This window comes from Schistocerca nitens, chromosome 2 (genome assembly GCF_023898315.1).
Source record: "Schistocerca nitens isolate TAMUIC-IGC-003100 chromosome 2, iqSchNite1.1, whole genome shotgun sequence".
In the NCBI taxonomy this organism is placed as follows: Eukaryota; Metazoa; Arthropoda; class Insecta; order Orthoptera; family Acrididae; genus Schistocerca; species Schistocerca nitens.
The window spans coordinates 566,053,642-566,125,730 of NC_064615.1; positions in this window are offsets into that span (position 1 = coordinate 566,053,642).

The window sequence follows — 72,089 nt, forward strand, 5'->3', positions numbered from 1 at the left end:
GACATGAGGAAAGTTTCCAACCGATTTCTCATACACAAACAGCAGTTCACCGGGGTAGCCTGGTGAAACGTTGTTGTGATGCTTCGTGTAAGGAGCAGGAATGTGTAGCCTAGCGCGATTGCGGTTTATTGCGTCGTGACATTGCTGCTCGCGTTGGTCGAATCCAATGACTGTTAGCACAACATGGAATCCGTGGGTTCAGGGGGGTTATACGGAACGCCGAGCTGGATCCAAAAAAATGTTCAAATGAGTGTGAAATCTTATGGGACTTAACTGCTAATGTTATCAGTCTCTAAGCTTACACACTACTTAACCTAAATTATCCTAAGGACAAACACATACACCCATGCCCGAGGGAGGATTCGAACCTCCACCGGGACCAGCCGCACAGTCCATGACTGCTGGTGGTAGATCCCAACGGCCTCTTATCACTAGCAGTCGAGATGACAGGCATCTTATCCGCATTTCTGTAACGGATCGTGCAGCCAACCATCTGCACGAACAGTTCGACGACGTTAGCAGCAGCATGGACTATCTGCTCGGAGACCATGGCCGCTGTTACCCTTGACGCTGCGTCACAGACAGGAGCGCCTGCGATCATGTACTCAACGACGAACCTGAGTGCACGAACGACAAAACGTCGTGTTTTCGGATGAATCCAGGTTCTGTTTACAGCATCATGATGGTCGCATCCGTGTTTGGCGACATCGCGGTGAACGCACATTGGAAGCGTGTATTCGTCATCGCCATACTGGCGTATCACCCAGCGTCATGGTATGGGGTGCCATTGGTTACACGTCTCGGTCACTTCTTGTTCGCATTGACGGCACTTTGAACAGTGGACGTTGCATTTCAGATGTGTTAAGACCCGTGCCTCTACCCTTCATTCGATCCCTGCGAAACCCTACATTTCAGCAGTATAATGTACGACCGCATGTTGCAGGTCCTGTACGGGCTTTTCTGGATACAGAAAATGTTCGACTGCTGCCCTGACCAGCACATTCTCCATATCTCTCACCAACTGAAAACGTTTGGTCAATGGTCGCCGAGCAACTGGCACGTCACAATACGCCAGTCACTACTCTTGAAGAACTGTGGTATCGTGTTGAAGCTGCATGGGCAGCTGTACCTGTACACGCCATCCAAGCTCTGTTTGACTCTATGCCCAGGCGTATCAAGGCCGTAATTAGGGCCAGAGGTGGTTGTCCTGGGTACTGATTTCTCAGGATCTATGCACCCAAATTGCATGAAAATGGAATCACATGTCAGTTCTAGTATAATTTATTTATTTAATCGTGTCTGAGCTACATCTGTAATTAATTAATACGCTATATATGCTAGATTACAAATACAAGTAAATAATAGTTATTCATTCATATATACATTCATGATCTTCACATATTGTAAGTCGTCATTATTGTCTAAAGCAAGGCTCATACCTCTCTCCTATGTTTGGCACACTTCACTGCCGCGTCGTTGGCCAACCACAGGTCTTGGAAAGTGCATGGGGCCAGCAAAGATGGACAGGTCAGCAGGTGTGTCATGGTTTGTTTTCCTCCACATTGGCAGGGCTCTTCTTCGGCGTATCCCCACTTGATCAGGTTATACTGTGATCTTCCCATTTGACATCTAAGTCTATTTAGGCTCTTCCAGACTCTCCATTCCAATTGTGATCCAGCAGGAAGTTTTTCTTTAATGTTCCAACTTTTCAGACTGCCTTTATCCAATTTCTGTTTCCACATTGATTCTCTAGTTGTAGACTGACTTTCGGTTAGTGGACGTTCAACTTTTATGAAGTCTTTCCTAGATTTAAGTCTTGCCTCCGCTGGCTGATGTGCGTACAGGGGATGTCTTCTATCTTCGCACTGCCTGCTTCGTTCGGCCATCGCCAACGTTTGCCGTCTGATCTGTGGGGGGGCTATTCCAGAACACATATAAAGGAGGTCACGGTTTGTAGGCTTCAGGCATCCCGTGATTAATCGACATGAGGCATTCAGTGCTGCGTCTAGCTTCTGGGCATGTGTCGATCTTCTCCAGACGGGGCATGCATATTCAGCTGGAGCAAAGCACAATGCCAGGGATGATGCACGTAGAATTTCAGGGTTTGCTTCCCAGTGTGAGTTGGTAAGTTTACGGATTATGCCGTTCCGTGTGTTGACTTTCGCTCTAGTTTTCTCTACGTGTTTCTTGTAAGACAATGTTCGATCTAACGTGACTCCAAGATAAACTGGGTTTGGGCAGTGTTGAAGTTTAACTGAGTTCCATTCCAATTGTAATTCCATGTTTGCTTCCTTGTTGTTTAGATGAAATAAACAAGTCTGCGTCTTTGCTGGATTAGGTCGAAGCTGGTTCCCGTTGTAATATTCAGTTAGTTCTTCTAAGGCATCTGTTAGGTTTCTCTCAATCTGTTTGATTAATCTAGATTGGCATGCAATGGCTACATCATCAGCATAGATAAAGCTTCTTGTCGTCGGTCCAACTGGTTGGTCATTTGTATACAGATTAAAAAGTAGGGGGGACAAAACACTACCTTGTGGGAGCCCGTTCTTCTGGTTCCTCCAGCGACTTCTTTGTTCTTGAAATTCCACATAGTATCTTCTGTTGGAGATCAGTGATCTCACAACTTCAGTAAGGTGGTAGTTTCCCGTCATTTTGAAAAATTTTCCCAGGAGGATTTTGTGGTTTATCGTGTCGTAAGCTGCTGATAAGTCGACAAACACCACGCCAGTTTTTTCTCCATTCTCAAAACCGTCCTCTATGTATTGTGTTAGGCAGAGGACCTGGGCAGTGCAAGATTTACCTGGTCTGAATCCTGCTTGTTGTGGAATGATTTGCCTTTCTAGTTGTGGTGCTATTTTATTCAAGATAAGACGTTCATATAGCTTGAAAGGGCAGCACAGCAGCGATATTGGACGATAGTTCTTAGCATCATCTCTTGGTTTACCTGGCTTTGGGATAGCTACTACCTTGGCCTTCAACCATAGCTTAGGTATCGTCTTGTTTGACCAGCAGAGATTATAGAGTTCTAAAAGCCATTCCTTAGCTATGGGCCCTAGGTTCTGTATAAATTCATTAATGACGTCGTCGGGACCCGCGGCCTTCCTGGGTTTCAAGGAACTGATAGCAGCTTCCAGTTCTGTTGAAGTGAAGTATGGCTCAGGTGGTATTTCAGTCACTTGTGGCCTCTTATATGAGGTGGCAGTCTTACTGTTCCAGGTTGGTTTACCATTCAAAAGGAGCTGATGTGCGATTTGGTTAGCTGTTACGGAAACCTGATCCTTGGGGGGTGCCGGGTCGCTGGACAATCGCTTTATGAGGTTCCAAGCTCTTCTGCTATTGTGCTTCATGTCAAGACTCTCCAACGTATGTTTCCAGGACCCTTGTCTGTCTTTGCTTATAGTTTCAATTAGCTGATCCCCAAGTTTTATGGTTTCTTCACTGAAAGGGTCCATGCTGTACTGCTCCACGTATTCGTTATATATTTGTTGCATGTCGTTGGAAACTCCAGGAATGTAGAGTGTTCTGCAGCCTCTAGGTATGCTGGGTCTTGCTGATCTTTAAACAGCTTGGACGAACTTTCCGTAGTTTTCAGTGTTTCATGGTAAATTTACGATTTCCATGTCTAAGGTGTCCGCAAATTTTTTCCAATTGGCCCTTTTGAAGTTAAAACGCGTTTTAAAGGGTACTTTTTCTGGCAGTATTACTGGTCTAAACTTTAGCATGATTGGTCTGTGTTGGGTCTTTGGGATAGGGTTGAGAACGAATTTGTTGCATGACCCGGACAAGGTTTTGGAAACAAATATGAGGTCTGGGTTATACCCTCTCTTCCATCTTGCACTGTTGAATGACGCAGGCTGTTTCTGATCATGGATGAGATTCAGCTCGTGTTCTTCTGCCCAGCTTTCCAGTAGTTCTCCATCCTCATTTGTGTCTTGATAGCCCCACACTCTATTGTGACAGTTAAAGTCTCCCATTATTAGCTGTGGGTGACAGACATGTTGGCTGAAAGCAAACCTTTCCCCTGGCGGTTTATATATTGATGACACCGTAATGCTTCCGATAGTAACAGAAATGATTTCCGTGTTGTTAACGGTGTAAACTTGAATGTTGGATACTTTGATTCCAGGCCGAATAAACAGAGCACTTCCATACTGGTCGTGAGGGCACTCCTTCACCAAGGTCATCCCAGGAATATTTGGACGGCGTTGTGATGGCCCTCTATGTGTCTCCTGGAGGCACAGGACGTCGCAGGAATGAAGTTTACATGTGTTGGATATAAGTTCTTCTTTTTCAGATGATATACCCTCGATGTTGAGAGATATGACTGTCAAACATGGCTCTGAAAAGGGCCTTTCCTTCGTTTTAGATTCTGAATACATGTCGTTTTAGATGTATAATATATTTGTCCAATGAATACCTGTTTATCATCTGCATTTCTTCTTGGTGTATCAATTTTAATGGCCAGTGGTGTACAAATTGCGTTTGTCCTATACAGAAGAGGACATTTTTATTGAAAGTCACTGCCTGGTATTGACTGATAAGTACTACATTTCAGTGCATGTTTTACTAAGAAGAAAGATGTAAACTTCCCTCGGACACGCATGTCGTTGTAAATGGCGTGAATAAAAGGACGCTATGTGCAAGACGCATGAAGCGCCCTTTGAATGTATCCTGATAGCTAAAAGAGCCACGCGCACTTTGAATAAGAAAATGCGATTTGACACTGAAATCAATATAAAAGATAGGGTCGCCACCAACTCTAGCCACACGACAAAGAAGAGGTAGCACTGAGTCGGAAAATTACTTAATTTATTAATAAGAAAAACTCACAAAAGAACATTCATTGTAAAGTCATTGATAAAGAATGGGATGTAGTTATTAATATGATCCAGGCATTCTTCCCGTGAATCAAATATTGAGTAAAGTAAAGAGGGCGTGAACACCATGCGTAAGTGCAGCCTGCAGCAAGATTCGCGAAAACACGATCTATTCCAGAGCATTTGTTTCAGATAAAAAAAAGGGACACTAATCACTACACCTGTGCACATGGAAACGCTATAGGTGGGCCAACAAGGAAAACTACAAGGTAAATGGCGAAGGTAACGGCGACGTAACATCGGTACACAAGATAAGATTGAAGGCAAAATTATTTATTCCTTAAAACATTGATGTAGTGCATCTATAGACTGCTGTTGCATGCTAACTATGTACAGTTGCTTGTGAAATACTACACGTTTCATAACAGACTCGCGTGCCCACTCGGTCCGCGGAGACAATTTCTATGGACCGTGGCCAAATTTTAATCACATGAGACAAAGAAAATTCACAAATACACAAAAATTACCAAGATCCGGAAAAGATTAGAAGCATACACACACAGTTGTAGGCACATAAACATTCACACTGAACCGAGGGCACTTCAACATACGCAACTCCTTTGTGCTGCGTTCCTCTCACGGATCAAAGTCAAGACTGCATTGGGAATCAAACTGAAAGTCTACAAAAGCCTTGCATTCCCTGCTGCAACCCAGCAAATAAATCTTTATAAGACGAAATTCGAGACCAAAAGCTAAAAGCTCCCCTCTCTATGTGACAACGCGCCACGCGGTCAGTCCAACTCACCCTTCTTCGACTGGAGCACAGCTGTGTACGCTTCCCGTACCGGCGGCAGACTGCCTCCCGCTTCTCCAGCCTCTTCCACGCTCCGCGTGGACCGGAAAACCCCAGGATGCCATTTCCGCCACCAACCTAACGCAGGTGGATTTCTCACAAGTAGCGGAAACCTCTTTGCCGACTTGACCACTACGAGAGTTGGCAATGAAAGGTGGCTACAGGACCCTTTCATCGTATTTGCCTGCATGTCCGAAGGAACTTAGTATCGTTCTCCTTAGAAACACAGGCACCATAATACTGTGTATAGAGCCATAATGTGTTCATTAGGCCACAAATATGACGTGGTCCCGTTTTACGGCAACGCACTGTCTCCAGCCATGTTCCCAGTGACTAGCTTCCAACCTTCGAGTATCATTATGGAGCGTCAGCAGAACTCCCCACCTCCAACTGTCAGGCCTCTTCATTGCACTTCCAGACAAATTTATTTACAAAGACGGCATACACCTAACGTGTCAGACATATTGTTCTTCCTTCGCACGATTGTGGTACATACTTAGATTCGTGGGCATCCACGGAATTTGTCCTAGGCATGGAAACATTCTAAAATTTACATTTTTTGCATAACTGTCTCGGTTAATTTGAAGGTGCGTTACTGTGAGACCAGTGAGTCTGATAGCCATGCGGAGGACCCGAGTTAGATTCCCGGTACTGCCAGGGATTTTTCTTGATGGGAGGACTGGAACGAAGTACACTCAGCCTCGTGATGCAACTGAGGAGCTAGTTGATTGAGAGTTAGCTCCAAAGTCAAGAAAGCAGACAGTCGCGTGGAGAGCGGTGTGGTGACCACACGCCCCTCCATACCCCATCCAATGACGCCAGTAGCAGAGGATTACACGACGGTCGGTCTGCCCCGAAGGGTCAATCAGGGCCAGACAACGGAATTCCGCTTTGCTTTTTTTTTAGTATATGCAAAGTTCATCGACTTGTATTAATCGTGTGGTTACGGATGTCAATTATGTCGAGGTAATGATCTGAAATTACATCTTCATGTGATTAAATCCAACGAGTTAGTAAATACCGTATTTTACGGACTATAAGACGCACCTTAATTTTTAAGCAATTTTTAAATATTTTTATCATTTTTATTGATAGATTGCAAAGCTAGATTAAAAAATATTCTTAGTTTATAAAACCGATTGACCTTTAAAATTCCTGAAAATCATCACCTGTAATTTCTCCTTCTCCTTCTCTTTCTTCTTCTTCTGGTCCTCCCCGATAGCTGAGTGGTCAGCGCGGCAGTCTGTCACGCCAAGGGGCCCGGGTTCGCTTCCCGGCTGGGTCGGAGATTTTCTCCTCTCCGGGACTGGGTGTTGTGTTATCCTCATTATCATTTCATCATCATCAGTGGAAGGCAACGGGAAACCACCACTGGAATCGCTTTTCTAGACGCTCATGCGGTGGACCTCTCTGACGAGGCTTCTCTCATGACAAGACCTGCCGTAAGGCAGAACACGAAGGTTTTTTTTTTCCTTCTTCTTCTCCTCTTCCTCCTTCCCCGTCTTCCTCTTCGTCGTCTTCGTCGTCGTAGTCGTCGTTGTCCTCCTCATATGCAAAATGGTTTTCGTTGCCATCGGGAGCGTCACTTACAACACACCTCTTGGAAGATTTAACGATAATGTCTTCTCTCACTCTAGATCACGACTGTTTTATCGACCGCCACACTTATTTGATTGTACGTTGTTTTAAAGCTCCCTTCGGCATGAATTCATGTTGGATTTCATCCATCATCCATTAGTTCCATTTCTTTCTCATATACACTTTAAATGATGTTGCAATAGTGAAGTAAGTCCTCACGGATTAACATCCAGCTCCGTATTTTCCTGTCTCAGTTTCTCTTTCACAGAATTTTTCAAATGACTGCTAAGCTGATCTAGCACAAGAAGATTACTGTTCTTCAATAAAGTACCTTTCCTTCTTTCACATACTCTGTCAAACCATAAGTTCATACCAGTCTCGTCCATCCAACCCCTGCCATGTGTGTGAACAGCAACATCTGTTGGTATTTCAGAAGGTTTTGGTATTTTTTTGTGCTTGAAAACGATCTTTGGATAAAGTTTAGTGCCGTCAGCACAACATATACCGCAGAGACAGGCTGGACAGTGAAGGGGGAGGCGTGTTTATAGCGATAAGAAGTGCAATAGTATCGAAGGAAATTGACGGAGATCCGAAATGTGAAATGATTTGGGTGAAGGTCACGGTTAAAGCAGGCTCAGACATGGTAATGGATGTCTTTATAGGCCCCCTGGCTCAGCAGCTGTTGTGGCTGAGCACCTGAAGGATAATTTGGAAAATATTTCGAGTAGATTTCCCCACCATGTTATAGTTCTGGGTGGAGATTTTAATTTGCCGGATATAGACTGGGAGACCCAAACGTTCATAACGGGTGGCAGGGACAAAGGATCCAGTGAAATTTTTTGAAGTGCTTTATCTGAAAACTACCTTGAGCAGTTAAACAGAGAACCGACTCGTGGCGATAACATATTAGACCTTGTGGTGACAAACAGACCCGAACTATTTGAAACAGTTAACGCAGAACGGGGAATCAGCGATCATAAAGCGGTTACGGCATCGATGATTTCAGCCGTAAATAGAAATATTAAAAAAGGTAGGAAGATTTTTCTGTTTAGCAAAAGTGACGAAAAGCATATTACAGAGTACCTGACGGCTCAACACAAAAGTTTTGTCTCGAGTACAAAGTTCAAAACCATCGTACAATATGCGTTAGATGAGTATGTGCCAAGCAAGATCGTAAGAGATGGAAAAGGGCCACCGTGGTACAACAACCGAGTTAGAAAACTGCTGCAGAAGCAAAGGGAACTTCACAGCAAACATAAACATAGCCAAAGCCTTGCAGACAAACAAAAATTACGCGAAGCGAAATGTAGTGTGAAGAGGGCTATGCGAGAGGCGTTCAATGAATTCGAAAGTAAAGTTCTATGTACTGACTTGGCAGAAAATCCTAAGAAATTCTGGTCTTATGTCAAAGCGGTAGGTGGATCAAAACAAAATGTCCAGACACTCTGTGACCAAAATGGTACTGAAACAGAGGATGACAGACTAAAGGCCGAAATACTAAATGTCTTTTTCCAAAGGTGTTTCACAGAGAAAGACTGCACTGTAGTTCCTTCTCTAGATTGTCGCACAGATGACAAAATGGTAGATATCGAAATAGACGACAGAGGGATAGAGAAACAATTAAAATCGTTCAAAAGAGGAAAGGCCGCTGGACCTGATGGGATACCAGTTCAATTGAACACAGAGTACGCGAAGGAACTTGCCCCCCCCCCTTTCTTGCAGCGGTGTACCGTAGGTCTCTAGAAGAGCGTAGCGTTACAAAGGATTGGAAAAGGGCACAGGTCATCCCCGTTTTCAAGAAGGGACGTCGAACAGATGTGCAGAGCTATAGACCTATATCTCTAACGTCGATCAGTAGTAGAATTTTGGAACACGTATTATGTTCGAGTATAATGACTTTCCTGGAGACTAGAAATCTACTCTATAGGAATCAGCATGGGTTTCGAAAAAGACGGTCGTGTGAAACCCAGCTCGCGCTATTCGTCCACGAGACTCAGAGGGCCATAGACACGGGTTCAAAGGGAGATGCCGTGTTTCTTGACTTCCGCAAGGCGTTCGATACAGTTCCCCACAGTCGTTCAATGAACAAAGTAAGAGCGTATGGACTATCAGACCAATTGTGTGATTGGATTGAGGAGTTCCTAGATAACAGAACGCAGCATGTCATTCTCAATGGAGAGAAGTCTTCCGAAGTAAAAGTGATTTCAGGTGTGCCACAGGGGAGTGTCATGGGACCGTTGCTGTTCACAATATACATAAATGACCTGGTGGATGACATCGGAAGTTCACTGAGGCTCTTTGCAGATAATGTTGTGGTGTATCGAGAGGTTGCAACAATGGAAAATTGTACTGAAATGCAGGAGGATCTGCAGCGAATTGACGCATGGTGCAGGGAATGGCAATTGAATCTCAATGTAGACAAGTGTAATGTGCTGCGAATACAAAGAAAGATAGATCCCTTATCATTTAGCTACAAAATAGCAAGTCAGCAACTGGAAGCAGTTAATTCCATAAATTATCTGGGAGTACGCATTAGGAGTGATTTAAAATGGAATGATCACATAAAGTTGATCGTCGGTAAAGCAGATGCCAGACTGAGATTCATTGGAAGAATCCTAAGGAAATGCAATCCGAAAACAAAGGAAGTAGGTTGCAGTACGCTTTTTCGCCCACTGCTTGAATACTGCTCAGCGGTGTGGGATCCGTACCAGATAGGGTTGATAGAAGAGATAGAGAAGATCCAACGGAGAGCAGCGCGCTTCGTTACAGGATCATTTAGTAATCGCGAAGGCGTTACGGAGATGATAGATAAGCTCCAGTGGAAGACTCTGCAGGAGAGACGCTCAGTAGCTCGGTACGGGCTTTTGTTAAAGTTTCGAGAACATACCTTCACCGAAGAGTCCAGCAGTATATTGCTCCCTCCTACGAATATCTCGCGAAGAGACCATGAGGATAAAATCAGAGAGATTAGAGCCCACACAGAAGCATACAGACAGTCCTTCTTTCCACGAACAATACAAGACTGGAATGGAAGGGAGAACCGATAGAGGTACTCAGAGTACCCTCCGCCACACACCGTCAGGTGGCTTGCGGAGTATGGATGTAGATGGAGATGTAGAACATGAAACAACAACACTGTGGTGCAGTTTTTTCATGTCCACTTATTTTTATAGTTACTGTTCTAATGCCTTTCGTAGCAACAGTTCTGTTACTCGGTACATCAGATGTCAGAGGAATTTCGTCCATATTCGCTATTTGGTTTAGTTCCACACTAGTTTTATTTCGATGTTGAATACTAAAGCGATGGAAAGATAATATTTTCTTTTCATGCTCTTGTGGAATTTTCTGAAATATTTTGCTTTTGGTTTACATCCTAAGTCCATGACGCGTAATAGACCTCTAGCACGAATCAGTTCCACCCTTGAAGCCTGTTCTTCCACTGTTGCGCTAACTTACGAACAAGTATTTGAATTATTTTTGTATTACAAACTGCCTATTGGCTTCTGTCTCGGGTTCTTCGGCCGACGTTCATCTAATGATTTTTCTGACGTTTCGCCAGCACGAGTGGCTGGCATTGTCAAAGCTTCACCCTCCATTGCCGGTGGTGAACTGGAGCCGAGCTCGCGGGCGCAGGCTATATGTAGCTGGCGCGCCAACGTCCGAGGGCTTCTCCGCGGTCATTTCCGGTGCGGTTCTCCTCTTGCTACCTGCGACGGTCGTTCGCTGCAGTACGGGAAGCCAGGATCCGTTGACCTTAAGGCTTTCCTCTTTCTTGTTCAAACTGTTCGCGTGTTTTTGTATTTCTACAGCTTCTCTGAACAAGCGCGTGTGATAGTGCTTCTCTACAGCCAGAACTTCCGTGTCGGCGAATTTTATTACATGGTCGGTCTCATTCAGTGCGTGCTCTGCCACGGCCGATTTCTCCACCTGCCCCAACCTGCAATGTCGCTTATGCTCTTTGATCCTGGTGTTAATGGATCGTCCAGTCATTCCGACATAAACTTTTCCGCATGTGCATGGTATGCGGTATATTCCCGACATTGCAAGTGGGTCTCTTTTCTCCTTCGCCGATCTAAGACACATTAAGGACTCAGGACATTTCATTGAGAAGCTGAAGAAACTGAAACTTGCACCAAACGACATCCTGGTCAGCTTTGATGTTGTTTCGTTATTTACGAAAGTGCCACTCAGTGACGCTCTGGAGCACATCGGTTCCATTTTTCCGCTAGACATCAGAAAGCTCTTCCATGCATGTCTCACCACGAGCTATTTCACGTGGAATGGCGATTTCTACGAACAGCTGGAAGGCGTCGCCATGGGTAGTCCTCTCAGTCCAGTGGTGGCCAACTTCTTCATGGAACAATTCGAAGCACAGGCACTGGACTCGGCGACTTGCAAACCTAAGGTGTGGTACAGGTACGTCGATGATACTTTCGTGGTGTGGAGCCATGGTGAAGAACAGCTCAGTGACTTCCTAAGACACTTGAACAGCCTCCATGCCAACATAACATTTACCATGGAAGTAGAAAAGGACAAGAAACTGCCATTTCTAGATGTTCTGGTCACAAGGGACGGCGAAGATCTGGGACACAGCGTGTATCGAAAACCGACTCACACGGACCGATACCTGCACAAACTGTCAAACCACCACCCGAGCCAGAAAAGAGGCATGATTAGTACGCTCGTAACGAGAGCAGGACAAATATGTGAGCCGCAACACCTCAAACGAGAAATGCAACACCTGGAAACTGTCCTGAGGAGCAATGGTTACTCCACAAATTATATCAGAAGTGTAACAGAGCCCAAACCTCGGCGAAGTAAGGAACCGGAAAAAGAATTGTCGGGTACGGCCTTCCTGCCATACATTCCCAGAGTGACGGACAGAATCGGCCGTATATTGCGCAAACATGGCGTAAAGACGATTTTCAAACCGACAAGGAAGATCAAAGAGTGTCTTAGATCGGCGAAGGAGAAAAGAGACCCACTTGCAATGTCGGGAATATACCGCATACCATGCACATGCGGAAAAGTTTATGTCGGAATGACTGGACGATCCATTAACACCAGGATCAAAGAGCATAAGCGACATTGCAGGTTGGGGCAGGTGGAGAAATCGGCCGTGGCAGAGCACGCACTGAATGAGACCGACCATGTAATAAAATTCGCCGACACGGAAGTTCTGGCTGTAGAGAAGCACTATCACACGCGCTTGTTCAGAGAAGCTGTAGAAATACAAAAACACGCGAACAGTTTGAACAAGAAAGAGGAAAGCCTTAAGGTCAACGGATCCTGGCTTCCCGTACTGCAGCGAACGACCGTCGCAGGTAGCAAGAGGAGAACCGCACCGGAAATGACCGCGGAGAAGCCCTCGGACGTTGGCGCGCCAGCTACATATAGCCTGCGCCCGCGAGCTCGGCTCCAGTTCACCACCGGCAATGGAGGGTGAAGCTTTGACAATGCCAGCCACTCGTGCTGGCGAAACGTCAGTCAAATCATTAGATGAACGTCGGCCGAAGAACCCGAGACAGAAGCCAATAGGCAGTTTGTCAACAAGTGGCCACGAAAGCCTCAACAATTTTGTATTTTTGTATTAATTACAGTGCCATTTTCACGGTGTCTGTGAACCATTTCAATACGTCACCTTCTAGTTTTGGCCATTTTGCACTCAATCCTCTATCTGCACAGTCAGTCTCCATCATTGTTTTCAGTTCTGCTTTAATAGCCCGCCAATCACGTATGTTTTTTTTTTCTGTTGGTGGAGGGGCGAAATGCGGCTCAGCTGTTATGTTTCCATGATTTCTCCATATGCTACTACCTTCAATTTATAGCCCGCATCATGTGAATATCTTTCATTTTTTTCTATTACGAAACTAGCTTCTAACAAATCACCTTCAGTTCAAGTATACTGGCACAGTAGACTGCAATGCCGCATCATATGTTAGACAGTGTTCTGTTTTTGTGGTGGCGAGACGTGAGGCAGACAGAGTTAGCAAGCATGTGAATCTCCGCAACTCACGTTCGTCGCATCGGTACACTGCTGCTGCCAGTGGATTCCAATGCTCCCAGACAGAGATAGCTTTCCCACACCATGGCACAGATGGCCATTTTTAAGACTGGCGGGAATTTTAAATCAAATACTGGACGCTTTTATATTAATTTCGGCTATAAGACGCACCTGAATTTTGTAGGCAATTTTCCGAAGAAAAAAGTGCTTCTTATAGTCCGTAAAACACGATAAAGCTACGTAATAAAGACAAGAGACGTTTTGCGTTATGTATATCAATAATTAATTTGATTCTATAACTAACAACTGAAAATGAAATAGTCAGAAAGACTGAGAATATCCTGTTAAATATCAATCAAAATAAACAGTAAAAATGCCACTGATTGTACTCAGCATAATGGAGAAATACGAAATAAACTGTAGATATGAGTTACTGACTACTGATGCCATTTTAGCATCTAGATTATGAAGTTCATCGTGGATTGCGATGAAAAGAATGAGATCTTGCCCATGAGTGCCGCAAGGAATCCGTTACATTTCGAATACATGACAAATGTAAAGACTGCCAGTTCAACTACCAACTTGGGATTACAATTACAAATAAATTAAATTGGAACTATCATGTAAATAATGGTATGGATGAGATGAACCAAAGACGGCGTTTTATTGCCAGAGCACTTAGAACACGGGCAGTCTGAGCGCAAGGAGGGGGACGAGGGGAAATAACGAACGCACCGCATTTAAATGGCAGTACCATCACAATGCATTGGGCTTGGTTTTATGTTTCACATTTATCAACACCATAAATCACAAAGAGAACAAGTTTTCAGTATTAATTAACTATTTTTGGCGCACTGAAGACGTAAAATAATTTTTGTGTGGTACAAACTGTCAGCATATGGACAGACGTAGACAATTTCACAGAGTTTCGCACTCAAGTTGTCACGTAATTCGAATCTTGCCTCGGGCATGGATGTGTGTGATGTCCTTAGGTTAGTTAGGTTTAAGTAGTTCTAAGTTCTAAGGGACTGATGACCTCAGATGTTAAGTCCCATAGTTCTCAGAGCCATTTGAGCCATTTTAACCCACGACCCGAAAGCCAATGACGGTGCCCTTTTGGACGCTATTTCCATATCACGACAATGACAGCACTGTTTTCCACGCCTCCCTACACACTTTATACACCCTGCCATCTGTGAGTTGTTATTGCTCGCTGACCTCGAACAAAGGCGGTGGTCACATTGATGTGATGTGTGGGCGGTAGTTCTAAGGATCAGTTCTGTTGCCGTCTTTGTCGATGGATATGTTATAATTCTCTTTCAGTTGTTCAGATTTTGTTTCTGTTTCTTTTCAGTCTGCGCTAAATTATGGTTGATAATCAACATTTTAAAAATATTTACTCGCATTTGTGTGTTTCATGCTTAATTTGTAAGTTATTGACAATGGAAATTAACTTTAGAGAGAGAGAGAGAGAGAGAGAGAGAGCACTCTTATACTTACATAACATCGAATATTACAGAACATACTTCTATTTACTTAATACGGTGGTCCCAGAAACTTAGAGAAACATGAAGGGGGGAAACAAAAACACGGCAGGACGCAAACCTGCTATATCGCTGTACTGTAGTCCGTAACTCAATGCTTGTAACAACTACACCACGATGAACTAGCGGAAGCTGGTCTATCGTACTGCAACTTAAATCTCAAGAAGGTCTTAAACGTCAATACACCATTATATGAAGTTTAATCGTACCATGAACGGCATGATTTTATAAATCTTCAGCGCACCACTGCCATGAAACGGCATACTTTCGTTAGACGCAAGTTAGCATACGAAATCACGGAATCCAGTACGGTGTTCCGCACGCACCCAGTATCAAATTTTAACGAAAGTCGATGGCAGTTTCTGTGTATGCCTTCAAAATGCTGTCGTATTTGCACAGTTTTGTGAACTGTAGGCTACCCCACCAGGCCGGGGGTCCTGGGCCGCCATGTGGCAGACGAGTCTGCCGCTGGAGGCGGAGCGGTCCCTGGGGAGGCGCGGGATGACACACTTCGTTAACCCAGAGCAGCGGCTCCGGCGCTGCAAGTGTTTCTTTGTGGCGCTCACGTCACACACCGGCAACCGGCTGGACGTACTTTCGTCTTCTTCTCGACCTCGTTACCGTAAACTTGCAGCGAGGCGTCCTCAGGAACTTCTTGATTGTGCCTCTAGCAGAAGACTTGCGGCGGTGAGAAGCTACAAGGACCTCCTCTTCAGCTCCAGACCGAAAACACTCGGTTCTCGTGCAACAAAGCGCATGTTAAAAAAGAAAACGAGAAACTCGGCGCATTGAGGCCAGAGGATAGGCTCTTGAGAGAGCGCCACGAAACTAAAGAACAGCGTCAAGGGGAAAGATTTCCCGCCGTCGCTGCCAAGTTTGACAGTGGCGACTTTTATAATGGAGAGGGGTGGCAGTCTGCCTAACGTGATTCAGCGGCGGCTTGGAGAACCTCCAGCAGCTCGGCTTTTCTTCACGAAATTCCCAAATGGTGCGCTAGGAAGCATACGCGTACATTTATGAATAGTGCGAGAGAAGCTGCGTCATTAGGGCTCCATTTTCACCGCACACAGATTGTTTGCATTCACTATTTTGATTACTGTCGAAAACTGAGAAATACATTTTCCATTCTTTACATATTTATTGTCTTTACTTTGTGAGTTTCTACAGAGCAATAGCGAAACGTCTGTCAAAATGCGAAAAAGTGACCAAGCGAGGTGACGCAGTGGTTGGTACACTGGACTCGCATTCGGTAGGACGACGGTTCAAACCCCCGTCCGACCATCCAGATTTGTTTTTCTCTGAATTCCCTGAATCGCTCAAGGCAAATGCAGGGATAGTTCCTTTGAAAAGGGAACGGCCAATTTCCGGCCCCATCCTTCCGTAATCAGAGCTTTTGCTCCGTTTCTAACGACCTCGCTGTAGACGGGACTTTGAGCTCGTATCTCCTCCGCCTCCTCATGTGAAATAGTGGGAAAAGATTTCTTCAGAGAAACTCACGAGGAATCACGCAATACGTGTTTACATGAGATGTAGGTGTTCAACGTGGAGTCCATTCATGACAATGCACCCCCGGCGTAAGAAATGACGCACCCTTTTAAGTACATCCCGTTGATGTACCTGCTAGCATGCATTGAGAACGCGACCCTGTACTGTCCACAAATCACTGGTTTGATTCAAGTGTCCCCATAAACAAAATTCTAGGGGATTAAGGTCTGGGGAACGAGCAGACGGCCCCTCCCACGCCTGACCAATCCAGCGGTCCTGAAATGTCTACGTCAGTTGTTCGCGCAAATTGTGACGGAAGTGTGCTGTTGCGTTATCATGAATGAAGCACATTTGTATTCGTTGCTGCAATGGCACAGCCTCCGGCAACGTGGGCAATACATAAATGAGAAAGTTCAGATAATGCGCTCCAGTTAACCTCTGCGGGAGCACGTATGGCCTTACTAATCTACCGCCAAGTACACCTACCCATACGTTGATTGAGAATCGATGAATCGATGTTGATGCCCCTTGTTATGATTTGCTTGGGAATTTACATCCGCCCGTACATTCTGGTTATATAAATTCACATCATCACCTCTTGTGAATCCTGCCTCATCGCCAAATAAAATCTTGGATGTTAAAAGTGATCTGCGGCACACTTGTGCAACAGTCATTGACAGAACCGCCGCCTGCCATGATCATCCTGTGGCCTGAACGCGCTGTAGAAGATATGGGTACATCAATTGTTCACGAAGAACCCTCCCCCCAGATAAGAGTGTGACATACGCCTTCTGCTGCTGCTGCTAATCATCGCACAGGTTTTTTTTCCACCGAACGTAGGACATACGTCTCCATGTCAGGCTTGCGTACTGTGGGGGGCCTTCCACCGTCAGTCTTCCGAGATGCAAGGGTACCTGTGTCCCTCAGACGCTGGAAAAGTCTGCCGAACAGGTTATCAGAGAGCACTCTGCTCTGCAGATATTTTTCAGCATAGAGGGCATGGGCTCGCAGGCTATGTCCATTCGCTAAACCATAGCTGAATATCATATCCGCCATTTCGCTTGTCGAGTAAAAATGGCTCTGAGCACTATGGGACTTAACATCTATGGTCATCAGTCCCCTAGAACTTAGAACTACTTGAACCTAACTAACCTAAGGACATCACACAACACCCAGTCATCACGAGGCAGAGAAAATCCCTGACCCCACCGGGAATCGAACCCGGGAATCGAACCCGGGAATCGAACCCGGGAACCCGGGCGTGGGAAGCGAGAACGCTACCGCACGACCACGAGCTGCGGACGCTTGTCGAGTAGTAGGCGTCCATTGCCACAAGCACGACGCAAACTAACGAAGCTTACAACACGACTCCCACCACACAATGGTAAGTAGAGTACTGTGAGTAAGACATCATCATACGCTCCCGACCCATCTGACGGAGCGCCAATGCAACGACTGTGTTAATATCCACAAACATATGTCGCGCAGGCCATCCTATAAACACGTATTTATCTCGGAAAAATGAGTTTTCGGAGGCCTGTTTATTGGACTTATTTTTCTTGTTTCGATGAGTACTACCACCTCTCAAAGTATTCGACACGTTTTTGAACACCCTGTATTCCGCTGCGTCAATTAGTATCGAATATTAGTCACTGTTCTTTGAGATATGGTCCATCTAATTCGATGGTCATGAAACGTTTGTGCTCAAAAGCCAACACAGACATTGTGTGACTGCTACATATGTACGAATCTTATTAGTAATAGGCGACCTACACAAGTTAATAGGTTATGAGCCCCAGTAGACTAGCTATAATACGGAATCAATAAGGTAGCGGCGGGTATTCGTTGAAACTCGGCACCATTCGAAACACTTCGTGTTGAGTGATGTTCCTTTCAGGTTGCTGGTAATCTCAGCTATTTATCAGTTGTGACACTATAGTTGCACGGTGAACTGTTATTGGTTTTAATACGTATGTCTGCAAATGAAGTGAGTTAATAATAGAATTTGTACTTATTTAAATGCACTATTGAATATTAGATGAAAATTTTAAATGCCAATTCTCTTTCACTCACTGCGTTCTATTACAACAGTCTTAATTAATGTACTGTTCCTTGCTACAAATACAGTGCGTACCGCATTTGAAGATGAGCCCCTCTATAATGCACTTTCACAAACCCATGTTACATCCGTGTCATCAGTCCCCTAGAACTTAGAACTACTTAAACCTAGCTAACCTAAGGACATCACACACATCCATGCCCGAGGTAGGATTCGAACCTGCGACCGTAGCGGTCGCGCGGTTCCAAACTGAAGCGCCTAGAACCGCTCGGCCACACCGGCCGGCAGAGTAAGCAAGCAGTGTGGAGTATAGCACTATACGAGAAGGAATCATGGACTGCAGGAGAGCTGAAAAGGAAGTGAATATAAGAGTTTGAGATGTGGTGCTACTGAAGTGTGCTGAAAATTAAATGGTGCGCTAAGGTAAGAAATGAGGAATCTCTTCACAGAATGGACCAGGAAAATCTTGTGAGGAAAGAACTACCTAGAAGTCTGGCACGGTATACGAGTATATTGAGACATAACTTGCATCTTTCTAGAGACTGACGTAGAGGACACAAATTGTAATGTAAGATACTGTATATTCAACAAATAATAGAAAACGTTACTCTGAAATGCATAGATTGCCGCGTCCCGGCAAAGGTTCACTACATCAAATTGGACTCTGTGTGACAATGTGGGTTTAGTCTAATTTTTTTCTTTCGTCTTCCTTTATAACGGAGATGAGAGGGAGTAAATGTCCTTGGTTGGAGGGGTTAGATTACAGAATAATGGTAGCTGTCGAGAGCTGACAGGAATAGCTTGCTGACGTAGCAAGTTATTACTGTTTATTGTTCTAACAAACACATTCGTTCCATGCGGTGTCGAATCAAAATCCCTTGTTAGAATGTCAGGGATTCTCAATAATTATGAGAATGGATCTCTGCCAGAGACGAGTACTTGGGCTGTCACCTAGGTCTGCTAACTATTGGCCATTTGACTGGGCTAAACAGTCATTAGCTCTTCGAACTAATTGAGTACTACTTAAGGGTCACTTGGTACAAGTACCAAGCAGTGATTTGTTCCTGATATTCACTGAAATTCTTGTATTCTAACTCTTGGGGGCGCAGACAGGCAGCAGTATTCTAGTGAATACTGTAAAAATCCACTTAGCTTGCAGTCTGTCGCCGCCTTCTCGCAGCTGAAGTGTCTGTTGCTCCGTCAGCTGCTGGTGCGACGCGTCAGCGCCTTCTGGTTGCCCGGCGCTGAAACTGACTACTCTCTACTTCTGATCTGCTACTGGCTGTCCTTTTACCTCGTTCTTGATTGATTCGGGGTGCATACGCCCCGCTTCACTGTCTGTCTATAACATTGCTTGGAACGTTCCCTCGATATGTGCTGGCCTTAATATCTGATTATCGTTGTAAATTCCACTCCACGCAGCATCCAGCGTCCAGTGGGCAGTGGTCATAATGTTTTGGCTGATCAGTGTAGTGTGTACTAGCCTAGGGCCCGCTGCTTGACTTGCTTAGACTATGTGGTCTGTACAGATATTTTGTTATTTTACTTTAATCGTATTTGTATGTTGTTTACAAATTGCACCATCATCTAAGCCTTTCACGCTAATTTAAGGCCATAGAAGCATGGTCTTTTTCGAATGTACTTCTGACCAAAAATCGATTCTGGTAGCTGTAGTCCAAGGCTTTTGTTAATGACGGCTTGTGCATTCTTGTATTTCTATAGAAACTTGCATCTTATAACACATATTTCTTCATATCTATCCAAAAACGTGATATACCATATTTCACAGATTGAGGGCTTTAAATATTTTGTAACACAGCGAAATATTTTTTTAAGGATTTGCACCCCCTATTTCATCTGCTTAGGAGCTGAATTTCCTATCTAGTAAAACACGTATTTTTTTTATTTATAACAAAGAAGCTAAATATAAATTTTCATATATTTTACTTCAAAGATGCCTTCATAATCATATATTTTCCTAAAAACTTTCGTCTCTTTTTTTACCCCATAGAGGTTGAGTTTCCAAAAACTCTGAAACACCTATTTTTTTTTAATTTCTAACCGAGAAGTGTAATACAAACGTCCATAGATGTAGCTTTAAGAATGCGAAAGTAGTTATTCAATAACGACTTATTGACAGGAAAAACTTTCACCCACTATTTTACCCCCTTGGTGGTTGAATTTACAAAAACACTCACATTTTTTATTCATTTCAAACTGAGAAACCAAATAGTAGTTTTTACGGTTCTAACTTTAAAATTGTCTTAATAACGACATATTTTCCAAATGTTTAACCCTCTATTTCATCCCCTTTGGAGTGGCATTTCGAATAATCCCTTCTTAAACGATGCTTAGCTCATAGGGCCCAAGAACTCTCTAGATTTCAGGCTTCTATCCTTTTCGATTTGGGCTGGGGGATGATGAGTCAGTCAGTCAGTTAGGCCCTATTGCGTCCCTTAGGGGTTGCATTTCCAAAAAGAGTGAAACTCTTATTTCTTTTACTTTCTAACCGCCCCCATCTCGTGGTCGTGCGGTGGCGTTCTCGCTTCCCACGCCCGGGTTCCCGGGTTCGATTCCCGGCGGGGTCAGGGATTTTCTCTGCCTCGTGATGGCTGGGTGTTGTGTGCTGTCCTTAGGTTAGTTAGGTTTAAGTAGTTCTAAGTTCTAGGGGACTTATGACCACAGCAGTTGAGTCCCATAGTGCTCAGAGCCATTTGAACCATTTTTTTACTTTCTAACCGAGAAGCCAAATACCAAATTCCTTAGATTTATCTTTTAAATTGCTTTCATAATGAAATATTCCCATAAAACATTTCATCCCCCATTTCACCCGTTTAGGAGTTGAATTTCCAAAAACACTGAAAAACGTTTTTTTTTATTTGTAACCAAGAAGGTAAATACCAATTTTCAGATATACAGCTCGAGAGATTCTCTAGCTGTTCTTTAGTAATGATTTGTTTTCAAAAACAATTTTCACGCATTATTTCACCCCAATAGGACTTAAATTTCCAAAAACTGTGCAAAATATACACTCCTGGAAATGGAAAAAAGAACACATTGACACCGGTGTGTCAGACCCACCATACTTGCTCCGGACACTGCGAGAGGGCTGTACAAGCAATGATCACACGCACGGCACAGCGGACACACCAGGAACCGCGGTGTTGGCCGTCGAATGGCGCTAGCTGCGCAGCATTTGTGCACCGCCGCCGTCAGTGTCAGCCAGTTTGCCGTGGCATACGGAGCTCCATCGCAGTCTTTAACACTGGTAGCATGCCGCGACAGCGTGGACGTGAACCGTATGTGCAGTTGACGGACTTTGAGCGAGGGCGTATAGTGGGCATGCGGGAGGCCGGGTGGACGTACCGCCGAATTGCTCAACACGTGGGGCCTGAGGTCTCCACAGTACATCGATGTTGTCGCCAGTGGTCGGCGGAAGGTGCACGTGCCCGTCGACCTGGGACCGGACCGCAGCGTCGCACGGATGCACGCCAAGACCGTAGGATCCTACGCAGTGCCGTAGGGGACCGCACCGCCACTTCCCAGCAAATTAGGGACACTGTTGCTCCTGGGGTATCGGCGAGGACCATTCGCAACCGTCTCCATGAAGCTGGGCTACGGTCCCGCACACCGTTAGGCCGTCTTCCGCTCACGCCCCAACATCGTGCAGCCCGCCTCCAGTGGTGTCGCGACAGGCGTGAATGGAGGGACGAATGGAGACGTGTCGTCTTCAGCGATGAGAGTCGCTTCTGCCTTGGTGCCAATGATGGTCGTATGCGTGTTTGGCGCCGTGCAGGTGAGCGCCACAATCAGGACTGCATACGACCGAGGCACACAGGGCCAACACCCGGCATCATGGTGTGGGGAGCGATCTCCTACACTGGCCGTACACCACTGGTGATCGTCGAGGGGACACTGAATAGTGCACGGTACATCCAAACCGTCATCGAACCCATCGTTCTACCATTCCTAGACCGGCAAGGGAACTTGCTGTTCCAACAGGACAATGCACGTCCGCATGTATCCCGTGCCACCCAACGTGCTCTAGAAGGTGTAAGTCAACTACCCTGGCCAGCAAGATCTCCGGATCTGTCCCCCATTGAGCATGTTTGGGACTGGATGAAGCGTCGTCTCACGCGGTCTGCACGTCCAGCACGAACGCTGGTCCAACTGAGGCGCCAGGTGGAAATGGCATGGCAAGCCGTTCCACAGGACTACATGCAGCATCTCTACGATCGTCTCCATGGGAGAATAGCAGCCTGCATTGCTGTGAAAGGTGGATATACACTGTACTAGTGCCGACATTGTGCATGCTCTGTTGCCTGTGTCTATGTGCCTGTGGTTCTGTCAGTGTGATCATGTGATGTATCTGATCCCAGGAATGTGTCAATAAAGTTTCCCCTTCCTGGGACAATGAATTCACGGTGTTCTTATTTCAATTTCCAGGAGTGTATTTATGTATTTCTGACCGAGATACCAAATATCAGTTTTCGTAGTCTAGCTGCAAAATTGCCTTAGCAGCGACGTATTTTCAAAAAACATTTCATTCCCTGTTTCACCCCCTTAGAGGTGGAATTTAGAAAAATGCCATCTTAAACGACGCAAACAGTATAAGATCAATACCCTTTCCAATTGTCAGGCTTCTGTCATTCGCGGTTTGGGCTGCGCGACGATGAGTGAGTGAGTCAGGACGTTTCCTTGTGTTGACTTGCGGCAAACTGAGTGAGCGATTGTAATTTTCGTTGGCGTAAAATATCTGACTGTTAATTTTCCTTCAGTTCATTCGAGTGATGTACTTAATGTTAATTTTCAAACTATTCATATTATTAATGAACAGGCGAAGAGTCACGATCCAATATGGTTAGATCATAAAGGAGTTTTCGACATATCGACAAAAGCAAGATGGAAATGCACCATAAATTAATTATCCACTGCCGACAAAAATATAGAACTGATAACTTTCCGTCAGCTATAAAATTTATCGCTATTCGAAATACCGATGTCCATCAAAATGTGGCGGAGCAGATTAGTCTGAGAAGGACAGTTGCCTGCTAATAACTTTAATGTATCTTCTACAGGGTCTTTTGCGAACAGCCGGCCGGAGTGGCCCAGCGGTTAAAGGCGCTACAGTCTGGAACCGCACGACCGCTACGGTCGCAGGTTCGAATCCTGCCTCGGGCATGGATGTGTGTGATGTCCTTAGGTTAGTTAGGTTTAAGTAGTTCTAAGTTCTAGGGGACTTATGACCACAGCAGTTGAGTCCCATAGTGCTCAGAGCCATATTTTTTTTTTTTTTTTTTGCGAACAAAGAGGTCACATCCAAACTGACCACAATGTTTTTCAGCGCAGACATCGACATAATATCGCTACGTTCCGTGGGTTTGTGACAACTCAATGACATAATTAGATCAACTACATACCAAAGTACCACACAGTCTATTAGTGCGGCAGGTAACTCCACACAATGGCGTTAGAGGAAGTCGTTCACTTTGAGTTTAGTAGCAAATATGACGCTGCAATAGAAAGTTTTATACAAAAATGTCGTGGTGAAAAACTACGTTCTTATATGTAAGCTTACTAATAAGCTCGCTATCTGCCTCCCTGAATCCTGCAGAACGACTACCCTACTTTTCACATAAAACATACAGTGTCTGGAACAGAGGTGTTTTATGGTGGTCAAGACCTTCCGCAAAGAGCATTTTACTAAAAGCATCTGCATAGGACTCTTCTTGAGTTTCTCGCTTGAGGACTGAGCCGTATCGACCGATCGGCCCTAGAGAACATTTCAACCAGGTAGAGGCGCTCATTCACAAGCTGGTGTACCCTCCCAACAACAAATACGAACTGTTCGTGAGTCAACAACCAAAACCAGGAAACCAAAGGCAGCTACGTAGGAAAAGACAGACAGGAAAAAGCCTGCACTTAGGGGGGGAAAATAGCAGTAACATTGACTTTCCACCGTAGGCGGCAGCAACTGAAAGAAATATCATTTCTCTCATTTAGATATAGCCAATTATATAACCATTTTCTGCAGACCTATTTTCACAATTATGAGTGCATGCTTTGATTTTTATTGTGTAAATTATTATTCTTGAAAGTTATTTTAGTCTTTTAAGAGACATTGGTAAATATATACATCACTGGTCTTAAGTGCTGTTTATTGCTTTATTTAATACAAAGAAACGATTTATTGATACTAAAGTATTCATAGTAGTTTCTCTGATACGTATGAATACCATTTTTTGTTTCAAAGTCTATAGGCTTCAGACATCAGAGAACAAGCGAGTGATTGAATGCATATTTGCCGATGGCCTTTAAGACATTCGCCATCAGGGTTGGTTTTGTGCGCAGCTAGCATTTGTCACCTGTGGATTTACGATTCTGGTATCTTATGATGTAAACGATGGCAAGGTCAACTCTCAGTTACACTGCCTGCATTATAAAGTGTACAATCAATACAGAAGCAGTTCTTAAGAACATACATATTTCTTCCTCACCATACACGTAGACAAACAGATCGTCGTGAATTCAGTTCCTAGATACATCCAGGTTTGCTGATTATATGCTGTGAAATGCTTCTTCTAATGAAGAATGGACCTGAAAGATAATATTCTTTCAAAATTATCTCGAAATTGGAAGCCGCTGAAATAATATAAATTATTTCCGCTGATACTGCACATGTAGGATGATTACTGGAAACATGCAAGCTGAAGAAAACAGTGTATACAGTCACTTTAATGGAGTAAGTACATTATTTACTCGTTGTTGGTTGATTTTCATAGTTTTAGGTTTCATGTTGACGTTCGTAAATATGTCATTTAGATCTATTTTAATGATTTAATGAAGGTGGCGTAGTTCCATAGCAGATGAAATTCTGACCGATCGTGTAATTGAACTGCCGGGAAGAGGTTACAAAGGAGCATGCAGTTTCAAACACTGCTACTGTAGCTGATGACAAGTGTACCAGAAGGTGAAACGTCTATCACTGATGCAGCTGGCAAGGTGGACTGTTTCCCTGTGCTTGAAGAAGCATTCATGATACTTCAGATACTGAAGTGGCTACAGATGTGAACTGATATGCTTGATTGTGAACTCCAATCCTTTGTAAAAATGTCTACCTCCTGAGAGCACAAGTTTAATAACAAAAGTTGATACTTCTAATTTCCTGCACATTTTTTCAAACTTTTTAACACAGATTTTGTGCTCCTAAGCATTACTATATGCGTAATAAACTGAGCACTTTTGTTGATTACTATTCCCATACCGACATACATTTCATTGTTAGGGTGGAAAGAATATTTTGTCTCTTATAAGTCTTAAAGTGATGTATTAAGCATTAATGTCACCAACTTATTCTTACTAATTAACAGATTTTATACTGGGTGTTTCAAAGTATTTTTATCAAACGTGTAGGGTTGCTAAATCATATTATAGGGAACAAGTTTTGTTAGAAACAAAATGTTCGCTGATGCGTCCTGGCGACGCTAACCGTCGTTTTATTGAATTCGCGAGCCGTGGGACGACAAGATTTCACCGAACTAGCAGGATCTGAGTTGATTGAGATGATATTTATTTGGTCCCATGTGAGTACATTACGTATAGAGCGGGTACTTTTTATATAGGACAGGTCAACTTAAGCTTAATGTCATGAAATATTTAACCTACATTTACTCGTACAATATAAAACAACATACTGTGCCTTGTTTACATTCATTACACTGTAATACCTTCAACTGATTACATTACATACATACAAGTAAAAACAACATTCCCCATTGTTCACATAGATATTCATCTACACCATATAATTCTTTTTGCTTTAAGTAAACCTTTAGTAATTTATTGAATGTCCTTCCACTGATTATAGACTACTGGGAAGATGATTTATCAGTTTTCCACTTGAGTATCGAGGACCTTTTTCTGCAGCTCTCTCTTTGTGAGATATACTTCTCAGCTGGTCTTTCTTTCTTGCGGCATACTGATGAAGATCTACATAGTTTTTAGTAGAGAATTACCTTTGGTTAGTGAAATTATTGTTTTGTATATGATGTACAGGGATGAAAAATTCAATATTTTCAGATTACAGAAGGCAGTTCTTTATGAGTCAGTTTTTTTATTCAGTGTAGTCCTAATGCCCTTTTTTGAAAAGCAAAAACTCTTTTCGTGTTATTGTTGTTGGAGTTTCCACAAACAGTAATTCTGTATTGTAAGTATGGTTAACATACTACACAATACCTGTACGTAGAAGTTGTTTATTACAATAATTTTCAAGCTGTTTCATAATAAATATTTTGGTGATTAATCAGCAACAGAAATCGTCTACATGTTGTCTCCATCGGAGCATATTGTCAGCTGTAATTCCCAAAAATTCATGTATGAAAATATCTATGTGGTCTGCTTCTTCTCTACTCGTGAGCACCATGAACATTATCGTTTCAGATTTATAATGAAGTCATTCCGTATGAGCCACTGTACTGTATCACATGTTGACGTAAATGCATTTCTCTCCATTGTTTCCATATTGTCTTCTACATTCACTAATGTCTTGTCATCCACATATGGTACTTTTTTTCTCATTGACTTCAACGTTGTTTACAAACAGGTTGAACAGAAGCGGGCCAAGCACAGATCCCTGAGGTACCCCGTACTGAATATTCCTTATTTCAGATTTGCATCCAGATCCCGTTGTCACATACCGCTTTCTGTCACTGAAATATGATTTTGTCCACTGCAATGAATGTCGACTTTCGTCACTGCTTTCAAGTTTTTTAGTTAGCGCTATATGGATGATTGATTCAGAAGCTTTAGAGAAATCAGAAACATTCTAAATACCGAGTTTATTTTGTCTAATGCTTCTATAACAGATTCTTTTAGGCTTGAGGTAGCGGTTTTTGTAGATTTCCTTTTCGGAAACCTTGTTGTACCGGAATTAGAATGCTATGTTTCTCTAGGAATGTGGTTCTCCCATTATACACGAGCGCCTTTATTATTTTTGAGAAACCAGAGATTAAAGATAATTAAATGATAAAATGGCACCATAGCCGTACTTACGATGTTATTTATTATATGTCTGCTTTTGCACCTTTCTTATATAGTGGTACTACTAACCAGTTGTATTGCAAATACACTACCCATCCCATTAAATTGACAGGGAGATTTTCAACGTGAACACCTTAACAACGTATCTAAGAGGAGAAATATGTTTTACAAGCTCGCCCTCTTCCCTTTCACTCAGCGCAGATGACTAGATCATGCATGCGAATGCTGCAGAGTACCTACTCCCTGCCGCCTCTCAGGAATTATAAACGGCGCCTAGCGTCGCTGGAAAGTGTCAGCAAACATTTTGTCACTAACAAAAGCTGTTCCCCACGACGTGATCTATCATACCTAGACATTTGATTCAAAGACTATGAAACACCCTGTATATTTTAATATTATTATTAAGTCCTAGGCATTTGTGTTACGTTAAAAGTTGGTATGACAATACATTATATGTGTAGCAGAAGGCCGACATGAAAGAAAGCGAGATACACTGGAGGTATGAATTAAAAATCGCATTCAGTCACAAATTTTCGTGTTTTATTATGTACACGAAGCATTTCGGACCCTGTGGGTCCATCATCAGGTGTAATTTGTCTTAATACACGATTTATTTTTTCTCTTGAACGAGGTGAAATGCATATTCCTGTTACGAAAAGGTTTGATGTTAGTTTATGAATTTAGTAAGTCAACAGCGTAGAGTATGTGCGAAATAGTGAAAAAGATGTACAATGTAAACTTACCACATAATCCAAGAAAAGCTTTCTTAACGTTTTAACACCAGCGTATATTCTTTTCTCCGCCGTTTTCGTACATGTCACTTCATTCAAGAGACAGATTTGCAAACACATGTTTATAAACACTTCGCAGATGTTTTGTACATGATATGGTCAGAGATAAATTTATTCGTAGTGCTGAAGATATAATTATTAAACAATTGCATTATTAACTAATATAAGTTATGAAACTTGATAACAAATGGTTCAAATGACTCTGAGCACTATGGGACTCAACTGCTGTGGTCATAAGTCCCCTAGAACTTAGAACTACTTAAACCTAACTAACCTAAGGACAGCACACAACACCCAGCCATCACGAGGCAGAGAAAATCCCTGACCCCGCCGGGAATCGAACCCGGGAACCCGGGCGTGGGAAGCGAGAACGCTACCGCACGACCACGAGATGCGGGCAAACTTGATAACATGTTTCGTTTCCAACATATGTTGCGCAATGACTGATTTTTGGAGACGGTTGAGCCTGAAAGCATTTACATGTTCTTGAAAACGGGTTTTGAAGTTTCTACGTGTTTTCCCTAAGTAGTAGGCAGCGTAACTGGGGCATGATACCTTGCACACTCCGCTGTTGTATGTTTTCGTATTTGATTTTATGTTATGGTTGAGTAAGTTTCCTAAGTTATTATTAGTTGAGAATGCGATTGTTTAATAATTATATCTTCAGCATTACGAATAAATTCATCTTTGACCACATCATGTACAGAACATCTGTGAAGTGTTTACAAAAAAAGTTGTTTGCAAATGTACCTCTTGAGTGAAGTGGCATGTACGGAAACGATGGAGGAAAGAGTATACGATGGTGCTAAAACGTTAAGAACGCTTTTCTTTGATTATGTGGTATACATTGTACATATTTTTCACTATATCGCACATACTTTCGCTGTTGACTTACTAACTAATATCAAACCTTTTCGTAACATGAATATGCATTTCATCTCATTCAAAAGAATAAATAAATCATGTATTAAGACAATTTACACCTGATGATGGACGTACAGGGTCCGAAATCATCGTATACTTAATGAAACACGAAAAGTTATGAACGAAGGCCTTTTTTAATTCATACTTCCAGTGTATTGAATACAGTCATGTTTGAAGCTGCGAAATATGGATAATGTCCGTCCACCTCCCCCCCCCCCCCCCCCCCCCCCCCGCCAAAGCCAACCCTGGATCGTGCCTGGTATGGAGTACCGTCGAGGAGATGCACGGAAAGTAGAGCTCAGTGCGTTAAAGGAGCTTTCAGTCAGCATTTGGGCGGAACGTTAAACAAAGTGCAGCAGTGTTCCGGGAAGGCGCGGCTTTTCGTTTGGGGCAGGCAGGAAGGCAGGGCAGGCACACGGCAGATCCGATTGAGCCGTGGGCTTGGCTGGCCGGCCCCCTGGGACTCGTCCCTCGCCCCTCCTTCCTCTGGCCTCACACCCAAACCTTGGAGAGCTTTGCGGGCGGCCGTCGTTGCCGCGGGAATCAATCTCTCGCAATGAGGGGCGGCCAGGCGCGGCGCGGGGGCAGCGGAGGCGGCGCAGGAAGTGATTCCCGGGCAGGAGAGTCCGCGGGAAGGCGGTAGCTGCCGGCCAGTCCCGCGGGTCTGGCCGAGAAGTTGGCCCGTGCGAGAGTTAACGCGCATCGTGCCCCCAATTCATGCCCCAATCACACGTCAAATCCGCACCTTTTTATTCTGAATGCTCACTCTACTCGCATGAAATTTCACCTCAGGGACTTCGAAGGCTTAGTATAACTTCCGCTTCAAGAGCTCAGAGGCTACAGTCCTCCACGGTGTGTCCGCGAAGCTCCCGCTCACCTAGGTTAAAACGTTATGTTGTACCCTGAAATATTTTTGTTTTATGAGCATTAGGCCGGGGTGCAAGACTTGTTTCCGCGCCTAGCGTTTCGTCTTCTAAGGCTGAAACATCATCATCAGCTATAAAGACTCAGCAGTTTCAAAATTAAACCAGCTCAACAGGCCCAAATGTTTCTACTTATCCACGCAATGGCCATTTCGTGACGTCATCAGATCGCTACCTAAGATAGCGGAGTCGCACCGACGTCTGTTAGGGATTTTGTAGCGGGGAAGAGTTCGCACTTTTTGCTTTATTTAGCACTACGGCCCACTTCTTAAGCATTCCATTTGTAAAGGCTTCTTTTTGTAGATCCTATTTACTTGATCACGTGTCCAAGGGCTTTTGTATAGACTTGCTGTTGCAGGCACGGTGTTCAAATAGTAATGCATTTTGGTTTAAACGTTGCGTCAATGCCTTCTTAGTACTCTGCTGATGCGAACTGTGACTGTTTTTACGAATAGCAGAAGAACTTTCCATCCAGCTGGTTCATTTTCACCAGAAGCTCCAGATCTGTTAGTGCGTAGTGCTCTGTTTATCTCTTTGATAGAGTAGCTGTTTCTCCTGAAGGTAGTTCTCCGATAACTGAGCTCTTCCTCGAACTACTGTGGTTCACGGATTCTATTAGCCTCACCCAAAAATGTTCTGATCACTCCTCTTTTCTGCTTGGGATAGTGGTAGGAATTTTTATGAGGTATCTTGTGAGTGTGTTTTGAATAGGCTTCATGTCATAATGTTCCTCCGCGTTTTCCATGAACTTGCACATTAAGAAAGGAAATTTGACCTTCTTTCTAATGTTAGGTTTAATAGCGTTCAAGCCGGCCGCGGTGGTCTAGCGGTTCTAGGCGCTCAGTCCGGAGCCGCGCGACTGCTACGGTCGCAGGTTCGAATCCTGCCTCGGGCATGGATGTGTGTGATGTCCTTAGGTTAGTTAGGTGTAAGTAGTTCTAAGTTCTAGGGGACTGATGACCCCAGATGTTAAGCCCCATAGTGCTCAGAGCCATTTGAACCATTTGAACCATTAATAGCGTTCAAATACTTCGGAATTTTGACAGTTTTTACTTCATGACGCCATGTAACTGAAGTATCACTAATGGACCGACACCAGCTACAGGGATTCTACTCAGCTGCCTGAAGGGCTTCTTCTTCAGATTTTTCCATGTACAATTTCGCTATATCTGAGGTGTATCAGTTCCCTACAGCCGTTCCATCAGATTGCTATTGTTGTCCCGTTGAAAGTAAATTGATATGAGACAATGTTTACGGAGATCTTCATTATACTTTCTGATAATACGAGCTTCCAGCTGTTACACCATCTCATTAAGGGGAACTATAGGAAACAGCGATAAAACATCAAATATCTCTTAGACTTTAAGGATTTTAATTTTTAAAACAAGTTGACCAGAAAGTTAAATATAAGTGTCTGTTTTTCTACAAATGGCTTTGGAGGAGAGGCCCAGTGTTCGGCAGTCCCGTAGGTCGGAAAGTCAATAGATCTAGCCATAGGTCTTATAAAACGCCAGGTTTGTGAATGTTTGCTAAACCTTATGGCCTTGGTGGTAAGACTCCCGATTTGCTGAAACACTGTACGTCGATTGGAGTAATCAAACAGGCTTTAATTAGCTTTTTTATTCCCCTGAGAATCTAAGTGTGGTATCTCGTGTAGCCTCTCTCATGACATGTACAGCATTAGGAGACGAAATGTTAGACACAGATATATGGCCTGACGGTCATAAAACGAAAATCATAAAGATGCAAATATCGGCCATGGAAACCTGCATAGAACATGGTATGTTTGAGTACTTGCATGTAAAAATTGTCTTTCTAGTGGATCTGTATGTGCACCATCGTAATTTACACAAAGATCTACGTGTCTCTGTGTCTTCCTTGACACGTTGCTGAGAATGTCAGAAATTACGCTTCAAAAGGCTTCCTCAACACTTTTTTTTAATTCATTAACCTTGTACCGTCATTGAATCACATGGGAATTGATTATTCCCCATAATGTGCTGTCCAGCATATTATGATCTGGGATTTGTGGCCATCATTTGAGTGGAACTCGGTATATTGCTGAAGCACACCAAATTCAGTGGCCTCAAAATAGTCTAACACGGAACGCACGCGCCTAAGCTCCGTCATGCTGTAACCACACATGATCTGCGTTTCCCTTGTTTCCGAGCTCAGGTACTAGACACGTTTTCAAATAGGAGTTTACATTCAGAGTCATACGCTGCAAACATGTATCTTTAAAACATGAGATTTTGACGAAGCAAGCTGGGATCTCTTTACTTCCTCTCTTGTTTTGCCATCTGCCTCCTTTTCATTTTTTGCCTAATTAACATTAACATGCATGGGTATAATCTGCAATTCCATAAAAGAGAAGGGTTGGCCCTTAGTCTTAACGAATATAGCACCAGGTCTAATTCTGTGCTTAGTTTTGTGTATGTAATTAATTTCCTAATTTGTTTTGACTTTTCTTAGTACATATCTTTTGTTACAGGGTGAAATCAGTAATTGTTTCGTGACTTAAATTCTATTGTTGACTTATAAACAAATATAAATTGTGTACTAATTATAAACATTTGGAAGAAGAACTACTAGAATTCTTAAAGTATGTATTTGGCTCTATTCAGAAAACATATTAGCAAAGCCAACCCTTAATTAATTCCAAAATAATTACTAGATTTGCCAAAAGCATTGTCTGTGTAATTATATCTGTTAATTTCATTCTTTAAACAAATAATTCGGCTTAACCTTTATGATAGAAGGAACTGTTGAAAGGAGGAATTTCTCAGTGTATTCAGTTAACTGAGTGAGTTATGTTTTAATTGTAATTTCCGTAAATTAAACATCGAACAATGTATAGTGTCAGTGCGTATTATTGTGAGGATTTATAAAGGCCCTATGTTTGGTCCTGTAACAGTCAGTCCACGGCCGATTTTTAGACGGTAAGTCTGCATCAGCATGAGTAACAATAACGCATTAACTTAAAAATGGAATTATTGGAACAAAACTAGGCCATGTGTTAAACAATGACAATGTTTGTTCAATTTATTTGAATAATAGTGTCACGCATAACTTATTCTGCAAAAAAAAAAAAAAAAAAAATGGTTCAAATGGCTCTGAGCACTATGGGACTTAACATCTATGGCCATCAGTCCCGTGGAACTTAGAACTACTTAAACCTAACTAACCTAAGGACATCACACAAAACCCAGTCATCACGGGGCAGAGAAAATCCCTGACCCCGCCGGGAATCGAACCCGGCGTTTTGGCCAATATGACAGACATCAACTGATTTTTTGAAAACTATTGGGTGAAAGAATTTGATTTTTGCAAATCTTATAGCCAATTATCCGTCATACTTACTGTGCAGCATCAAAGTACGTAAAACGTTTCACGAAATTTGTAAGATTTTGGAAAGCTAGAAACGCATTGCATATGGTTAATTTTAGCTCATACATTGCAGAAAATGAAATGTAGATACAATATCGAAATTTAATTTAAAAATGAGAGCAGAACGATATATCATTTCGCTCTAGAGTTACTGGGTTTTATATCCGAAGGGCGGCCGCATGCGACGAGCCGTACGCTCCCTTGCATCGTGAATCATATGGTGATAACAATAGCCTTATCTTATAAACGATTCAAGATATCGGAAGTTTTTTGCAAATGACGGCACGCACTGAGGCACATATTCTGTGTGATAAATACTCCAAACATTTTTATTCACCGAGATATGGAAATAACTCGTCCGCAGTAGTGAGAAGTCGTCGGCTCAGAACGTATTCAGACGCCCATAACACTGTAGGCCTGTCGAATAAGGAATTTTCTTAGCCTGAAACCCACATTCCTCGTGTGTGAAATGCAATATGTCGCACACAGCAGTGAAAGGATTAAAATGTGAAATCTCAAACTCGAGTAATTGTTTGCTCAATGCCCTACCACACGGTCCGTGGGCGAAAGCAGGATCTAAGCGATGGTTAGAATGAATGTGTATGTGGCATGTTTTGGCCAAGAGTTCCCTTTCATGGAGTTCACCCGCCTGGTACAAGTGTTTTTATGTAACGCCACTTCAGCGACTTGCATGTCGATGATGGTGAACTTTTGATGAGGACAAGACAAAACCCAGTTCTCCAACCCGTCTGAGAATGGAGCCCGGGTCCCTCACATGGCATTCAGCCTCACTGATCACTCACCTACGGAGAGATGTAACGGTGGTTAGAGGGCAGACATAAAGGAACTGGTTTTCTAAAAAAAGTGATATTAACGAGGCAAGAACGAGCAACAAATTGAGCTTAACTTGAACTGAAATCTCGGCTCCCATGTGTTAAGCCTGAGTGCCAGCGTAGGCCACGGTCTTCCACATTGAGCTGAATATCTGAGAGGACCTGAGCATCAGAGTGTGAATGAACATCTGATTGTGTGGAGGGTGTCCTGGCCTGTTAAATAACCTGTCGCGACGCCAATAGGATATAGTACCTCTCTTGCTATCAGTCTTAATATTGGTGCCAGAAAAACTAATTCCTTATCCAACAGCTGAACTGCAAAATATGCCAAGCATTCTAGTTCTGTACAGTCGGTACTTTTCACCTCGCACGAAACACAGGAATTTCATTTTTAATTACTAAAATACCGACACTGGCAGCACGCCGCTTGTTGTCAAAATTTTATTTTTCCAACCTGGTTACGGGCGACTTGATCATTTTCAGTGGCGCACTCTGAGTGCCATTTTGTTACACTTTATTTTCATTTATTGAACTACTGAACGTGCCCTATTACAATGTAGTAATACATATTTGAAGGTTAACGTACAACGTTATCTGTAAAATTTTTGACCAACAAAGAGAATACAACTCACGCGGTTCCGTCAGGTGCCTTGCTTGCCAAATAAAAAATTTGAATGAGCAAAGATTAACAATTAACTTAAATATCACGCTTATATCTACATGTACAGATATGAGTCGCCAGAGATTTATAACTTAAATGGACACTGAAGTAAAGATACGTGTTTTTTGTGCCATGAACAATCTAATAACTGTTACACTAACGGAATGACTTATGAGAACAAATCTGTTACGCTTCTAGGATACAGCCAGTTTTTTCAGGGCATCTATGAAATTATAGTTGTCGCTAAAAGATTATCATAGAACTATCAATATTACCAAATTATGGAAGTTGTAAAGTATGTTAGACTTTATGAACTAAGTCTGATTTATGATGTGTCATCGTCCTCCTTTTCCACTTGCTTGCTTCCTGAGAGGTACCTCTATGTCACTAAATTACTGTAGTCTAAAAGCAAGTGTTCAATAGTTTGGTCGCCTCCATTAAATGTCCACAGCGGGCCTTCAGTTGTCCTGAATTGTTTATAATAGGCTTCCAGTTCTCCATACCTGTTAACATAGCTATAAAATTTGGTGATAGTGGTAGCTTGATCGCTACACACTGACGTCTTGCAGGAAAATACGGCTTCGTATTTCGCCTCGATTTAATTCGTTGCCACTCAGTGTCGCATTTGTATCTAAACTTGTTTCTTAGTTTTCCCCTTATTGCGCTTATAGCTATTTTGCTGTTGCTTTCTTAGCTTAATTAACAGATACTTCACCGCCCCATAGCTCTGTATAAGCTTTCACACTACTGAAGTCTACTGCCTATTGTGCTTCTATTATATTCTGAATACTGATCGTCTTTCTTCAATCAAGACGTTATAATTCTTCGGATTTAGTAACGAATCGAAAGTTATCCTGTCGTCAGTGTCGATTACTGAAACTGTGTTAATGTTCGTTAGATTGGTCATTATTTCAAGCATTTCTAGAATGGCAAATTGTTATTCTTCGTTATTTGAACATTCTTTATCCAATCTGAGCTGAAATTGATCAATAAGCTTCTGGTCGATAACTACTGCTGTTCGTGAACAGGCTCCATTTTGTGTTTTGCTTACATCCGTGTATATTTCAACAGAGTAGTCGCTATTTTCATTCTTTTCAGTTATTCCTGAAAATTCTGCTGGGCGTGGCCAGTTTCTGTGCTCGAGGCCGATGTCTATAGCCTTTCTGGCGTCTTTAGAGATGACTATGTGATAATATTTGGCTATCTCTTGTACCTTAAGAGTTATGGGCGTGGCTTTCACTGTCTTTTAAACTGATGTAGCATTGTGCTCTATTAACTTTGTAGTGTCGCTCTAGTGCTGCAACCCAGACCAGCGATGCGTAACATATTATTAGTAATATCGCTCCTTTACGAATAGTGTGTAGTGCTTCAGTGTGCAGACGCCATTTTAGTCTAGCTGATCTTGAGAGAGCGTTAATTGAAGTTGTACATCTATCTGTAGTGTATTGAATACGTTTGTTGAATGTAAACTTACTGTCGATTATGGCTCCTAGATATTAAGATGATCCACCTGTTGGTCACACACGTTTTGACTGTGGGACTGCTATCGACAAATTTTTTACTGCCATTAGCGCATCAGTCATCCTGTATGTGGGGAGAAACCGTACTGATTTTTGTCTGGATGATCTCTGGAGTAGATGAAATGTATTTTTCGATTTATTAACAGTTTTTCCAGAATCTTAGCTTCTGCATATAAAAGACTTGCTTTAACTTGCTGACTTCTATGCTGCGTTCCTTTTCAGGCTTGACTATAGGTACTATTTCAGCTCCCTTTCATAATTTTGGAAAGCATCCTGTTTGAAGGCAACGAGTATAGATTGTTGTAATAAACTGAGGGAATGTGTTTATGAACGCCATTTACTCCTGGCAAACTTTTGGGATCCGTATGTTCTAGTACTTTACAAATTTCCTGTTGCGTGAAATCCTTATCATTGTCTGTTATTTCAGCTGTTGTAGCAAAGCGCCTAACTTCTTTAGCGTATCTTCATCTAATCTATCTACTGGTATAAGGTATATTAAAACGTCCTGCAACATATCCTTTAAGTTGAAGATCATCGTACCGTTATGTTTTTGTAGAGTCGTCATGAAATAGCCTTCCTTACTTTGCCTAATGCTAAACGATAGACACCATTCCATGAATTGCTTCCAGACGTGAAACTACGATATTCCTTGCATGGTTGTACATTTTATTTACGAATTGCCTTTGTATATTCCTTCTTCTGCGGAGACAAACTTCTGGAAGTTGAGTTATAGATCGAAATTCACCACACTAACCAGCTGTAAGCAGCCAACTTAGCTAAGAGATGAGCCGACGTCACATGGTCTACATTCTAGTACATCTCTTCTACGCGGCGCCACTGAGACTGAATGTTACATTGACGTTGATTATTTAGTTGAAGAAGCCCTCATTAGGTCACACGATGCTCAGCGGTTCCCCTTTCAGATATTCCTATCCCAGAAAAATACGAGATGGTCACCGACAAGGAAAGCACACCACACCATCAGCCAGTTACGTTGACTACTAAGACAATAGTGGAGGTCTCTTTACCAAGTGGTGACGTCAGATCGACGGAAATACGTCGAGTGAACTGAACTGAGAAATCCATGTAATATTTTCTTCCTTAACAAGAGATATTTAGACGTAATCATTTTGATTTTGGCGGATTATACATTGAGCTGACGAACTGTGATAAACTGAAAGTGCACGTTGAAACAGATACCGAGTATGGATACCTTGTAACAGGTTCCGCCCTTCAATATTTTTAAATGTCACAGCTTTACAAAAGCAAATAACTATTTCCACAGAGTACTGCAACATACCAAAAGCAAAAAGATCACAATTTTGGTTTATTTATCCTGACATGTTCACACATAACAAAATTAAAATGATAAATTGTGAATAACTAGTTACTCTGCTATGGGTATAATTTTTTTAAATTTGATCTATACGCCTATTTCATCTCTACAGCCACCATCAGGTTACCTGTAATAGAACATTTGATAAAATTTGGTACGTTTGTTTCAAGACATGTGACTTAATTACGGATAATATGATTTTACGTATGTTTTCAAGTCCTGACTTCCATGCAATGTCGTCCATTCTTTTGCTGTGTATTTGCTTGATGACTATATTGTTTCGTTGTTATTTTCGTAATAAGCCCAGAAGAAAAAAAGTAGAATGATTAATCTGCCTCTAGAACATGACGCTATACAAAAAGAAATTAAAACCCTGCAATATGTGGCACAACAGAGTGAATACAAACCATAAATAACCTCAGGGTTATATAACAAACATAGAAAACCTCTCGACCTGCTGTACCTAAAGAGAGAACAAACGTCAGAGACACAGCAATAAAACAGAAACTTTCATACTTGGGAAGTATATTAAACAAAATTAACGCACGCCTGAAAAACACCAACATACGTTTCGCTTACCACATACGACATAATATAGAAACAAAAATAGAATCGTGCACCTAGAAACCACCAATATTCTCAAACCCAGGTATATATAAAGTTACTGCAAAGACCGAAAAATTCTACATAGGACAGACAGGCAAAAACTTCACCACTAGGTATCGAGAGCATGTTAGACTAAGTGACAATAACCCATACACCTTCTCCCACAACATTTAAAATGAACAACACACAACACAACACACCGATTAGAAAACGCTGTCGATATTTTACACATAACACCAAAAAGGACAGATGATGAAGTACTGGAGGAAATCGAGATATATTTGCATACAAGAAATTGTCCACATTTAATTCTCAACGAACAAATTGAGCTAAAATATGAACAGTTCATAGAAATCCTGATTGACGCTATCGACTAAGATCCTGGATAAATAATAATACAACCAGAGACAAAATTGAAGTAACACAACACCACACAGATACCCATTAAGTATAACCCAACATCTCGGTGATCGAATTGTCAAAATGCAGATGTAACCATACAATCTCGCTGATAATTTGACATAATTGCTATTACGAAATTTCATCTGGAAATTAAGTTTTGAAAACGTATGTAAAATCATATTATCCATAAGTAACTCAGATGTCATACAACAAACGCACCAAAATCTATAACATACTCTATTACAGATAACCTGATGATGGCTTTATTGCTGCAACAGGAGTATAGTTCAAATAATAATAATAATAATAATAATAATAATAATAATACACCAGAATAAGCACAAATAGAACACGAAGTGACACACATGTTAGATATAGAAGAAAAATTTCAGCTGATATATATAGAATACAAAGACACAAATACAGACATTAGACCATTCTTGCATAGACCACCAAATAACCCACAAGTCGGAACAACAATAACAACTATCAACACAATCATACACAACAAAATAAATGCAAATACAACTATGGAAGAGTTACAACTACTGGTTTATATAGGAGCACTCACTACACTAAATATACACATTAGGCGGAGATCAGAACCAACTAACACAGAGAAGAAGCCCACAAAACCAGCATGGCAGCACAGGCAAGAGATCAGAATAGAAAAACTGAGAAAAGACATCGGGCAGCTAACACAATTTATAAGAAATGAAATATCAGACAAAAAACGAAAAAGGATAGGTAAAATATCACAACAAGAAGCGATAGAGCAATTAGATGAAAAGAAGCAGAAATTACAAGCATTGGCCAAACGACTTAGAAGATACAAAAAAAGTGAAAATAGAAGGAAACAAAACCAAACATTCAACACAAACCAAAAGAAATTTTACCAGACAATAGATAACACACACATTAAAATAGACAATCCACCAAACATAACAGACATGGAACACTTCTGGAGCAACATATGGTCAAACCTGGTACAACATAACAGGCATGCACGGTGGATACTAGCAGAAACAGACACATACAAGATGATACCACAAATGCCTGAAGTGATAATTTTGCAACATGAAGTCACCCGAGCAATTAATTCTACTCACAATTGGAAAGCCCCTGGAAAGGATAAAATAGCACATTTCTGGCTAAAGAAGTTCACCTCAACACATTCACATCTAACTAAATTATTTAACAGCTACATTGCAGACCCATACACATCCCCTGATACACTTACACATGGAATAACTTATCTGAAACCTAAAGATAAAGCAGACACAGGAAACCCAGCTAAATATCGCCCCATAACATGCCTACCAACAATATACAAAATATTAACTGCAGTCATTACACAGAAATTAATGACACATACAACACAGAAGAAAATTATAAATGAAGAACAAAAAGCCTGTTGCAAAGGAGCACGAGGATGTAAAGAGCAACTGATAATAGATGCAGAGGTGACATATCAAGCTAAAACTAAACAAAGGTCGCTACACTACGCATACATTGATTACCAAAAAGATTTTGATAGTGTTACCCACTCATGGTTACTACAAATATTGGAAATATACAAAGTAGATCCTAAACTGATACAGTTCCTAAAGATAGTAATGAAAAATTGGAAAACCACATCACAGCCAATACAGATTAAGCGTGGAATATACCAAGGAGACTCATTAAGTCCTATCTGGTTCTGCCTTGCTCTGAACCCACTATCCAACATGCTAAATAATACAAATTATGGATACAATATTATTGGAACATACCAACACAAAATGACACATTTGCTATACACGGATGATCTAAAACTACTGGCAGCAACAAATCAACAACTCAACCAATTACTAAAGATAACAGAAGTATTCAGCAATGATATAAATATGGCTTTTGGAACAGACAAATGTAAGAAAAATAGCATAGTCAAGGGAAAACACACTAAACAAGAAGATTACATATTGGATAACCACAGCGACTGCATAGAAGCGATGGAAAAAACAGATGCCTATAAATATCTAGGATACAGACAAAAAATAGGAATAGATACTAGAAATATTAAAGAAGAACTAAAAGAAAAATATAGACAAAGACTAACACAAATACTGAAAACAGAATTGACAGCAAGAAAGAAGACAAAAGCTACAAATACTTACGCTATACCAATATTGACCTACTCATTTGGAGTAGTGAAATGGAATAACACAGACCTAGAAGCACTCAATACACTTACACGATCACAATGCATCAAATATAGAATACATCACATACATTCAGCAACAGAAAGATTCACATTCGATGTTGAATACAACTGTTTCTCAGATTTATATTTTCTGTGTCATCTTTACGTCTGCCATTATCAATCATTTTGCTCACTAAGTAACGAACTCGTATACTATTTTGCGTGTACCTTTTACTTATCGAATTGTCCAAGCACCACCTAATTCGACTGCACTCCATACCCCTTGTTTTATTTTTATTGATATTCATCTCAAAACCTCTTTTTTATTCCGTCCAGTTGCTCCCCAAACACATTTCCGGTGTCTACTACGGTAACTATGTCATTAGCAAACTATGAGTTTTTATTTCTTCTTCCTGAATTTTTCCAAATTTCTCTTTCTTCGTTTACTGCTTGCTGTATGTTGACAGTAAATAACATGAGTGTTAGGCTACAACTCTATCTCGTTGTCTTATCTGCTGCTGTCTTTCTTTCATGTCCTTTAAATTGTATAACTGCAGTATGGTTTCAGTCTGGAACCGCGAGACCGCTACGGTCGCAGGTTCGAATCCTGCCTCGGGCATGGATGTGTGTGTTGTCCTTAGGTTAGTTAGGTTTAAGTAGTTCTAAGTTCTAGGGGACTTATGACCTCAGCAGTTGAGTCCCATAGTGCTCAGAGCCATTTGAACCAGTATGGTTTCGGCAGAAACCGTTGATGGCATTTCGGTGTACATATTTAGTCCTGATAAGTTCAGCATTCCAAAGAATGTATTGCAGTCGACAAAATGAAAAACTTCTCTGAATTTGCAGAAGCTGTGAATGTGGGTATGCCATTTTTCTACTTGATTTCTAAGGTAAGTATTACGCCAATATTGCATCAACTGTTCCTACATTCCTTCAGGATCCAGATTCGTCTTCCTCCAGGTCTGTTACTTCTTTACACGAGCGTGTTAGTATTTTATTTTAACTTATGGAAAAGAAAACATTTCGCATTGAGTTGCAAATTTTCATGTCGTCAAAAATCCTAACATTCACCCTTGTCCTTTCAAAGGTCAGAGCTCGATGTTCTCTGTTTTTAGCACAAAATATTTTAATATTGAAAGTAACGAGAAAATAATTATTAATAACTGTGCTTGTTTTGGTTCTCTCCAAACGCATTCTGTGGTTTATTGGTTGTCTAATTCAGCTCCACTGTGAAATATGCACGCATATTATAGTTTTGATGTTTTATTAAACGTAGTGAGACCCGTTTTTGGTCTAACCAATGATCGGTCAAGCACGGCCATCACCACAGAGGTCTCAATTTACAGTGGCTCATTACATCAAGTTGTTTCAGAGATAATTTTAACGGGAAAGTTAATGTAAAATAAACAGAAAAGGAATACACACATTTGAAGGTGCAGCTTTGCAGGCAGATAATAGCATTTGTTTTGATAAGGTTTGATCAAAAACCTGAGAGAACTGTTTCCAATTAAGTATTGATTAAAATGCATATACGTTGACATGAAACAAAGGTTAATATCTCTACCCTCTGGAAGAAAAGCTATTGATTTTTATATTGTCTGAGTCGGTACAATACGTAGTTCAGCCATCCCCTAACTGACATTAGCAATAACATTACAACTTCCCTGCCACCGCCAGTAGTTACCGCCTGAGCCCTATAAAGTAGGTCCAGCAGGAACAATCAGAAAAGTTAACTGACTCCTCTGCTTTCTAGTCCCGAAAACTAAAGGTTGTACCTGTGGGGAAGTCAAACTGTTTGTTGAATCTGTTCCTAAAGAGGCACAAGTGCCACAGCATTTCTTCTTAGATGATCACATAAAATCCATCATTGCACCAAACTTTTGTTTAGAGCTGAGCAGTGTGGAAGCAAGATGGCGGGAGTGCCGTTCTTCACTAGTGCGTGATCTCCACATTTCTCTCTCTGGAAGGTTGCTGCCTATGAAAGGCAGGTGCCAATTTTGAATACCATAGCTATAATCAGTTCTACTTTTAAGCAGTGATCCAGGGATACTGAATTTATAATGATATTCTCATTTGAAAAATGTTGCTTAACCCATTGTTACTTGAAACTTCCTGGCAGATTAAAACTGTGTGCCGGACCGAGACTCGAACTCGGGACCTTTGCCTTTCGGGCAAGTGCCCTACCAACTGAGCTACCCAAGCACGACTCACGCCCCGTCCTCACAGCTTTACTTCTGCCAGTACCTCGTCTCCTACCTTCCAAGTTGGTAGAGCACTTACCCGCGAAAGGCAAAGGTCCCGAGTTCGAGTCTCGGTCCGGCACACAGTTTTAATCTGCCAGGAAGTTTCATATCAGCGCACACTCCGCTGTAGAGTGAAAATTTCATTCCATTATTACTTGTTACCACACTTTAAACCCAAACACATTACTCGACACGTTCATGTTATCAAAGACATAAAGGCTTATTCATTTTTTGTAGTGAGATATATAAACAGGCAAGCAGATACGGGAACAGCAGCAATTTGTAGATATATGATATAAAGTTATTTGATACACTGGTTAAACACTGGAAAGGGGACGAAATGACACGTTTCGAAACCGAGACCAGATGGTTATTTGAAAAAATAACAGACACGCGTTTGGAGGAAATCTGCTACAGACCTGGTGATATAACGGAAGTCTAACAGATATTACTCACTAATGTGGCACGGGAGTTCGATGTATGTAGTTTACGTAAAGGACACAGTTGTCAAGATCTTATCGCAATAATAACGAAAATGCATGATAATTGAAAGACAAGCACTGAACTAGAGAAATAAAATAATATTTGGCCTATTTATACGCAGCAACCTAACAAAACTGCAAAATTGTCGTACTGGTTCCTTACAAGCAAAGATGTATTGTTGGATTTTAGGCAAGTAACACAAAAGAACATATCAATTCAAGTTTCGAATCTTTTTTCCTTTCTGTTTGCTATTCCGTCGTTACGAAAGCTTCGAATAGCACACAAGATACTGAAAAACATTTCCTTGACGTTTTGTTGGAATTTTAAGGAGCGCAAAGGATTCATTTCAATTTCTTTACAGGACAAACCGTAATTATTGTTTAAAGTTGACGTATACCGATGCAAATTGGTACACCGCTTTTTAGAATGATAGTTGTCGATGGCTCAAGTAGCCCCGTGCACTTTTCAAATTAACAGACTACTCTTAACATTTTATTTAATCTGACAGAGGTGAATAACATACAGTTTGAGGGAACCTCCGAAAAATGTGAAGACTTTACAAACTGCCTGAGAGGCTCTTTTAGTAATAAAAAAAAAAACAGTTTTGTTACTGACATACTACATGTTTATGAAGTTTTTCAAGAATGAGGAGAATGGCTATGGGACTGGATGAATTTCCACTTCAGACGGATTGTATCTACTTCTGTTATTATCAACAATTGTTTCTAACCAGTGAAAAAAGCTTTGAAACTGCAAAAAGTTTTGCTTAAGGGTACTATAACAGAGTTATAATAGTTAATTAGGACGGTCAGCACTGAATATAACGGGAGAGAAAAGAAACAGAGGATAAGTAGACATCTGCATCCACTCATTTTCCGAGAACGATGGAGCAGCACATTGATTTAATTGCTACACTTTCGGGAATGGCTAATTAGTCCCACTCTGGAGAGGTAGTCCATTACACAGTTCAGAGTCATAAAGTTTTAAAGCGCTCAGACTGAAGATGATGCACTCTCTTTTTCCCTCTGTCTCTCTTTGCATTCAGGTCTTTATTCAGTTCGTCCTCAGCTGCCCAATTGATACAGTCAGACGCAGTGGACTTCTGAACTTAAAAACACCTAGATGGTGAGGGTTTACTTTAGATATCTACTGCACCTACCTCTGAAATGCTCACGTTCAGTAGGTCATTGAATCGGAGCACAAGAACTATGCATTTTACACGTCCCGCTCATGGCTGCTGCTTTTTACTGAGCATGCGACACATGCTGTTCACAACAGAACATCTGCGTTACGGACTTCGTCCCTCCGCGAAATCTGGCGTATCCTTCTGGACGAAAAATTTCCATCCTGTGTTCGTTGCTGTCCAAGCTTCGCTGCTGTACATAAGTGTGCTGATTACATAGGCGCGATCATTTCGAAGTTTAGTATTTTCTGTTAGCAAACTATTGTCAAAAAGCTGTTTCCTGAAAGTTCAGTAGCTGCAGCTGCTCTTACATTCTCAAGTACTGTGTCGATATCTGTATTCCACGATAGATTACTGGTTACGGTGAATCCTACGAACATGAAGCTACCTACTAACACCAGAGTATATGTAGACTATTAATAACAATGAATGGCAGATGAACGCCTATGTATTAGACCTTCATATTAGTCTTTTTTACGCTGTTGAAACGATTGGAGATTCTTGGATGGCTGATAATCGATTGTTGAGATTCTCGAGCTGCAAGTAAAGACTATATTTGGACCAATAATGCAAGTGGCAAGAAAAGAGAGAATTGGGGAGATAGGATGTATGCTTTAAAAGGAAACTGACCGAAAACATACGCGGATGAAATAAGAAGAAGACAAAATTTTTGAATGATATCGCATACATCATGCTTATTTTAAATGAGTTCTTCATTAAGCATTAGTAGCTTAGCAGCTAGTTTCAAGCACCTAGTTGTGCTCAGCTGTCCAATCGATATGGCTATCTCATTCTCGGAAGTAATTCAAAACAGAAACACATGCCATGCACACTTACGCATGGTGTAGTCGCCAACGGACACGACCTAGAACTAGCTCTGGGGGATTGTGGATATCTATTCCAATCTCTTATAGATTGACAACCAAGCCATGGTAACTGTGTGTAACACGCTACTTCTATTTTATTCTACTTACAAGGATGATGTAACTAAATCTGTTGTACACTTGAGAATGAGCACTCTCTAGAGACCAGACAGCATCCCTAATACATAATAGAGTGCTCATTTAAACTAACAGCCTTATGGATCCAATGTCGTTCTTCATATTTATCTAGAAGGAGTCAAAAATAAGACCAATAGGAGAAGAAAAGAAGTTTATCTCTCTGTTGTATCCGATGATAACACCTTTTTACAGTTATCTACGTAAGTTATGACGGCAATAGAAAATTCTTTATTTTCTTAAAAGCCAGATGGAGTTTTATATTACTGAAGTAGATGGAGTTTGAGGAATCGTTGCAGTGGCACAGTTACGATGAACATGAGGACATGCCATTAACTGTCTACAGCATAAATGAGTAGTACTCGTAAAAGGAGACTTACCGATTCAGCAGACGAAACAGTGTCGTGTGTTTGTCAGGAGCTTCGGAACCCAACAGTTCACTGATATGCTTTGCTGTTGTTTCACTAGTAATTACTGAATTGGATGAAACGAGAGTCGCCTGTACTTCCATCGTGTAGCTGGAACTCCGTGTCTTATTTCTTACTAACAATAAATCAAAGTCGAAATATTTCTAATTTTTTCTTTAGTTCTATTCGTCTCTGGGTGCAGAGAAAGAAACAGCTTTAGTTAGCATATTAACCGTTTGCGATATACCCTAATAAATATCCCAGCCTTTCGTGACGATATTGAGTCTTTTTTTTTTCCTTCCGAATTTGGTCAAATATGCACTTAAAGCTTCTTCGCATTTCTTATGGTCTCTTCCCAGAAGCTCTTCAACTTACACCTGTCTTTCTCTCCTCCTGGGAAATGTAACACATGGATCTCCCTGTAGTAGTTTCTCTTCAACTGATTTCCTGCTGAGTTTGTTTCTAAATTACCAGCTGTTTTGGATCATCTGTACTGTTCCTCTGCCATCTCTTTACCTCTCCTACCACTTAGAGGAGAACTTTAATGAAGTAATTGAAGTTCTTTTTGCTCAGTCGGTTTTCTCCCATTCTTACTAGGTGGCCAAAAAATTTCAACTGTTGTTTCTACATTACGTCCGTGATGATTCGTAATCATAATGGGAACTTGCAGAGCTCCTCGTTTTTCTTTTTCCTTCAAGTCCCACCAGTAGTTTCCCTTTCCTTCTTTTCATGTTCATCCAAATGTCTCATTTTATTTAAAACAGGAGACTCCGAAGCATCGAGTCCTGGTTTTATAACTCAGTTGTAGTGCCAGAGTTTGGTCTTGTAGTATATTGCTCATTTTTGTACCTGTCTTCTGACAGTATGCTGGTTGCTTCATTTGGTGGAGGGGACAAAACAGCGAGGTCATCGATCTAATCGGATGAGGGAAGGATGGGGAAGCAAGTCGGCCGTGCCCTTTCAAAGAAACCATTCCGGTATTTGCCTGAAGCGATTTAGGGAAATCATGGAAAACCTAATGTACAGGGTGACAATTATTGAACTACATAAAATAAAGCAAGATCTTATTTTTACGCTCCTCCTCTGTCTACCGCTTTTTCTAGTCCATTGGGTTGAGTTCATTCTCCCAATCTGTTCTTTTATTTTTCCCATAATATCAATAATTTCTTCAGTTGTCTATGTTCCGTATATTCCCTCTTTACATGTGAGATTCTGGGACCAGTTTTTTCCAGCGATTTTGTGCAAGGTGTCCAGTCTTATTTACATAAAATTTTGTCCGCTCAAAGCACAATGAACGACCATGAGGAGTAATCGCTTGACAACTTTTAGGATTTACGTAGCTACCTAACATTTATTTTTTAGTCTACAAATTGAGAGGAAAATGGTTCAAATTGGTCTGAGTACTATGGGACTTAACATCTGAGGTCATCAGTCCCATAGACTTAGAACTACTTAAACCTAACTAACTTAAGGACATAACACACATCCATGCCCGAGGCAGGATTCGAACCTGCGACAGTAGCAGCAGCGCTGTTACGGACTGAAGCGCCTAGAACCGCTGGGCCACAGTGGCCGGAAAATTGAGAGGAGGTTACGTAATGAAATAAATAAAGTGCTTATATTATTGATTGTGGACAATACAGTGGTTCTAGAATGCATCATTCACTCTGCATTGGAGAGTGCGCTATTTTTAAACACCCTACCAGATGAAAACTGTGCGTTAGACCAAGACCCGACCTGAAGTCTTGCTTTTACAGGCATTGCTGCTATATATTGAGCTACTTACGTAAGATTACGATCCGACCTCGTATCTTCAATTCACCTGGTTTCGAGCAGACCTCACTCGATCGACACTATGCGAAGAAAGTACAGGGTGACAATTATTGAACTACATAAAATAAAATCGTCATAACTTCTGAAAGGTTTGCGTTAGGACGTCCAAACTGCACGACTGGCCGATGGCCTTAATGGGAATTAGTATGTGCTGCATGGTTTGGTTTAGCGACGAAGCGTACTTTTATTTGGATGAGTCCGTCAGTAAGCAACATTGGCGCATTTGGGGGACGAGAATTCGCGTTTCAAGATCGAGAAGTCCCTTCATCCTCAACAAATGACTGTGTAATGTGCAATACCCCGTCACGGAATAATCGGTACGATATTCCTTGATGGCACGGTGACTACCGATCGGTACTTGAAAGTTTTGGAAGATGATTTCATCCCCATTATCCAAAGTGACCCTGATTTCGACAAGATGTGATTGATGCAAGACGGAGCTTGACGCCATCAAAGCAGGAGAGTGTTTGATGTCCTGGTGGAGCACTTTGTGGACTGAATTCTGGCTCTGGGGTACCGAGAGGCCACTGTCATGGGCCTCTATTGGCCGCCATATTCTTCGGATCTGAACACATGCGACTCTTTTTTGTGGGGCTATATTAAAGACAAGGTGTACAACAATGAAACACCAAATTTATTGTGAGCTGAAAACAGCCATTCAGGAGGTTGTCGACAGCATCTATGTTGTAACCTCCCCGAATGTAATTTGAAAGTCCCCGCAAGAAATTAGAAAGTCAATGATAATAAAAGAATCTGCCTGATGTTGTCTTCCCACAAAAGTGAATAATAAAAATGAGCCAAGCGTAACCTCCTTGCAAAATTAAAGAATAATAATGGCCCAAGTGTAATCTCCCCACAGGAATTTGATAAATGCAAATTGGCCAAAAAACCCACACAATAATATTAATTAAATAATGATCCGTGAACTGAATGTAACATCTCAACACAAATAATTAAACCCGATAAATTTTATAAGGGCAGCTGCGCTGACCTTCGGCCCTGTGAAATAATTAAACCTGATAAATTCTTACCTCAGTTACACTGCGTCTATATCTGCTCTTATTTTTCGGCACAGCTCCGTGCAATGCTGGCGTATATTTAATTTTGATTATTGGAGGAAATGCATAGGAAATATTCTTTAAATTGAAATGAATGCTTTTTCTTCAACAGAGTGGAAAACTTCTTTAAATTGAAATGATTACTTTTCTTTAAAAGATTTACTTTATAAAAAAATTATTATTGGGGCATTTTTTAACAAATTAATTACAATTAACATACGTTATTAGCTGAGCGCAATGCTGCTTCATTACCTTCTACAATAATATACATATCATCCACCACATTCCTGACCAGACTCGTGGGCAGAACACACCGCGGAGTCATGCCGACTCGCCACACACAACTGTATTCGATTTCTACTACAGACAGAGTACAACTCGCAACTGAACACTCGCGCGATCAAGTGCAGACTAGCCACGATAAATAACTCTCTGGTCAGAGATTCTGTCATGCCTCGCCATCGCTGGTAATGAATACATATGAAACGTACGCGTTTCATAACCCTCCACTGGGGGGCAAAAATTTGGCAGCGATGGTGAGTCATTTGGACTTGCCATGAGCAACAGATTTTTTCTTAACTAATTAACTTTACAATTACAGAATATATACAGATATATATAGGTGTAGAACATGAAGTAAATACAGTGCACATGCACTGAGTACAGAACATATCAGCAAAGACAAAATATATACAATGAGTACAAAACATATTCACAATTGGCAAAAGTGCACACGCACAGTAGTACAGAACATATCAGGTAATGACAAAATACATATACAATGAGTACAAAACATATTCATAATTGGCAAAAGTGCATATGCACTGTAGTTGAGAACATATCAGGTAATGACAAAATATATATACAATGAGTACAAAACATATTCACAATTGGCAAAAGTGCATATGCACTGTAGTTGAGAGCAAATCACAAAAATGTTTATGCAATGAGTACAAATCATGTTTACAAATGACAAAAGTGCACATGCACTGTAGTTCATAACATATTTGCAAATCACAAAAATGTATAGGCCATAAATGCAAATCATGATAACAAAAATGATTTTTTTTACTATGTCACAAGAATTAGGATAGGAAAGGGAAGGATTGCGTCATGGTTGTAGCACTTTAGGTTGCACGCAGCTGCACTGAAAGTCCATATCTTTCTACAGAAGCACATCACCAAGTGAGGCAATCTAAAGTTCTTTTCCCAGAAGTATTAATCAGCGTAGCCAAGACACTGAAATGCCGTAGTAATATTCCATGTTACCCTTTTGGTAGTACATTAGGTACACCAAACAGTGGGACCATAATATCATCTTCACCGCTCATGGTGGTGGACAGCATGTCGTGTCAACATCACGTCCTTATCTGTTACAACGACGTAGAATTAGTGGAAAAACCAAATATAGTGCTCCATGATCATGAGGATATACAGGACAAACGGATATTGCAGTAATTCCAGGTAATTAGGTTAGAAGGTGAAGGACATTAAGTCACATACTAGTCTTCATTGAGAATTACACTAGTAATGGGTGGCACTCATTGCCCAGTCATTGAACATTTCTGTACCATGTACGTAGTATTACAGAATAATGTTCATGAGTAACTTTACAGAGAACATTGGCACTCATTGCCTAATTACAAACCATCAGAAGTCATTTGCAGAGAACATTGGCACTCATTGACTAATTACAAACCATGAGAAATCATTTACAGAGAACATTGGCACTCATTGACTAATTACAAACCATCACAAGTCATTTGCAGAGAACATTGGCACTTATTGACTAATTACAAACCATCAGAAATCATTTACAGAGAACATTGGCACTCATTGACTAATTACAAACCATCACAAGTCATTTACAGAGAACATTGGCACTCATTGCCTAATTACAAACCATCAGAAATCATTTATAGAGAACATTGGCATTCATTGCCTAATTACAAACCATCAGAAGTCATCATTGAAAATGAGTTAATAAATGGCATAATTTATCTAATTATAGTAAACATTGTCCTCATAGTTCATCTTATTACATTAATCGGTGGCATTCAATTGCCAGTTACAAAGCTTTTTTTTTTTTTGTTTTTTGCTAGCAATGCATTGCGTTGGGTTCGATAATTAATAACAATATTTGCTTTTGAGTTATTGCTGCAAGTGAAGATGTGTAACGTCATTCGTCATGAGTCAGCTGTATCAAGATTATGAAACAAGTAGAGTATATGTAATCACATTCATAAATGACATGGGTTTAATGAACAACTGCTTATAGTACATTAATTTCATGAATAATTTCTCCTGCAAAATATACAAAAATGGATTATTAGACTGAAAGAAGAAACGCATTTTATGCTGAAAAGTAGTGAACTTCGAATTAACAGGTAGTGAAATGTGTGTAAAATGTGTTCCCTAGCTGTCCTTTCCAAAACCTTCAGTCATCATACTATGCAATACAACACATACTGTCAAAACGAACTGCAACAAATACTTAAATAACTACAGAGCATAAATACATAAACTTCAACATCATCCTCATCTGTAAAGAAAAAACTTCATTATCATAACTCCATTATTATCATCACCTGTAATGAAAAACTTCATTATTCATAGTAGCATATTCTTCATCATTATTCATCATCATTTATTATCATCTGCAAAAAAAAATCACTTCATTATTCATTACACAACTATTCCTTATTTCTAGCATATTTCCTCACTAAAACTAAGATGTGAAGTTCTGTCTGGCAGCCTGCATCAATCGCTTCGTATTCTGAAAGAAAAAATTAGTTAAGACTGCTATTCTACGATGTGTATAGTATATTCTTGTTAATGCTTGTTAATTCTGATCCATTTACTCTTCCTCATAAGGTTTTTGCATCTTCTTTCGTTTATTCCGTAGGTGAAATTCCCATTTCTGTTTAATTTATTTCCTTTACACGTTATTTCTTTCTGAAAATGATGAACAAAGATTAATGTCTTGCATTTAATTCATATACCCATTAGATAAAAACTGGTTTATAGTGATATAATTAAGCATACAGCATAGCATGACAGAAAACGTATTATGTCAAAAACATAGACAGTGTGCAGGTGCAAAAAATGTACACAGAGTATCACAATGCAGCAGCAAAAAATGTAAAATAGTCACGATGTTGAGATATCATAGGGCAAAAATGTCAAAGTCCACTGGTGTGTGTTATATCTTAACTATTTCATAGTGCATACAAACAAAACAGGAAAACAATCATACATACATAAAAAATGGAAAATGTGCACGGTATGATGTGTAACGACAACAAAAGCGACCTGCTAACCTTACCTTGCCTGGCACTTGCCAAAAAAAAAAAAAAAAATACGACAATCGTCAATAAGTAGTCTCATAAATATAATTGCATAAGTGGTCATAAAAATGTGTAAGTTCATCTGGAAAATATGCACGGTCTGATGTGTAACGACAAGAAAAGCGACCTGCTAACCTTACCTTGCCGGGCACTTGCCAAGAAAAAATACGATAATCATCAGTAAGTGTCCATGTGAATATAATTGCATAAGTGGTCATAAAAAAATTAGGAAATGGCATTACAGTGTGATAAATCATAAAGTATCTTCATTCAATAAAAAGTTTGACGTTCGACACGTGGTGGTTTCCTTTCGATTTTCTGGTTCTCAAAGTTTCGACGTGTACAACATTGGGGTGAGGAATGCTGCGAATCCGATATGGATCTGCGTATAGAAGCTCAAATTTACTGCATCTACTCTTTCCTCTGTTGGATAAATAGTGTGTACGTACTAATATCTTCTGTCCAACGTGAAAGTCACGGCGTATACAAACCTGTTTTTGTTGTCTTCTCCGGCGCTCTGCGGCACGTTTGATGTTGTTCAGCGCAATGCCAATTATTTCATGGTGTCGTAGTCGACGAGATGTAGAAAATGTTAATAATTCTTTAATTTTGTTAGGTGGTTCAACATTTTTCAGTATAACAGACGGAGATAGCATAGTAGAGTCATTCGGTATGGAATTAATTACATCTTGGAATGACAGTATGTGTGTGTCCCAATCAATATGTTTTTTATGACAGTAAATTCTACACAGTTTACCAATTTCTTTCATTATTCGTTCACAAGGGTTCGAAGAAGCATGGTACCTGGATATATAGATCGGAGAAATGTTTCTAGCTCGTAGCATACGTGTCCATATAGCAGATCGAAATTGTGGTCCATTGTCGGAAATTACTTTCATCACATGCCCTACATGAAATAGAAAATCTTTTACAAATGTTTTCGAAACAGTTTTAGCAGTAGCTTTGCGTAACGGAGTGAAGGTAACAAATTCTGAAGTGAGTCCAACAGCGACAAAGATATAGCAAAAACCCCTATCAGTTCTGGGAATCGGACCAAAAATGTCTACAGCGGCCATGTGTCTTAATTTAACAGGTACAATGGGATATAATGGAGGAATATGTGAAGTCGTATCTGATTTAGCTTTCTGGCAGATTATACATGACGCTAAAACTCGTCGTATACGTTTCTCCATGTTGGCAAAACAACAGTTCTGTCTCAGTATAAGAAAACATTTTCTAGCTCCGTAATGTGCGTAACTTAAATGAGTATACCAAATTAATTTGTTAACAAGTTCGTCAGGAATGCATAATAACCAATGGTTGCTGTCAGGATGAGAGCGGCGAAACAGAATGTCATTGCGTACAGTGTAATGGTTTCTAATGGTAACATTATTCTTATCTTGCCAAAGGTGTTTAATCTCTTTCCATACGTTGTCTTTATTCTGCTCTTGTGCTATGTCTTGTAATGACGACGAAATGAAATTTTCAAATGCAACTTGTTGAATGTACATGACGCTGAAATTTGCTTTGCAGAAGTTGGTTGCGATGACTTGTTGATTGTTGCCGAGAGAACGAGATAGTGCGTCTGCTACAACATTTTGTGTGCCGGGAATGTGAACAATTGTAAAATTAAATTCCTGCAAATAAAGTTTCCATCTGCTTAATCTGTCGCGAGATGAGCGCAATGCTGCTTCATTACCTTCTACAATAATATACATGTCATCCACCACATTCCTGACCAGACTCGTGGGCAGAGCACACCGCGGACGCATGCCGACTCGCCACACACAACTGTATCCGACTTCTACTACAGACGGAGTACAACTCGCAACTGAACACTCGCGCGATCAAGCGCAGACTAGCCACAATAAATAACTCTCTGGTCAGAGATTCTGTCATGCCTCGCCATCGCTGGTAATGAATACATATGAAACGTACGCGTTTCAATGTTCATGAACAACGGATCATGCAAAATTTCACTGTTTATCTGCGCCACATCATCGCCAATGATGCCAGGCACATCGAACATGTCATAACCTAAATCCGAATATCTGTAATGACGTTTACATGTTGAATAAAGTGTGTGCACGCCGTAGCGTGTAACTAATTTAAGTTTTTTTTATGTAGTTCAATAATTTTCACCCTGTGTACTGCGAAGATATGATTCATTCTCAGCTAAGTTTGACAAGTGGGAGGGATACTGGCAGAAATGGCGCTACGTGTAAAAGGGCGCGTAGTGAGTCGTGCCTCGATAGCGTAGTCGGCAAGAGTACTGCTTTCTTAAAGCCAAGTTCAGGGTTCAAATCTTGGCCCAGTTACACCATTTTTAACCGGCCAACAAATTCAGTTTAATGGTCATTTTTATATGATCTTATAACCTATTTCATCTTTTCCATTTATATTTATGCATTGATTTATAAGGGACAGGTGAAAAGGACAAGAACATGCAATCTCTCTTTGCGAACTCACTGTAGCCGTGACTGGTAGAATAACAGGCTCCATAATCTGTTAAATCCTACCCGCCTTACGTGGTTTGCATTCAGTCTAGTAATACACTTCGATTGGTCGCGTATGCAACAACTTTGAATTAAAATGGAGGATCGGAAACAAGATGGTTGGGCAGCAAATAAACACACTACGCGTATGGTAATAGCAGACTACATTGTCGAGGCCTGTGTCCTCCAATTGGGTTAGCGTACATCAGTAAGGACATCAATCAAAGATAAATTGGGAACACACCAATGGAAACCACTAATTCCAAGTAATCGCCTTCCGAACGTAACTTTCATGAACGAGTGACCATGTAGTATATCAAACAATAAATGCTACCAAGCGGGATTTTAAAAGCTGACCGCCAGGATAGCTCTGATACCGTCTAGCTCATTAACTCCCAAGATTACCCACTTTTATTAAAATTTCACATGCACTCTCGACCAGAAGGCCCTTTGCAGTTATCTAGGTCAACACTGAGTATATACACAGTAATATTATGACCGTATCTGTGACCCAGCCAAGTCTAAATCTGCATTTATTCTCGTAGTCAAAAAATTTGACTTTTAAACACCAATCAAGATAATTGTGGACGAAGCTACTCATCGTTACTCTTCGCCAACACAGATGAAGTGAAAGAAGAACTTATTGCATCGCTAAGATTGAGCTGTCATCAGTATAGGTCCATCCTTCTCAATATCCGTTGCGATTTGTCAGAAAAAGGGGATGCTACTTCTGTTTGTCACGTCTTAGTAGACTATGACATCAGAAAAGTCAGTTTTCCTAACATACTTAATCTTAATAGTTTGATGCTCCACACTTGTGCTGCACACGTAAACAGAAACGCTTTTTGTAATAAATTTGCGTTCACTCTGTCTACTGCAAAACGTATTTCTATGGAAGGAGTCCATTCAGTAGTTGCTAACTGCTGTTTTTCCACTAAAACTACATCTTACTTTTTAGTTTTGACTCGAGTATTTCTATGCCAAATTTCCATAGTATTCGAGGCACCTCACTTTCGCCTCTGCTTCGGCTGCCCCTTCAGCTCATGTGGATGGCGCACCTTCACAGGCAAATGTCGCTCTCCAATGCAACAATGGTCGAATATGACTGGTGTGCACCTCTCGAAATTCTTATGTAACTTTTGAACCAAACAACGGATTTAGATGCAGTCTGCGCCAATATATATATGTATATATATAAAGCAGCATGTATGTCCAGCATCTCTCATAAACATCAGGATCGATTTCAGGGAAATTTGACACACAACAGCAAACTTCATCACTATCCTAGCCCCAATAAGAGTTGAGATATGGGCGAAAACGTGTTTTTCAGCCCCTGTCTTTAGTTTGCCCTGCACGACAAGTGTGTTTTATAGGAGTGGTATCAGCCTGCCTTATCGACCTGCTTTGCAGGGCAGCCTACATGTCAAGGTTAAGAAATTTTTTCTTTAGCCCCCAATATGTAGGCTACCCTGTGCAACAGGTTTGTTGCCTTGAAATAGTTCTACAGGCACAGATTGTAAAGACAGACATGACTGGGGCACAACTGACATGAACAGATGAGGAGGGCAAAAAGAGTGCAAAAGGGATCGATAGGTATTGAGGGAGGAGGAGAGAATGGGTAGAATAGAGGGAAGGGAAGAGGTACAGAGAGAGCAGGAGGAGGAGATACAGAGTGAGAAGGTGGAGGAAGAGATGAATAGAGTGTGGAGGAGGAGGAGGATATAGAGAGGGGGTGGAGCAGAAGGTCAGAGAGAGGGGAAAGGATGAAAGGAAAGGAGGAGGAGGGAATCTATAGAGAAAGTGGGAGGAGGAGACGATCAGAGAGAGAGATCGAGAGAGAGAGAGAGAGAGAGAGAGAGAGAGAGAGAGAGAGAGAGAGACAGACAGAAGGAGGAGGAGGAGGAGGAGGAGGAGAAGGTGGGTGTCATCAGAGAGAGAGGGTGGAGGAGATGGGCAAAGAGTGTGTGGAGGAGGAGGAGAAGAGACAGAGAGAGAAGAAGGAAGAGAGAGAGAGAGAGAGACAGATGGAAGTGGGAGGTGGACAGAGATAGGGAGGGAGGGAGGAAGATGTGGACACACAGAGGAGTGGAGGCGATTTGTGCATTATGAGTCAAATGCGTATGCAGGCAAAGTTGCAGGGAAAAGGTTACTTGTAAAACACACAAAGCATATATTATGTTTCACCATAAGTTCTTCTTCTGCTCAATTTAATAGATTACATAACCTTATCTTTCGTAAACGAGCGTGGTCAGTGAAATAAAATAGCTCTGTCAAGTCTCAGTCTCCTAAGTGGAGTTCTGAGAGAAATATTCTTTTTTTTTTTTTAGGAACAATTTCCCTTCATGTCTAAGACAAAATAGGGACATTTTTTCCCTAGATGTTCAAAACAAGATCACGAATTTCTCAAGAGATAAGAGAAGTTTCGCACAAAATGGAGAACAGCCAATTTTCGCACTCGATTCACACCGAGGCGCTGAATGAATCATAGTGATCCGGAAGTAAGTTTTCGGGCCATAAAGCGGCAAGTGTGATTGTTGCTGGAACGTTTCCTTTCGTTTATTTTTATTGCAGATACTCGGCGGAGTTCTTAAGGGCCAGCGCCTACGGGCTGCGGAGGAATCGCTTTCCGCAACCCATGGACGTAAAAACAAATGGTAGCCACCGCGTCGCCACGCACGCACGCACCCGGAAGGCAGCCCCGGCCGCCGTGTAGCGGGCAAACTTGGGCCGTGATACCGAGCGGGAATTATTCTGGGATCCGGAGACACAATCAAAATTTTATTGAATGGAAAATTAGAGGAGGGAAGCAGAGCAGTCACCGTAATGAAGGATGAATGAGTGGCAGGGGGTGGCGACGGGCGTGACGGTAAAAGTGTTCTGGCAGGCGGCAGCGGTGGCTTTCAGCGGGGTCGTAAAGTGGGGACGGCATCTCGTGTCGCCGGCAGTTTTCCTGCCGCCTGCGCGAAAACACGCGCCTTCCGTGGGTAACGGAGGCGGGCACGCGCAACCCTGCGAAAACACTGTACCGTATGGCATATTTTCCCGTCCCACTCTTTCCCGGAATGTCTAAGCTTTGTCAGAAGCCACGATGATGATAGATTTACTTTTACTTCTTGTATGCTGCCTTGGCCGGTCTGGTGGTGGGTAGGCTTGCATCCACTTTCGTTATCATTTTCATGAAACCCTATCTCTACAGTCCGCGAATGTTGTACGCAAAGAGCGACTGTCAGTATGCCTCGGTAACTTTTCAACACGATTGTTTAATGAATTCGCTGGTGGCCATTGAAACTGAAACTTCAGAAAGAATAGCAAATTAATGAACTTAGTATTTTTTTTATTTAGTAATGGTACGTGAAGTTCAGAACTTACGCATCAGTCCACCTAAGTAGTTCGATGGAGCTCTCAAAAATTATCGACACAATGATTTCGAAGTTTTCCGAGCGTCTTTAATTCCGTAAACAAGGTTATGTTTTTTTTTTTAGGGGTCGCGTTCAAATGGTTCAAATGCCTCTGAGCACTATGGGACTCAACTGCTGAGGTCATAAGTCCCCTAGAACTTAGAACTACTTAAACCTAACTAACCTAAGGACATCACACACATCCATGCCCGAGGCAGGATTCGAACCCGCGACCGTAGCGGTCGCGCGGTTCCGGATTAGGGGTCGCGTGCTTCAGAGTTAAAATAGTTCGTCTTAATCGCTTTTGCAGGCAGTTTCTACTCTTCGCGACACAGGGTTGCCCTATCGACACACCGGTAAGAAAGTGGCACTTTACACCATTCCACATAGTAATTTGCATTGTGCCCCGACCGAGCGAGGTGGCGCAGTGGTTAGACACTGGACTCGCATTCGGGAGGACGACGGTTCAATCCCGCGTCCGGCCATCCTGATTGAGGTTTTCCGTGATTTCCTTAAATCACTCCAGGCAAATGCCGGGATGGTTCCTCTGAAAGGGCACGGCCGACTTCCTTCCCCGTCCTTCCCTAATCCGATAAGACCGATGACCACGCTGTTTGGTCTCCTTCCCCAAAACCAACCAACCAACCAACCATTGTGCCCCGACGAATCACGTTAGTAGTGACTATTTTTATTGTCAATCCCGCTTCTTTGTTTTTAAATATATAGCGTCCTCTCGATATATTTTTTTCTTCTTTTAGGTATAGGCAAATTTTAAAATATTGTCTATAACTATATGATCCACCCACTGGCAATTTTTACTAAATTAGTTCAAAAATGTTCAAATGTGTGTGAAATCTTATGGGACTTGACTGCTAAGGTCTTCAGTCCCTAAGCTTACACACTACTTAACCTAAATTACCCTAAGGACAAACACACACACACACACACGTCCGAGGGAGGACTCGAACCTCCGCCGGGATCAGCCGCACTACTAAATTAGTAGATCACGTCTTTGTCACCCTTCACTCGCCAATGCAATTCAAGTAACATACACTGATCAGGCAGCACATTATGACCACCCACCTACTATCAATATAAACCCGTCCAGGCGATAGCAGCGTCACCTGGCGAGGAGTGACTGCTAGTCAGACACACGCTCGATGCACGTAGTGTGAGTGGGCGTGCTGTCCGTATCTAGAATGGGGAAGGCGCCCGGTCTATCTGAGTTTGAGTGAGGGCAGATTGTGATGGCCCGGAGACTCGGCACCGAGCATTTCGGAAACTGCACGACTTTTTGGGTGTTCGAAGAGTGCTGTGGTGAGTGTCTTCAACAAGTAGCGAAACCAAGGTGAAACCACGTCCAGACGTCCTTAGGTTGGGCGGCCACCCTTCATTACAGATGTCGGACGTCATAGGCTGGGTAGAATGCTAAAACAGGACAGGCGGTGAACAGTTGCGGACCTAACACGAGAATTTAATACTTGGCAGAGTACAAGCGTACCCGAACACAGTACACCGAACACTCCTAACGATGGGCCTCCGCAGCCGTCGACCTAAGCACATGCCAATATGCGCCGCATGGTCTGATGAATCCCGGTATGTTCTTCAGCATGCTGATGGAAGGGAGCGAATCCGTCCTCTTCCAGAGGAAAAGCTAGACGGAGACAAGCTGGCGGCGACTCCATTATGCTCTGGGGAACATCCACGTGGGAATCCATGGGTACAATGGAGCACGTGAAAGGCACCCCTTCATGACTATCGTGTTTCCCGATCACATTGGAACTTTTCAACAAGATAATGCGGAGAAGAGTTGTGGCGAGTTCCAGTTGTGCTGGACTACTAACTCGCCAGATCTGCACCTGATCGAACACGTCTGGGATGTGATTGAACATGGCGTCAGAGCTCGTCGGCCACTTCCCCGGAATGTACGAGAATTAGGTGACTCGTGTGTGCAGATGTGCTGCCAACTCACTCCAGCGACCTACCAAGGCCTCATTGCTTCCATGACACGATAGGTCGCCGCTGTTATCCGTGCCAAAGGTACACATACTAACTATTACATAGGTGGTCATGATGTCCAGGTTGATCAGTAGATCATGACTAGGAATGGTGCGTTCAGTTATGACCTTTTAACACCGTGAGTATATTTTAGATATTACCTTTATTAATGTTCATATCAACTAAGTTTAAAAAATTGCTCTGAGCACTATTGAACTTAACTGCTGAGGTCATCAGTCCCCTAGAACTTAGAACTACTTAAACCTAACTAACCTAAGGACATCACACACATCCATGCCAGAGGCAGGATTCGAACCTCCGACCGTAGCGGTCGCGCGGTACCAGACTGTAGCGCCTAGAACCGCTCGGTCACTCCGGCCGGCAACTAAGTTTAGACGCTGTATATTAGGCTCTACCATGGTATGTAACACCTGATGATGTCGCTTGAGGCCGCGAAACCGATTTTGTACCAATAAAACAACAATTTTACAGATCTGTCAGCGGAAATCTCCTTAATATTGTCCTTTAAAAAATTTTGGATGCCCAGAATATAAAATATTTTGTGGTAAAATATGTGCCTACCACGTGTGTGGCCTGGGTTTGAGTCCCAGAAGTGGTAAATTTTTGAAACAAAGATAAACGCTTCAAGAGCGCTTCTGCGAAGCTTAAAACATATAAGGAAGAAAAATAAAAATTTGTAATCGCTTTTTTAAAATTTAAACATTTTTGTTAACAATCTTATACAGGGTGAATAAAACTGACAAACTGCAGGCCACGCTACACGGTCTCCGCGTCCTACTCAATGTCAAGGGGAGATGATGTTGAGATGTCGGCGAAATGTAATGCAGAAGTGGGGTGGTACTCCGTCATGGAGAAACCACAATGCCTGTCGTATTACCAGAGGCACATTCTGAAGTAGCCCAGGTGGAACGTTCCGCAGAGAATCTACGTATGTTCCTCCGTTGAGGCGTTGTGGAATTACAGCAGGTCCAAGTATGTGGTCTCCAAGAATCCTTGCCCATAGATTGAGGTTGAACCCATGCTGATGAGAAGCCTCAACCATTCCCCGAAGATTGTACGCCACAGATGACGATTACGGAAACTGATGACGTCAGTTCTGGTAAAGAGAATTGATGACAGAAATCTCTTACTTATGATGGTCTGCTCCAAAAACCATCGACAAAATTCTTCCCCTGGAAAGTCCGCTGTTTATAATCCTTGCACTCGCTGCAGGTGATAGATATGGTAGCGGTTGTCATGTAGGATACAGCCGGCCGAAGTGACCGTGCGGTTAAAGGTGCTGCAGTCTGGAACCGCAAGACCGCTACGGTCGCAAGTTCGAATCCTGCTTCGGGCATGGGTGTTTGTGATGTCCTTAGGTTAGTTAGGTTTAACTAGTTCTAAGTTCTAGGGACTAATGACCTCAGCAGTTGAGTCCCATAGTGCTCAGAGCCATTTGAACCATTTTTTGTAGGATACACATAATCGTACTTTGACTTACGTCATGTTGCCTGGAGCTTGTATTAGGTCTCGTCTCAATTTCCTGTAGAATCCGGTCCTCCAGATCTGGCGCATGCACAGTCCGCCGCCTCCCTGCACGTTTACCTGTCTAAAAGGACCCATGGTCACACAAATGCCCAAAAAGGGCTTGAAATGTGTGATGTGACTGGTATCTATGAGGGTACTTGATTTGGTATAGCTGTGCCGCCTCTCGGCCGTTTCTATCTGCTTGGCCATACACAAACACCATCCTGTCTAGTTCCCGACATCAGTGATTAGAACGCAGTGTAAAAAGTGCTGTGGAAAGCTGCGCACAAAAATAACCTCTGCAACAGTTTAGATAGGTGCGGCCGCTGGATTATTCTGCCAGCAGCAACAATTGATTAATAGGTGCAGGAATACGTTAGCAGTGAGGAAGTTACTTTTTTGTTTTATAGGCCGCCACTGCTATCTCGCTCCCATCATCTATGAGGGTAATTTAATTATAAAATCGGCTAATACGAACATAGCCCACATAAATGTATCACCGCAAATATCTATCGAACAAAAATAGATATTAAAAAAGACTTTCACTAATATGAATGTAAGACAGAGGCTCTTGAAAATAAATAATATGAGACATTATGAAACGTAAGCAAATAATAGTTTCAACACACGCTTACCTTCTTCTAAATGGACACTCCATATTATTACTTACGCAATAAATAACATGAAAAATCACAAAAAGAAAGCCGTTGTTTGCATCGCGATACGTGAATTACATACAGGGAAATTGAAAAGTGAAGCTGACGCTCGAAATAAACGAAACGCGCCGCTATTGCACATCTCGAAATGCAAGCATGAAACCCATGTTGCTCATAATCGCGTACATAATTTTACTTCCACTATTCTCACAACGGCCGAAAGTAATAAAAGGATTTCCTGTCACAAACACTGATATGTGGGGACCATGCTTGCATCTCGGGATATGCAATAGTGGCGCATTTCTTTTATTTCAAGTGTCAGCTTCGCTTTGAAGTTTCTCGGGATTTAATTGACGTATTGGGATGCACCCAAAGCCATTCTTTTTGTGATTTTTCATGTTATCGATTACGTAAGAAATATATGTGGGATTTCCATTTTTTTAAAAGTTTGTGTTGAATCTAATATTTGCTTACCAGTGGAAACCGATTTTCAATATCTATTTTTGTTTCAGAGATACTTGCTCTGAGTACAGGTATACAGTCCAGTAGGTATATAAAAACTTGTGTGTATTAGAATGCAATGTCGAGTCAAAATTTCAAAGCAACTGGTTAAGAACTTTCGGAAATCTAAGGTTTTGTACATACGAACTTTACATCTACATAAATCCGAGTAAATATGTAAATGATTGTCTGTTCTAAATCTTAAATCTGCGAAGTTCTTGACTGATTGCTGTGAAATTTTGGAACAACGCTGCATTTGAATACGCACGTGGTTTTAAGTACTGGAGCAGTGGTCGTCAGACTTTTTTGCTTTAGACCCAATATTGGCATTGTGGACGACACCTCGGAGGGTATAGGAAGGGTCAAGGGATAAAGTGTCCATTCAAAGAGAAATTCAACTAACACCAGACCATAGTTATTTATAGAACCTTACCACTTAGACGTTTTCAATCTACGTATTATAAGATATCACACCAAATATTTTAAGTGAAAAAGAAAATAACATATTGGAACTACATTTATTTTTCGGAAGTCTTACGTAGCGACCTAAGCGGGTACTGCGGCCAGTGTCATAGCAGCAGGACTCCATATTTGTTTTTCTGTTTTCCGAACACATTTTCTAGGTATCTTCAGACTCTGGAAGTTTGTGTTGAACTGAAAGAATACCAACCGGCTGCAGCAAAAGTTTACAATCGGTCTTTTTTATTAGAACAAATATAACAGAACAGTTGCAATTTTAAATAATACAACTTAATTAAATGAGAATTGCCACAAAGTGGTAGAACGGTGGATGATAGCTTTTATATAAAAGGGTTTAGAATGTTTTATCTGTCGTATTACGGTTGATTTCTGGGAGGTAACTAACACTTATGGGCGTGAACTCCTCGGCCACTTTACCCGACGAGTGACGTCGCCACTTTTCCCGATCGGACGCCATGTCAGAATTATTGATCCACAGAAGAAACTAAGAAACTGAAATAAATAACACGAAACAACATCTGTAGTCCAGAAGACGTTGTTTAAACATCGATGTTGAAAAAATTACTACTACCCACACAAGTGAGGTAACAATAATTATATAAATGACTTATCTTACGCCCTACGACTCAATAACAAAAAAGATTTTTAGTAGAAGTTTTCTCTGTCAATCTCACTGATGACAATGGCAATGATATTAAAACTAGTGTGAGCACTTCTCAACAGGCAGCAGCGCTGTTTTGGCAAAAAATATGCAATGGCCGCTTTTCTCGTCCTGGCCACTTCAACACATCTCCACCTACTGATATTACTATTAATAGGTAATCGACATAAATTAGTAGATTATATTAATTAATGACAGTAATTTAAATGTGGGACGCGATGCCAAATGTTGTTTTGAATGAAATTTTTCTTTCACTCATTGCATTGTATTACAACAGCCTTAATTTTATTGCATACTCTTGCTGCAGACATATACTACATTTAAAGATGGCCGTCTCTATAATGACGTATAAAAAGCAAGACGCTTTAACTTTTAAAGAATAGTTCATTATCTGATGATGTTCTTAAAAAACTTCGACGTGGTGCTGCAGCCCTGCCGAAATTATACAGTTTCCCAAGTTACACAAGCAAGGAGTTCGTCTTCGGCCTATAGTTAACAATTTGGGTGCTCCTACTTACAACTTAGCTAGGTATTTACCATCCAGTCTCAGTCCCCATTCGGGAAACGCGAAAATCGTATTACAATTCTCTGTTTTTTATTCTGCGTTTGAAGTCTTTCTGTCTCAATCCCACAGATTTCGTGTCAGTTTTGATGCTGTGTCTCTTTCTAACAGAGTTCCTCTTGAAGATTGTTTGCAGTAAATTGGTGAAAAATTGGACTAAGAAGCATCTAAGCTTTGTCACCATGTGTTGATGTCGACGTATTTTTTGCCGGCCGTTGTGGCCGACCGGTTCTAGGCGCTTCAGTCTGGAAACGCGCGACCGCTACAGTCGCAGGTTCGTATCCTGCCTCGGGCATGGATATGTGTGATGTCCTTCGGTTAGTTAGGTTTAAGTAGTTCTAAGTTCTAGGGGACTGATGACCTTAGATGTTAAGTCTCATAGTGCTCAGAGCCATCTGAACAATTTTTGACGTATTATTTTATTTAATGTCAAGTACTTTGAACAAACTGATGGAGTGAGTATGGGAGTCCATTATCCCGCAGAGTCGTCAATTTGTTTATGGAGAATTTTGAGGACATGACACTTGAAACCAAATTGTTTTTGGAGATATGTCCACGATCCTTGTATGATACAACCACACGGGAGGCATTTCTAGATCATTTTAATTGTCTGTATCCCGATATTAATTTCATGAGGGAATTTGAAAATGACGCATCTTTTTAGGTATCTTGGTCTACAGTAGGGATGATAGGACATTAGGACACAGTGTTTATCGTAAGCCCACGTATACGTATCGACATCTTCATACATCAAGTTGTCATCCATCGTACCAATGCAGTGGGGTCCTACGTACATTTGTAAAAAGAGCTGGTGCCACCTCTGGTGCAGATAGTTTGGCACAACTGGATCATCTGTTAAAGATGTATTCAAGCGGAATGGTTATACCGACAATCAGACCCTTCGTGCTCTACAGATTGGACCTTCGGGGGAACCAACAGAACATACAAGCAGATCGGCGGCATTCCTACCTTTTGCGGGAAGCATATCTCCAAAAACAGGAAGAATTTTAAAGAAATTTGATATTAAAAGTGTATTCCGTCCGCTAGCTAAGACTAGAGATCTGCTGGGTTCAGTGAAGGACGATTTGGGTTTGAGGAAGTCCGGGGTCTGCAAGACGATTCTTAAGGTCCAGGATCGTGGAACATAAGCGCCACACACATTCATTTCAGCCAGAAAAATCTGCAGTAGCGGAACATTGTCTTACTGAAGGACATGAAATGTTTTACGATGACACACAAGTGGTTGCCTCTGCGTCGCGGTATTGGGACTGTGTTGTGAAAGGAGCCATTGAAATCCGGCTGTCTGAAAATATTATAAAGAGATACGGGGGTATCCTTTAAATAAGAGTTGGAATCCTGTTCTGCTTCACATTAAGAAACAACGATCATCGTTTAGATTACCGAAAGCTGTCAGTAGTGTTTGATATCGATTTATCGTTTTCGCGAGTTTTCACCGCCGGTGCGCTGTTGTACGTCACGTAGAGGGTAGTTATGTTCGCGCATGCGCGGTGAACCTATGGGCGGTGTATAAAGGAGCCGCCGCTGCGTGTGTTGTTTCAGTTCCGGCGAGTTAGTGCGACGGCTTACTCACCTGAAGGTGGCGGGAAGGTGGACGGTCGAAATATTGTGTCAAGATGACGATATGTTCCAGCTGGAGACCCGACATGAATATCGTCAGTTACTACATCGGGAAAGTTTAAGCCAATTCTGTATCTATTTCTATTTTTTATTTGATTTGGTATTTACTTACAACAGAGGGAAATCTACGGAAAAAGTTGGTCGGAAGCGGAAGGGGGGGGGATGAAAATTGGAACTGTTTGTAATTTATTTCTCGCTCGGACAATACTGTGCTTAAAAGCAAAACTAGATACGAGAAAATCAAACATATTCACGCCAAATTTAAATCTTGTCACGAATGTACTTCAAACATTTTCAGCAAGACAACACCTTACAATCTTAGACGAGACTACATAGACCCCTAACTAGTTTTATGAACTTATCGACAATTCAGGTAACCAGAAGCCACAACACAATCATGCAGCTGTCTTTCACGTTTCACTGTTACCTGCAAGGCGTAGTAATGGAGGAGATGCACGCTTTTGTTTTAATGTACTAATGTTGTGGAAGCAAACTATGAAGGTCACAGACTACAGCAGCTTCATTCTGAACAGTGAAATAGTATCTAGAACGACCAGCGACTGGGAAGAACCTTTGATCTAGTCACTAACTTCCTTCTTCCGTAAAGGCATTTCAGCGGATTCTTGCTCTTCTTTACGATGAATGTGATTACACACATGAAAGCTCGGTTGTTTTGGAGAGCGTCTTCTATGCCAGGAGCGAAACAGATGACTGGCGCCATCCCTGTTGTCACACCATCTACACATACACACACACACACACACACACACACACACACACACACACACAAACTGCTCCCCACCCCCACAGATGCTCACCACCTTCCGCCTGGCAGCCGCAGCCGCGCCCATAAGCCACCAGCAGCCATTTAAGTTTAATTTACTTTGGCTGATAACATGACAAACATGACGAATGACGGGAAACGTTTCTACAAGCAATTTCCTGGTCGAAATTGGCGGAGGGCGTCGCTCCCTGGCGTTGTGGCAGCTCAGCTCCAACACAGGAACTCGGCCATCCTTCACACACACACACACACACACACACACACACACACACACACACACACACACACACGTCAGTCCACAACTCTGATAAGGAATGTTACGTTCAGTGCTACCATTTTACGGTAATGTGAAAGCTTCCTCAGACCGAAGTATTCGTCTGATTGAAAATGGTATTGGCCAAATATTTCGCAAGGCAGAGTAAATGTGATCCCAGCATTGGTACTGAAGCACGGGAACGTGGATAACACTGATTTGTAAGATAAAGCAAAAGGTTATTGGTGAAAATGTGCTTAAAAATTTCTGTTTCTGTGGAGCTGTTTGGAACGACACACGATTGAGAAATATCAGTAGATTATACAAAATATCTTTTGTCCCGTCACCATACATTTAATTATTTTTTTTTATTTACAAAACCTGGCCAGTTACGGACTACTCAGAACCTTAGACTATGATAAAATCTTTCTCTTCTTATCTTCCCAGAACTCCTTCACGCGTTGGCTGATGGTCCGCCTCTGTTCATTTGACATCACACTACTATGTTTTGGTTTTTGCTGTTGGATAGGAAATTTTGCAGCAATGATATGTAAACTAAAATTTTCACTGTCCAGTACCGCACTTTCTCTGACGCTGAGTTTTCCGAAATCTCTTCTTGTCTCTTCCATCCATTCCTTTGGGGTTTTTTAATTTGGGAATCAAACTGAAGATTTTCTTCCTTAGACTGTTGTCAATTATTCTGTGAATATGACAGTAAAACGTCAACTTCCTCTTTCTTATTTGATAATCCTATGATTTATTACTTTTGTCATTTGTGTTATTTTACATCTTTTCGTAGAGTGATTGGATCCAAGAAGATCGATACGTCTGTGAATAATACGACCTGTAACTGCTGAGTGGGAGTGGCAGGAATAACTGGTCGGAGGAACGTACTGACAAATTAAAACCCAGTACCGGACAGTAACTCTAATTCGAGTCAGCGCTTTTCTGAACTGTCCAGGCACGCTTTCTACTCTCATCTTGCACCACTTTGTTGAAGGCAACAATGAACTATCACATATCAAATTACGTTGATGTCAATAATTATGATGATCAGGTTCTTTTTTTTCCTATTCTGAATAATTAACTAAGCTTGCAGTATGTACTTCACCATTTTTACATGTCTCTGCTAGTATCACTTTAACATATAGATGGCTACCTATTCGAGATTGGATTAATGAAATATAAAGGAAAGTTAAGATGGTGTTTTTAATCCTTGAGGAGCCGGCCGGGGTGGCCGAGACATTCTATGGGCCACAGTCTGGAACCGCGCGACCGCTACGGTCGCATGTTCAAATCCTGCCTCGGGCATGGATGTATTAGTTAGGTTAGTTAGGTTTAAGTAGTTCTAAGTTCCAGGGGACTGATGACCTCATAAGTTAAGTCCCATAGTGCTCAGAGCCATTTGAACCATTTTTTAATCCTTGAGGTTATTATTATGGTCTGTCCCAGTCTCGTCCCCACCTCCCTGCCCCCTTATTTGAGTACAAAGCACAGAATGTTGATACAACCACTTGAAATTATCAGTTAAGTCCTTATTTTGGACGTTGTTCAATTCACGCTTCAGACTGACATGAATGTCTGTTATGGCAATAATTTCAGTCGAATTTCTACACTTTATGGTAGATTCATATTGATGATAGCAAATATTGTCACCCGTGATGATACTTTTCAGGAAATAGTTGTCCGTGTTTTACATTTCAATCAAGTCGCAGCAGGCGTCCACACACTGTCGTTTCTGTTCTGGAGTCAATGTGTGCGGAACAAACTTTGTACACACTTCTCTCTTTTTCGAAACATGCTGGAGAATGTCTTGAATACTTGAAATAGAGGCGTTGCTCTTTTGCAGTTTGAGCAACAACGTCGACACACCACGGTCGCACGTCCACTACTTAACACTGGCTGCTCACCAGTGACTGGTCGAATGCGGGTCTGTTGTTTCCAGTTGTTAATTCAAGTTGACACAGTAGTCACTGCGATGATGTCGATTATGCGCCAGGAATGAAATCAGTCTCGGAACTTGTTGGACAGACGGTGAAGGCATCCAATGGCACCTAATTTGAGTTTTAGTTCTTCTTCTAATAAAAATCAGGCTCCATTACTATTACTATCATCAATACCACCTTGACATTCCTACAGCAACCACTTGTACTAAAACTTACATTTAAATTCCTAATACTTCAGCTAGGATTGCTTATTATAGTGTTAGGGTCGCTGACACTCAGAAAACAGTTAAGCAGAGTGGCATCTTCTGTTCCCTGTTGTCTGAGCAACATTTTACTATTACTGGATTGTATGGCGAAATGACGCATGGAAGTGGATCACAGACGGAAAAAGGAAACGAATATTTGTGAATGTAAACCGGAGACCTAGAAACGACGGAGAGGCGTCGTCCCACCGTAGCCCGCACCACACCATAGCCGCACCACACCGAACCCAGGGTTATTGTGCGGTTCGGCCCCCAGTGGAGCCCCCCCTCCCGGGAACGGCTCATACCAGACGAGTGTAACCCCAAATGTTTGCGTGGTAGAATAATTATGGTGTACGCGTACGTGGAGACAGTGTTTGCTCAGCAATCGCCGACATAGTGCAACTGAGGCGGAATGAGAGGAACCAGCCCGCATTCGCCTAGACATATGGATAACCGCCTTAAAAACTATCCAAATCTGGCCGGCACACCAGACATCGACACTAATCCGCCTAGCGGATTCGTACCGGAGACCGGCACGTCTTCCCCTTCAAGAAACAGAGCGTTAGATCGCTCGGCTAGCCGCGCTGGCTAAAGGAGACTTGGTAGACATTCCGGAAGACGATAAATCTCGAGGAAGCTATCGATTCTAGGAATCTTAAAGAGTGGTGGTGGGAAGACAGTAACTACAGAGGCTAAGTAGCGAGAAAAGTTAGCCTAGATGCCGCAGGGGGAGAAGTCTGTAGTTAACTTGGTTGCCATTTTGTACCTGTATTGTTCTCGATAGTTCAAAAATGGTTCAAATGGCTCTGAGCACTATGGGACTCAACTGCTGAGGTCATTAGTCCCCTAGAACTTAGAACTAGTTAAACCGAACTAACCTAAGGACATCACAAACATCCATGCCCGAGGCAGGATTCGAACCTGCGACCGTAGCGGTCTTGCGGTTCCAGACTGCAGCGCCTTTAACCGCACGGCCACTTCGGCCGGCCTCTCGATAGTTTGTTAGCCCTTTACTGGTAAATGACACAGAATGAAATCACGTAGAATTGTTGTTGTTGTTGTTGTTGTTGTTGTCGTCTTCAGTCCAGAGACTGGCTTGATGCAGCTCTCCATGCTACTCTATCCTGTGCTAGGTTCTTCATCTCCCAGTACCTACCGCAACCTACATCCTTCTGAATCTGTTTACTGTATTCATCTCTTAGTCTCCCTCTACGGTTTTTACCCTCCACGCTGCCCTCCAGTACTAAATTTGTGATCCGTTGATGCCTTAGAATATGCTCTACCAACCGATCCCTTCTTCTAGTCAAGTTGTGCCACAAATTTCTCTTCTCTCCACATCTATTCAAAACATCCTCGTTAGTTATGTGATCTACCCATCTAATCTTCAGCATTCTTCTGTAGCACCACATTTCGAAAGCCTCTATTCTCTTCTTGTGTAAACTCTTTACCGTCCATGTTTCACTTCCATACATGGCTACTCTCCATACAAATACTTTCAGAAACGACTTCCTGACATTTAAATCTATACTCGATGTTAATAAATTTCTCTTCTTCAGTAGCGCCTTCCTTGCCATTGCCAGTCTACATTTTATATCCTCTCTACTTCGACCATCAGTTATTTTGCTCCCCAAATAGCAAAACTCATTTACTACTTTAATCGTCTCATTTTCTAATCTGATACCCTCAGCATCACACGATTTAATTCGACTACATTCCATTATCCTCGATTTGCTTTTGTTGATGTTCATCTTACATCCTCCTTTCAAGACACAGTCCATTCCATTCAGCTGCTCTTCCAGGTCCTTTGCTGTCTCTGACAGAATTACAATGTCATCGGCGAACCTCAAAGTTTTTATTTCTTCTCCATGGATTTTAATTCTTCCTCGAAAATTTTCTTTTGTTTCCTTTACTGCTTGCTGAATATACAGATTGAATAACATCCGGTCTCAGGTTCGAATCCTACCTCGGTCATGGATGTGTGTGACGTCCTTAGGTTAGTTAGGTTTAATTAGTTCTAAGTTCTAAGCGACTGATGACCTCAGAAGTTAAGTCGCATAGTGCTCAGAGCCATTTGAACCATTTTTTTAATAACATCGGAGAGAGGCTACAACCCTGTCTCACTCCCTTCCCAACTACTGCTTCCCTTTCTTGTGCCTCGACTCTTATAACTGCCATCTGGTTTCTATACAAATTGTAAATAGTCTTTCTCTCCCTGTATTTTACCCAGGCCACCTTCAGAATTTGAAAGAGAGTATTCCAGTAAACATTCTCTAAATCTACAAATGCTAGAAATGTAGGTTCGCCGTTCCTTAATCTATTTTCTAACAAGGGAACCTCCTCATCGCAAACCTCTCAGATTTAGAAGTCGGCAGAGTGGATAGGTCTTGAAAAACTGAACACAGATCAATCGAGAAAACAGGAAGAAGTTGTGTGGAACTATGAAAAAAAT